The sequence below is a fragment of the Hyla sarda genome, chromosome 2, assembly GCF_029499605.1.
Source record: "Hyla sarda isolate aHylSar1 chromosome 2, aHylSar1.hap1, whole genome shotgun sequence".
NCBI lineage: Eukaryota > Metazoa > Chordata > Amphibia > Anura > Hylidae > Hyla > Hyla sarda.
In genome coordinates, this window is record NC_079190.1 from 277,526,165 (window position 1) to 277,598,253 (window position 72,089).

Consider the following 72,089-nt stretch of genomic DNA (forward strand, 5'->3'; position numbering starts at 1 on the left):
ATGTCTGTCTGTCTCAATCATTTTAGGCTTGGTGACAATGGGCAGAGAATTGTGCTGGAAAGAGAAACACTGAAAAAAAAAATGTCATAAGGAATCTATTTCAAGTCTGCACATTGGTGCCAGCACTGGGTCAACTCTACCACCTGACACCCACTATCATAATAGTGCCAGTCACATACATCATAGCTACTAAGGAAATAGCTTTATATTTCATGGGGTAGACTTGTAGAGCACCGAGTTGTGTAGGATTGTTAGAACATCACTATTACATCAAGGGCTATAATATCTAGCCATGGAATACATGTCCTGTACCTTCTATTGCAGATGAGAGTTACAAGCAACAATAGGAAATGACAGAAGTAGCAGCAGTCTCTAAAAGGCTAGGGCTACACATGACATTGAGTATCAGACAAGTTTCGTGACCAAATAATTGTGCAATTTGTGTGTCAACTGCTGTCATGCATCTATTTTTGATTTGCAGTTGGATAGAAAAAAATAAAGAGATTGGAAGCAAATAAAAAATGATGGGGAAGTGGTGGGGGGGGGGCGCTATGTAGGTTACCCCCATTAGGTAGTTCCCCCTTATTAGGTGTGTCAATTTCCCCAAAAGGTGGGTAGGCCCCAACAGAAGATAAATTGATGAAGTTAAGTGGGTCCCTGCAGTTGGTAATTAGTATCTACCAGTAGGTAGGTGCCGCTGGCGTACTATGTGTCCCGGCTCTTAACTGCATCAGGCGACATTCTCTGTGCCATTTCTCTGCTGTGCACCCTGGCCTTCCTCCTCTGGACTCTCTCCCTCTGCTTCGCTTCTTGCTGCAATTTCTCCTCTGCCCTCAAGGGGCTACACACAAGCACTGGCTAAAGCATATAGGGCTAGTGTGCACTCTCTAATGGATCCCCCTCCAATCCCTGCCAGGCACCACCTAAAAGAGATCACTCCTCCCTTCCTGTGGTACCTGAGCAATAGTGTAGTTTGACTACTAGCTATCTGCTTGTGTTCTTATCTGCTGTGTTCCTGTGTTCCAGACCTAAGCCTGTTTCCTGACTATGCCTCTAGCCTAATCCCTCGGTACAGTGTTCTAGCTCGGATATTCTTCTTTTGTTCTATTTTCTTTCCCTCCCTGTTTTTAGGTCACTACATTGCTCTAAGACAATGAGAGGTCTGGGAGAGAGATATTCCTCCAAGGTTCACTTTAACTAAGTTTACATAATTTGGGGAGGGCGAATGCCCCATTAGTTTGTTTGTGGGAAAAAAGAGACGTTCTTAATGTACATATTCGCTTTTCTACAATCTTTCTATGTATGCTATATTACTGTTGTCTTTATTTGGGATTGCAGTCAGGCCTGGCCTGACTAGCTCTTTTTTGTTATTGTACATGTGACCAGCTACCTGCCTTCTTACAGATTATCGAGAGCCCCATTCTGTACCACATGATTCTTTCTATACTCATAGGGTGTGTTCAATTGGGAAATTTGCACTGTAAACATTACCATTGGTGTGAATGGGTCTTCCGCAGACCCGTTCACAATGCGGAATTTCAGTGGCTGAGGTTTTCGCCACTGAAATTGATCTGCAAAAAGCATGAACCTGTTTTTGCTTCAATGATGGCAGCGCAGGGCCGCGTGCTGGTGAAGGATTTCGGTGGCAGCTGCCAGTCAAATCTCCACTTGCAAAATTCTGCGTGCATAGATTCCGATCAAATAACTCAATGTGAACGTACCCATATGTGAATAATCTCCTGGAACATTTAGTGGTTGCATTCCCTCAATAAACTAATTCAAATTTCAATGCATCTGCACAAAATGAGGGTCAATATTGGACTATTACAGGAAACATACCATGCAGAGTCCATCTACTTCCAGATGTGCAGGCTTTGAATTGGACATGTCTATGACTTGCTGGCGGATAGTAATAAGGCAGATATTTTAATCTTAATAATAAAACTATTTCCCATAGGAAAGGTAGAAACGAAGTCTGATGGGCGTGGACAATCCTGCAGGTCACTGTTAGACATACCAGCAGGACATCTCAACTTAATTAATGTATATTGGCCCAATGATGGTTAGGTTCCCTTCTATAGTCGTCTGTGAGATGACCTGGTATCTCATCAGCCTTTAATACCTTGCTGTGTGGAGATTTAAACAGTGATCAAACTATTATTGAGTATAGGAAACACACTCCCACACTTTGGCTGGGTTCCCACTACGTTTTCTCCCATATGGGAACGCATACAGCAGGGGAGAGCTAAAACCTTGCGCTTTCTGGACATTTGCCACTGCTATTTACAAGGAACCTCAAGCGCCAAAGTATATATCCCTGGGTTTCTGTCACCTACCATCTCCATTAGGCTCTAGCCTAGGGTGTTGTTTGTCACCACTTTTATTTAATTTAGCATTTGAACCCCTGGCCTGTCAAAATCTTCCACGATTTACAAAATAATGAACACCACAGGGAGACCAAAACAAACTCTTCCAATTGTGAAATGTACAAGACTTTGTTTTGGTAAACAACCTCCTTAATACAGCCGAATCTCTTTTTTCTTGAGATCAATTACAACCCAAATATAGCCTAACCCAATCTCAGATATTTTAATATCCTCAACTTCTCAGTTTCTGCAAATCTCTTACGCAGCGTTTTGAGGTAGGGGAAAAACCGGTTCCTTTTTGACAACCTTATGTGTGCAGATCAAGCTAGTCGCTTGCTTTTTAGGATCTACTCTCTATTAAATTCTACTTCTCTTGTAAAGGTTAAACAATCTTCTTTTGATCATGGTTAATCTTCTTGGAAGGGGTGGAGGATATGGGCAATATAAAGGTTGGTTTAGTCATATCAGAAAGAAGTGGTGAAAGAAGATGGGAGGCAAACCCACCTCAGGATAGTATACAAAGCAATTTATGCATTCAATTTTGCTAGGGAAGACATACCAGTGGGTATTAATGGTACTTATTCTGATTGGGTGACTGTTACTAGTGGGGTACCACAGGGGTAGGTCTTGGGTCCTGTTCTATTCAATATATTTATTAATGACCTTGTAGAGGGGTTGAATAGTAAAGTAGCAATCTTTGCAGATGATACTAAACTGTTACAGATGGATCTGGATAGGTTTGAGGTTTGGGCTGGGAAATGGTAGATGAGGTCCAACACTGATAAATGTAAGGTAATGTACATGGGGAATAAAAATCAGGGCTGGGATTATGTATTAAATGGGAGAACACTTGGGACGACTGACATGGAAAAGGACTTGAGAGTCTTAGTTAATAGTAAATTTAGCTGTAGTGACCAGTGTCGGGCAGCTGCTGCCAAGGCAAATACAATCATGGGGTGCATCAAAAGGGACATAGATGCCCATGACAAGGAAATAATTCTACTGCTGTACAAATCACTAGTCAGACCACACATGGAATACTGTGTACAGTACTGGGCACCAGTGTACAAGAAAGATAGTGGAGAGGGTTCAAAGATGGGCAACCCAAGTAATACAGGGAATGAGAGGACTACAGACCCAGGAAGATTATCAGAATTAGGGTTATTTACTTTAGAAAAAAGAAGGCTTAGGGGAGACCTAAAAACTATGTATAAATATATCAGGGGACCTTTCAGAGATCTCTCCCATGATCTATTTATACCCAGGACTGTATCTATAACAAGGGGGCATCCTCTGCGTCTTGTGGAAAGAAGGTTTCTTCACCAGCACAGACGGGGGTTCTTTACTGTAAGAGCAATGAGATGATGGTCATGGTGAACTCAGTAAAAGAGTTCAAAAGGGGTCTAGATGCATTTTTGGAGAGTAATAACATTGCTGGTTATGTATACTAGATTTATAGGGACAGAACGTTGATCCTGGGATTTATTCTGATTGCCATATTTGGAGTCGGGAAGGAATTTTTACCTCTAGTATGAGGGTTTTTTGCCTTCCTCTCGACCAACTCAGTAGGGACTGATTAGGTATATAGGTTGAACTTGGTGGACTTTGGTCTTTTTTCAACCTTATGAACTATGTTATAACTATCTGAGGCATTGCCCAAAATGTAGCACACTTTATGGATTTGCCCATCCTTACAGACTTCATGGAAAGAGGTGCTTAGCCATATTAAAGATGTCTGGCGAGTGAAGCATTTTTCACTGTATTCCTGTTAATTCCTCTAATCCTACTGCGGGTAAACTGGCTGCTAAGGGAGTTCATATTACCTTACTAACAGTGGTGAAATGTCTACTCAAATGTTGATTAGATTCTTTTATTCCTACTTTGCCTGAAGTGATAGATCTCCTGAAATACCTCCTTCTTATGGAAAAGATAGATACTCTTGGGTACGTTCAAACAAGCGGATCCCCAGTGTATTTTGAAGATCCTCCGCTGAAGGACCGCTGTATGGTGCCTTTACATGTACCTGCTCAGAACGGCAATACGCAGCTACGAGCAGACACACTGAAGCGATGTGCGAGTCGCTGTGCATGCGCGGTGTACTCACACACATCGCGGCCGCTCCCCCTGCTCTATGAGATAGGCCGAGAGCTGCCGCAATGTGCGAGTATACTGTGCATGTGTGTTGCGACTCGCACATCGCAGTGTGTCTGCTCGAAGCGGCATGTCTGCTTGAAGCGGCTCCTAGCAGGCACATGTAAAGGCAGCATACAGCGGTCCTTCAGCAGCGGATCTGCAGCGTTAAATACGCTGGGGATCCGCTCGTGTGAACGTACCCTTAGAAGGGAAAGAACAAGCCACAAAAGTTTTTTTTTCTCTTAGTGGTGATGGTTTATGGTTTATACATTTACGAAGGATGACATTCAAGCCTTTATGAATCCTTTCTGGCCTACAACATAGTTCTGCAATAAAGACCTAATGGGATCCCTTGGCTCTCTGAAATTAGATTAATCGGAAGACAAATAGTATCTTGCGGCCTACACATGGTTTGTTAATGTTTGACTGTTATGGTTGATTACAATATGTGTAAAGATTTTTCGTTTTTTATTTAAAATCGCCTGGAACTTTCTTCTCCTGATATGAGTTGTAAGTTCAATACTTACCTTGTCTCAAGAACTGCTGAGGGCTCCACTTGGATGCTTATATTTACCAGTAGTTCCAAGGTCTTTTTGAGCTTCTTACTAGACTCAGCTGTTTATTTCTGTTCTTTTTATATTCTGAAAAAAATCATGATATGCAATTGTATACGGTTTTATTCCAGATGTGATTGTGCCTTTGGATAGACCATACTTGCTTGTACTGTGCTTTTCTCTTCCTTTGATTTTCTTGTACATGCTTGTCTTTGTTGCATATGCTAAATAACAATTTTATTTTATAAAAATAAAGATATCATTGTGTGTGCACCTGTAATAGAGGTAGGGCACAAAAATCCTGAGCCACTTTCAGCAGATTGTAGGCGACAGGCCTAAAGCAGCTTGTGGCCTACAAGAGTAAGCAATGGGGCTAGAAGCCAAACCAGGGGCAGACTGACAACACCCCGGACCAAAAAAAGGCAAGGCTTCGCCGCTGGTCACATTTCTGCCACACCCCTATTCCACCAAAATTCCACACACAAAATAAACAAAAATTTATATATGTAAGAAAAACTTTAACGTAGATAAAATAATTACCATGACCAATAATACTGGTATACCAGGAGAAAATATATATTACCACACAATAACTGGATAATACTACCATACCGTACTGAATAAAACTGGTATACACAGACCAGTATACTATACATAGTATAAGTGATTATATACAGTGCCCATATAGCGGTAGATACCAGCTGTACATAGATCTGTATACAATATGTGATTATATACAGGACCATTTGGTGGTAGATCTCAGCTGTACACAGGATCTGTGTACCATATCATTGATTATCTACAGGACCATATAATGGTAGACCTCAGCTGTACACAGTTCTGTATACCATATAAGTGATTATATACCGGATCATATGATGGTAGATATCAGCTGTACACAGGATCGCTATACCATTTAAGTGCTTATAGTTACATCTAGGGACTCATAATCTTGTGTCTTTTCTGATCGGCGGCCTCCTCTTTCCTTTTCTTCTCGTCCAGATCAGACCGCCATGTCGATCTCTTAACATCTGCAGGAAAAACATGTTAGACTCTGCATTTTTCCAGTGCCCTCCCCTACTCTACACAATCTTTCTATCTATAGGCCCACAAACTGTAATAATGCCCTCACTGGTGTCCTGCACAGTAAAAGGGCAAGTAAGTAGGTAGCCAGGTAGGTAGGTAACCAAGTAGGTAGATCAGGTAGCCAGATATGTAGGTAGGTGACTAGTCAGATAGGTAGGTAGGTATCCTGGCATGTAGGTAGGTGGCTAGCTAGGTAGTTAGGCAGCAATGTATGAAGGCCAGGTACTGTTTGTACAGTTAGGTAGCCAGGCATGTAGGTAGATATCAAGGTATGTGGGTAGGTAGTTAGGCAGCCAGGTATGTAGGTAGCTAGATAGTCAGGTATGTAGGTAAGTAGTTAGGCACCTAGGTATAAAATTAAGTAGCTGGGTAGTTAGTCAAGTAGGTAGCCAGCACCCCCACAACCCAGTGGCGGATTCAGAGTCTAGTTAGGAATACTATCAGAGTATTTTGTTAGTGGACAGAAAATAAGGTGTGTCTTATTTAAGTTATAGGTAGGTAATGCCCCCAGGTAGGTAGTGTCCACATGAGGTAGTGGCCCCTAATAGGTCATGCCCCCAGGTAGGTAGTCATGCCCCCAGTAGGTACAAGCAGCAAAGTTCCCCCACAGTAGGTATAGGCTGCAGCAGAGTTTCCCCACAGTAGGTACAGGCATCAGAGTTCCCCCACAGTAGGTACAGGCAGCAGAGTTCTCCCACAGTAGGTATAGGTGGCAGCAGATTTCCCCCAAAGTAGGTATAGGCGGCAGCAGAGTTTCCCCACAGTAGGTACAGGCAGCAGAGTCTCCCACCCGGGCCCCAATACCCCCTCCCCAGGATGGAAACGGGAAAAAAAACTGCTAACCTGATTATGTCCCACGCAGCGATCTCCTCTGTGCCCGCGTCTTCCATCCTCCACAGTGCATGCACCGATAAGTGATGTAATTTCCGCCTGCACTGCATGCTGCGTGAGGGTGGAGGTCATGTCTCCTCTCTGTGTAGGCCGCAGATGCGGCTCATACAGAGAAGAGGCTTTCCACTGCATGTGTGTGAGCAGCACATACAATAGAAAGCAGCTGTGGTGTTCCTGTACCGTATTGCATACCGTACGGTGGTCCCCAAATGGTTGTATGGTGGTCCCCAAAGTCAGAGTTACTACGTTCAGGTAGGGTCCCCCAGGTGGGACAGCCCCTAGTCGCCTCTCTTCTACTCTAATTCTATAATGTTTCTATGTACATATTTAATAATGTATATTTAATATAATGCATATTAGTACTTACCTTGTTGGCGTCGCAGGACCTTCGGTCATGTGACTATGTTAATTCCTCTATGGTATGTTAAAGGACCTTTGGAGGTCTTTGGGTCACATGCTACCCATAATTCTATGTGAAGGTGATTGACAGAAGTATTGGACAAATTAGCTCTAGTCCAGCCCCTGTCCATATAAGGGAGCTGTAGCCAATTATCGCTCTCTTGGGTTGCTGTTCTCGTGAATGCCGGATTAGCAGGACGGATCTTTCAAAGACAACTTTGAACTTTCAAAGACACGCTAGGCCAGAAAACCTACCAGCCTCAGCCTAAACTAAACCATGAGTTCTAAACTAATCCCCGCTAAAGCTTGCGGGACTACTGGACCGCAACTAAATCCCCTAAATCCAGTGGAACAGCGCATATCAGTCTACAGACTCTAAAACGCTTAAGGTCCCAACCACTGTCAATCTCCAAGAGACTTTGCATGTATAGAGACTTTTCCGGTTATGAAGCTTGCATAAAATCTTCAGTAAAGTTCCAACCGTTTTCAGACAACTCTCCGGTTGAGGACATTCAATTATTCTATACCTCCCTATCGCTCTTGGGAAGGGTGGCAGTAGGACAAGCATTACAGAGGAGCCCCCATCCTGGCATCACGAATAGAAAAGGTTAACCAGACCCCCTTTAGTAACCACACAGCTACATCCCATATACCCTACACCCCCAGGCTATCACATAGCACTGTCTGCTTGGGGACCTGGGATGAGTGTTCTGGATCCCCAGTAGCAGTGGCAGCGGGCCCTTTGCCCAGCCGGGCCCTCAGACCATGTCCGAACGGACCGGCCGGTCCGCCCCTGTTTACCCCATGAAATACTGGTGTGGTGTCCCGGTACCGTATTACATACCGTACCTAGTGTAGAGGTCCCCAAAGTAAGAGTAACTACGCTTAGGTACGGTCCCTCAGGTGGGAAAGCCCCTAGTCACCTCTCCTTAAGTCTAATTCTCTAATGTTAATACATGTATATATTTAATAAATAATGTACATCTAATATAATGTAAAGTACTTACCTTGTTTAGCGTCGCAGTACCTTCGGTCATGTGACCATGTTAATATCCTCTATGGTATGTTGGAGGACCTTTGGAGGTCCTTGGGTCACGTGTTGCCCACAAGTCTTTCTAATGGCGATTGACACAAGTATGGACAAATTAGCACTAGTCCAGCCCCTGCCCATATAAAGGGAGCTGTAGCCAATTATCGCTCTCTTGGGTTGCTGCTCTCGTGGATGCCGGACTAGCAGGACGGATCTGCGCAACTTTCAAAGACATGCTAAGCCAGAAAACCTACCGGCCTCAGCCTAAACTAAACCATGAGTTCTAAACTAATCCCCGCTAAAGCTAGCGTGACTACTGGACCGCAACTAAATTCCCTAAATCCAGTGGAACAGCGCACAATACTTAAAAACTCTAAGTCCCAACCTTTATCAATCTCCAAAGAAAGCAGTTGTATGCATAGAGACTGTTCTTTTATGAAGCTTGCAGAAAATCTTCAGTAAAAGTTATACCTGTTTCAGAAAACTCTCCGGTTGTGGACATTCTATTATCATCTACCTCCCTATCGCTCTTGGGAAGGGTGGCGGTAGGACAAGCATTACGGAGGAGCCCTCACCCTGGCGTCACGAAAAGCAAGGGTTAACAAGCACCCTTTAATCACCACACAGCTACACTCCCCATACCCTACTCCCCCAGGCTATCACAGAAGCCCGTCCGGTCATCTGGGATACATGCCTGGAAGTTAATAAAGATTGCGTTGCAAAGGAGAAGGCTTGGACAGAAATATTTCGAAATCTTGGGAGTAGGGGGCAATTGGTAAGTGACACATTCTAATTTTTTCATTTGTTATTTTAACTTCAAAATGCATGACGTGATCATATCTAATATTTTTTTCTAATGTGCTATTGTACTATTTGTTATTTTACTATTTATAGAAATGCAAGTCATGAAAAGATGACGTTCTGTGCGTGACAGTTTTCACAAACACAATCAAAAAAAGGCCAGAAGTGGCAGTGGGGGAGATACTGGCTCAACATACAAATATTACAATCAACTACTGTTTCTGCTGCCCAGTCGGGAATTGAGAGGGTAACTTTTTAAGATTCATACTTTATTAGTCTGTTCAAAGTAGTAATGCAGCGTTAGCCAGTATCCCCTAATATGCAGGCTAGCAGATAATTGTGTGATAGGATGGTGACCAACTGCTGTCACAGCGCTGGGCAGTGGCATCAATAAGGTTGTTGTCATCTACTGTGGTATGTAATTGTGTCACACCATCTCCTCCCCTTTTAAAGTTTACTTGGAACATCCCAATCCTCATTTTATGGTTTTCTCACCCATTTTAGGACTTCAAGTAATGTAGACTTTCAGTCTGAGGAGGAGGATGTGGAAGGAGCCAATACAACCCCCAAGTAACAGAACATCACCACCACAGATAATCCACAAGCCAGTGGTGATGAAGAGGAGGTGGAGATTCCCATAAGTTAGCCAGCCTCTGAACAACCAATTGAAACGTCACAGTCTCAAGAAATTGTTGAAGATAGTGATGTACCTGGGCCAAGTGGGGTTCAACCGTCAAGGTTAACACTCCTTGACCCTAGAAGAATCCCCCTTCCGACCAGGAGGGCAACAGCAAGGGCAGCACTGCGGAGGAGGTTGAAGCCAGAACATGACCTCAATGAGGAAATCATTGCCTTAATCCACTGGCAAAGATCAGAAGAAGGCAGTGACGCCTTCGGCCGTGCTATTGCTGAGAGGCTGCGTACATTGCCAGTTCAACAACTAACGCAATGCATGTCATTCATGTTGGGCTGCATTGATTATTTTGATGAGCCTAATGTAGTTCCTCCAGTTCCCACACTCTTGTCCTATAGGATGGAGCGCTGCAGCCCCCCCCCCCCCCCCCCACAACCAGAATTGCAGAACGCTCACAAATTGATTCATGCACTCAGACTGAGTGGCAGCAGAGTCCCTATGGTAATTGTCCACTTGTTCCAAGTTATTTACCTCAGGAACCGTACCAAGCTAATGTTCCAGAAGGAACATATTCCTTTGGTGGCCATTACCATGTCCCTCCTAACCTTACTCCTTACATGCCCCCTCAGCAGCATGAGTCTGACAGCTATTCGGACTTTACCGTTTCCCTGCGGTCCCCAAGTCATTGATTTTGAAATTTTTATTTTGTTTTTGCAAAACTTTCTTGGCAAATTGCTTGTTTTATGTTATTTATGTTAATTTTGTTTTATTGTGTACATTTTTTAAAAAACTGAAAATAATGTGCACATTTATTTATAAGTTACTTTAAAAAATAAAATAAAACGCTTGTAAAGTCTTTATTGAAACATATGAAAGGTATACATAACAAATACATGTTTTCACATCTACATATTAAGGGTACATTCACACGTACAGTATCTTGCGCAGATTACATAGATACAATTTTAAGATGGATTTAGTCAGATAGTTTATCTAAAAATTAGCACCCTAAAATCAGGACCATTAAATAATAAACATAAAATTTGCACACGATACTGTACGTCTGTATAGCCTCTGAATAACATCATTGAAGTATCAGCATAGAGATAAAAATTAATGTCTCATTCACATAACGTTTTGGTGATATGGCAGCAGGATCAGGATGAAAAATGTGCAAAGTGGCCACATCGGCATCCCCACAAGACCTGTGCCTCAAAACATTTCTTAGGATGAGCAGGATAGTGTCACTTGCTGACTCTATAATGCTTATTACAAATATATTACTAATATTACAAATGTGTTGTGGCAGTGGCCCAGCAGAGATTGGACATCTGATGTTTAATGATTTCTAAAACAAGATCATGCTGCCATATCCAAATCATAAATTTACACACAGAGTCCCAGGTTGTTAGTGTACTTTATGAATGATCATTAAGTAAAAGTCCGCTAGCCATGTCACGGCCACCTGGATGTAGTGGGTCCCTAACCTAAAATTATGCTGTGATGGGCACTTTTTCATACAGAAGGTAAACAAAGGTGCCACTGTATGGTTATACGAAGGAATAAGCAGGACAAGCAAGGCTCTGTGCACTGAGGACAAGCAGGGCTCTGTGCACAGAGGACAAGCAGGGCTCTGTGCACTGAGGACACGCAGGGCTCTGTACACTGAGGACAAACAGGGCTCTGAACACTGAGGACAAGCAGGGCTCTGTGCACTGAGGACAAGTACTGCTCTGTGCACTGAGGACAAGCAGGGCTCTGTGCACAGTGGACAAGCAGGGCTCTGTACACTGAGGACAAGAAGGGCTCTGTACACTGAGGACAAGCAGGGCTCTCTACACTTAGGACAAGTAGGGCTCTGTGTAGGGAGGACAAGCAGGGCTCTGTGCACTGAGGATAAGCAGGGCTCTGTGCACTGAGGAGAAGCAGGGCTCTGTTCACTGAGGAAAAGCAGGGCTCTGTGCACTGAGGACAAGTCAGGCTATGTGCACCGAGGACAAGCCGGGCTATGTGCACCGAGGACAAGCAGGCCTCTGTGCACTGAGGACAAGCAGGGCTCTGTGCACTGAGGACAAGAAGGGCTCTGTGCAGTGAGGACAAGCAGGGCTTTGTACACTGAGGACAAGCAGGGCTCTGTACAATGAGGATAAGCAGGGCTCTGTGCACTGAGGACAAGCAGGGCTCTGTGCACTGAGGACAAGCAGGGCTCTGTGCACTGAGGACAAGCAGGGCTCTGTACACTGAGGACAAGCAGGGCTGTGTACACTGAGGACAAGCAGGGCTGTGTACACTGAGGACAAGCAGGGCTGTGTACACTGAGGACAAGCAGGGCTCTGTACACTGAGTTCAAGCAGGGCTCTGTACACTGAGGACAAGCAGGGCTCTGTGCACTGAGGACAAGCAGGGCTCTGTACATTGAGGACAAGCAGGGCTCTGTGCACTGAGGACAAGCAGGGCTCTGTACACTGAGGACAAGCAGGGCTCTGTACACTGAGGACAAGCAGGGCTCTGTGCACTGAGGACAAGCAGGGCTCTGTGCACTGGGGACAAGCAGGGCTCTGTACATTGAGGACAAGCAGGGCTCTGTGCACTCAGGACAAGCAGGGCTCTGTACATTGAGGACAAGCAGGGCTCTGTACACTGAGGACAAGCAGGGCTCTGTGCACTGAGGACAAGCAGGGCTCTGTGCACTGAGGACAAGCAGGGCTCTGTACACTGAGGACAAGCAGGGCTCTGTGCACTGAGGACAAGCAGGGCTCTGTGCACTGAGGACAAGCAGGGCTCTGTACACTGAGGACAAGAAGGGCTCTGTGACACATTCCTGGCTCACACAACAGCATGATTGATAATTTGGCATCCTGACCAGATCCCTGCTTGTTCTGCCCTCACTTCCTGTTTTCGGTCTCCACACAGAGACACACAGGCAACAGCTGCAGGGATTTTTTTTATCCAAAAAATTTAAAATTTTAAACAAATGTATATAACAAATGTACATATATTATTATTATCTAATATTATATAAAAAACGTTTTTGCACACGACAGGTACACTTTAACCTGGGAACCTAACAAGACTAAATGTATCTTGCCTCTTCCTACCATGACCATATCTCTTCCTGTTTATGACCCAACCCTTCTTATATAAACTCCACCCATTCCTGTTTATGCTACACTTTATTTCCTTAGAACATTAAAAGTATATAATGATTGCCAGTGCCCCACTGTTCCCCCAGCAATGCCTGCTCAATGTTGCCCAGAGCATTGCTCTGTACCAGGGCCTGCCTATCTTTCATAACCTCTCCACTACCCCTAATGTGTATTAGTGGGATCTTCACACCCTCTTTGTAGGGTTTAGAGTTAGTCACCGCTGTCATACCATATTAGTAAGAACTGTGATTGGGTATAGTCACATGTGATGTGCCAATCTACCATAGTGGTACCATACGGCTTGACTCCACCAGAAGACCTAACATAGTCATATGACACACCCGAGGGTTTTAAATAGTAACATGATCCACAATGAATGAGCCTCTTTTTATATAAAGCAATAAATCCCATGTACAAAGGGATTCCCCAAAACATACTGTGTATATAATAACCAATCACTCATAGGAAATGTTACAGAATATATATGTATACAAAGAGGTGGTATGCATTATCATATCTTTTTTTTTTTTTTTTTACTCTATAGGAAAGTGCCGCAGACTGTGCTACACAAAAAGAATATCCTACGGTATACATGTTTTTATTTTGTTGCTTCTTCTGCATTGTGGCTAATGATCATCGTATGCCACTGTATGGGTACACAAAGGAATAAGCTAGAGGTATACATAAAAGTCAACTGAATGCTTACATTGACTTATAGAATAAATCCATAAATGTTTAAGAGGGGGAGTGGTCTTATGACTGGACCTGATCTTTCAAGGCCCTCTAGCCATCCCCCCCCCCCTCAATTATTGCTGCTATCTGTACACTGTCTTCTTAATTCACTGAATGTGACTATGTTGTTGGTATAATAAAGTATTTGGGGCCTTACTATCAATTTTGTCCAAGGCCACACTCTAAAACTTGTCCTTGATGAACATTTACTTTTCTTCAAATTCCATGTATCTGAATAAAATGTATCTTACTGTACCTTCTGTATATGGATTTATACAGACAAAAAGATACAGAGAAAAAGGACCAACTTTACTCTTTGATGTGTTGCAGATATTCATGGTCAGCAGCTTTGCTCAACAAACACCTCCTTCGAAAGCAATAAGACACAATTTCCTTGAAACCTAGAAGAATATGCTTAAGAATCTATAGAACTGTCTTATTCTTTTTTACAAAATGGCCATTAAAGACTGTGAAACAAGAAAGTCTCCTAGCCATCTAAACCATTTTTCACCTTAGGATATGTGTTACCTTGATCTGTTTGATTTAACAAGCAGGTCTAGTAGGTTACATTACACTTGACTGGCTAAGAGAGAATCTTGTTTTTTTTTTTTTTTTTTTGCAAGATGTTACTGGCATTCGGCACATTAGATGTAATTCATCCGTACCTACGTCTGCTGAGTTACTGATATACACAAAATATGGTGTGTTAAAATATGGACATATTTATATCTGTAGTTACACTGGAAGAACTGCCCAGAATGGGAGATCTCTCCAGAGTGGCTCGATGAACCTTCACCATTTTTTTCTGTAGCCACTGGATGGTAAATTTGGCCTTGTGTGTATAGTCATTGTCGTGCTGGATAATCCAAACGCGTCCCATGTGCAGCTTTAGTACAGAACAATGCAAATTGTCTGTCAGTATTTTCTGATAACATGCTGCAGTCATCTTTGCATACACCCCCAAAACATAAATGAGCTACCACCATGCCTTTTTTGTGGCATTGGTCAAATAAAAGGTTGGTGCAACAAAAGATTCTTTCTGGAAACTCAACTATGCAGCTCATTTTTGTTTAGGTATCACCGAATGGTGCTCCTTGAAACAACTACATGTTCTTTTTCCAGAGCAATCCATATTTCTTCTGAGGTCACCTGTATGTTTTTATTTGTATCCCAGAAAATTCTTCTGGCAGTTGTGGATGAAATCTTTCCTGGTCTACCCGACCTTGGCTTGTTATCAAGAGATCCCAAATATTTACACTTTTTAATAAGTGATTGAACAGTACTGACTGGCATAATTTAATATCCTCTTCCATCTTTATAACATTCCATTACGTTGTTCAGCAGTTCTTTTCTCCTCCCCATGGCCCAGTATCTGACCTGATTAGTGCACTCACATGAAAGGTAACAATCTTATTGACTATTTATTCTCAGACACTATTTGCAATTTAAAAAGCAATTTGTGGGAAATTTATGTTTAATTTTAACCAGTGTGTGTCTGTAACAAGGCCAAACATTTAAGGGTATGTAAACTTTAATCTGGGACATTTGGGTGATTCAGGAATCATTATGATTTAACCCCTTGAGGACATGTGCCATAAATGTACGTCACCGCAGCAAGTAACTTCGCTCACAGCGCAGTATATTTGCAGCACGGATATAAGGCTAGCGCAGGAGCTGAGCTCACTATATAGCAGGTGAGCTTTGGCTGATCTCAAACTTATTCATAATGACAAACATCAGTGTTCAGTGAAAATACAGGTTCTGATGCATTCGGATGGGCTTATTGGACCCCTCCTGTGCAATCGCAGGGGTCCGATGAGCTGAAATGGCTGCCGGAGGTCTCCTTATCTGGCCGCCAGTCGATCTTCTTGTGCAGCCTAGAGAGCCAGGCTGTATAAGAAGATCGCCTTTAGTACTGATCAGTACGATCATATTATATAGTACTGTGCTAGCAGTCTAATGATTCCTATAGGGACTTGAAATTTGTAAAGAAAATAATAAAACAATGTTTTAAAAAAAATATATATATAAAAGCCCCCCTATAAAAAAACATACATATATATATATATATATATATATATATATATGTGTGTGTGTGTGTGTGTGTGTGTGTGTGTGTGTGTGTGTGTATCACGCCCCCCCCCCCCTCCGTTTTAATTTTTTTTTTTTTTATGCATATTTGGTATTGCTCCGTGCGCTAATGTCCAAACTATTAAAATATAAGAATTATTATTTTGCGCACGATAAACGTAAAAAAAAACAACAACACCACAATTGGTGATTTTTGGTCCATCACTTGTCAGAAAATGTAAACATGGGTATCATTTTAAATATATTGATCCACAGAATAAAAAGTACATGTCAGTTTGACTATTTGACTATAAAGTGCACACAAAACTGACCAAAATTAGCAAAAATTTTTTTTTGGCTTTGCCATGGGTCTGTGGATGAAAAAATAAAAGAATTAAGAGGACGATGCAAAAAGAATGCAAAAATGAAACCTGGCTGTGCCCTTAAAGTGGTACTCTGGTCCTAGATATGTTATCCCCTATCCACAGTATAGGGGAAAAGTGTGTGACCATGGGGGTCCAGCCGCTAGGACCCCACCATTGAAAGAACCCCACCCCTCCTGCAATCTCCTGCCCGTCACCCCGGTCAACATCCCCCCTCCATCTCTATGGGAAATAAGCTGTGTCCTTAAGGGGTTGAAAAGGCGTGAACAACTATGTTGATAACAAATAGGTTCGTATGACCACTATACTTTAACGGGTATTTTTTTTTTTACTATGCTGTACCTGTGTTTCATTTCTTCTGTCTTCATGGTCTTGCATTTCTTCTGTGATTTTTGTCCCACTGTTTGTTTTTAACAGCAAACAAAATTACTGTCGTCTCAAGTTTTTCCAGGTTGCAGTGCAGCCCGCAAATTACATCACTAGTCAGCTGATCAGAGGGAGCCTGTCAATGGGTAGAGCAATCACTGGGTGGGAGGGAGATCATTCTGCAAGAATTGTAGTTTTGCAACAGATGGAGGCACCCTGGTCAGAAAACACTGGTCTGTTGCATTAAAGAGATCACAGGTGTGATCCAATTGGTGGTTGATGTGTGGAAGGGAGAAAAGTGACCTCACACTTACAAACAAGGAATTATGGGATTTGTAGTTTGATGGAACGACCTCCAGCAGGAAATTGCCAGTTCACAAAAAGATAGCCTCAGCTTTATGGTAATCTCTCAACATAGCCATTTAGCCCCAAGGCAAGTTTTTTTTTTTTTCGTAAGTCTCAATGGACATTAACAATAATAGAGTTGACCCACTGACACAAATAGGTGTTACATTATGCGCTCCGGCCGCACACGCTGGCCGTAAGTGCATGGTCCCCTTACCTGCTATAGTCCCAGTCCGTCACTCTCCGTTTGTTTCTCTTGCCTCCGCCTTTGCTTCTCTGCTCTGGCACACGTGTCCCTCTCCCCTAGGGTGCGCGCGCGCCGGAGCTTTAAGATTTAAAGGGCTAGTACGCTCATTAGTGTAATCCACCTGTGGCTCATTTATAAATTCCTCCACCCTCCTCATTTTCCTGACAGATCTTTGTTGCCTTGAGCCTGAGAGAAAGCATTCCTTTTTGTGTTCCTGTTTGTGACTCGACCTTGCTCCTCTGCTGCCTGCCTACTGACCTCCTGCTATGTCTAGACTGCGCTACTGTGCCGCCTGCCCTGATCTTTTGCGATCCAGACTACGAGCTGCCTTATCCCTCCTGTGCCTCGCATATCCTCAGCCACCTGTGGGGTCGAGCCGTGCCAGGGGTAACGACCTGGGTGTCCCCTGCTGCAGTAAGTCCATCCCGCTTTGCGGCGGGCTCTGGTGAAAACCAGCGGCACCTTAGACTCCACTCCCTGGTACGGTCCGAGTCATCTGCCACACAGGTCCAGCGGATCCACATCCATCAGGGTTCCTGTCTTCAGAAACGTGAGTGTTACAATAGGAAGGTTTTCTAGCCATGCTATGTGACCTGTGCAGATGCCATTCAACAGGGAGGGGGGGGGGGGGTACTGAGCTCTCGGCAAGAACTACTGTGAATAGTGTGTTGTTTAAAGACATGGACAAAACTGTTGGTACCTTTCCGTTAAAGACAGAAAAACCCACAATGCTTCCTGAAATAACTTTAAAATGACAAGTAATAATGAATTAAACACAACTGTAAATTAACTGATGAAAATAAGACATTGCTTCTGAATTGTGGTTCAACAGAATCATTAAAAAAATATTACTGGCCTAGACAAAAATAATGGTACCCTTATTTTAATATTTTATTGCACAAACTTTTGAAGCGGTCATTGCAGTCAAGTGATTTCTGTAACTCTCAATGGGGGGCATTTACTAATCTTTTACTATGTAGTCTGGTTTTTACCCTGTTTTTTTCTACTTCATTTTTGACTATGTGCGACAAATTTACTAAATTGCTGCACGGCATTAATAAATTTGGCACACATAGGCAAAAGTGGGAAATTTACTTCATGTAGTAGAAAAAATAGTCTGTTCCTTTTTCCTGCTGTCTGAATAGGTTTGGCTGCTGGTTTCCTTCTGGATCTTTTGTTTTTGAGTTTTTTTTTAGCTTTTTCACCACATCTAAATAATTCAATAACTACAGTGGTCCCTCAAGTTACAATATTAATTGTTTCCAGGACAACCATTGTAAGTTGAAACCATTGTATGTTGAGACCATAACTCTATGGAAACGTGGTAATTGGTTCTAAAGGCACCAAAATGTCATCCAAAATAGGAAAAAGTGACAAAGAAAAATAAGTAGATAACTGATATAGATAAAGCAAATCCTTACATATAAAAGTAAGAAAGATCTGCTGGGAGCTGTAAATTACTATCTATGTCAGTGTTTCCCAAGCAGGGAGCCTCCAGCTGTTGCAAAACTATAACTCCCAGCATGCCTGGACAGCCAAAGGCTGTCCGGGCATGCTGGGAGTTGTAGTTTTGCAAAAGATGGGGCCACCCTGCTTGGGAAACACTGTCTATGTAGAGGACAGGAGCTTCTTCAGGGGTCCTGTACAGTACAGGCAATGTCCCAAACAAGTAATGGAGTTGCCCTCACCTGGTGTCCAAAAGAGCAGCTAACCCTGATACAGGTAAAGTGTACAGAACATGTAATACCAGACACCAGTCAGTGCATATACTTCAGTAATACAGGGGTTTTACCAGTGAATGCCCATTTTGATTGGTTGGTTCTTCCAGCCATTGACACGTTTTACAGATCTGGACTGTCTGTAGCATTGTATGTTGAGTCTGGTTTCAACTTACGATGGTCCAGAAAAGACCATTGTATGTTGAAACTATTGTATGTTGAGGCCATTGTAAGTTGAGGGATCACTGTAAATTGTAGTCATGGCTCAGAAGTGGTAAACGGCGTTTAGTGTGTGTGTGTGTGTGTGTTTATTACATTTTTTTAACGCAGTTTTTTTCTCCCTAAATGTACTTACACTTTTTTTTTTTTTTTGGTTACTTCTTCTACAGATCTGTGTATCCTGTGGACTCCTTCGGATTCGGTGGACTACTTCGATGACCAGCATTTTTCTTTGCTTGATGTTAATAAAATGGTTAACGAGGGCTTGTGGGGGAGTGTTTTTTGTAATAAATTTTTTTTTAAACCTGTTGTGTTTGATTTTTATTTTACTTTACTAGACAGGCTTAGCAGTGGAAGCTGTCTTATAGACTGAGTCCATTACTAAGCCGGGCTTAGCGTTAGCCACAAAAACAGCTAGCGCTAACCCCCAATTATTACCCCGGTACCCAACACCACAGGGGTGCCGGGAAGAGCCGGTACCAACAGGCCCGGAGCGTCAAAAATGGCGCTCCTGGGCCTAGGCGGTAACAGGCTGGCGTTATTTAGGTTGGGGAGGGCCAGTAACAATGGTCCTCGCCCACCCTGGTAACGTCAGGCTGTTACTGTTTGGTTGGTATTTGGTTGAGAATAAAAATAGGGGGACCCTATGCGTTTTTTTAATATATTTAATTATTTATTAAAAAAAAAAAACGCATAGGGTCCCCCCTATTTTCATTCTCAGCCAAATACCAACCAAACAGTAACAGCCTGACGTTCCCAGGGTGGGCGAGGACCATTGTTACTGGCCCTCCCCAGCCTAAATAACGCCAGCCTGTTACCGCTTAGGCCCAGGAGCGCCATTTTTGACGCTCCAGGCCTGTTGGTACCGGCTCTTCCCGGCACCCCTGTGGCGTTGGGTACCGGGGTAATAATAGGGGGTTAGCGCTAGCTGTTTTTGTGGCTAGCGCTAAGCCCAGGTTAGTAATGGACTCTGTCTATAAGACAGCTTCCACTACTAAGCCTGTCTAGTAAAGTAAGAAAAAAACACAACAGGTTTTAAAAAATTTTTATTACAAAAAACACTCCCCCACAAGCCCTCGTTAACCATTTTATTAAAATCAAACAAAGAAAAACGCTGGTCATCGAAGTAGTCCACCGAATCCGAAGGAGTCCACAGGATAAACGGATCTGAAATGAGAAGAAAACAAAAAAAATGGGTTAGTACATTTATTATCACCTGCTCACACATCTCCCGCCCCGCACGACTACAACTGCCAGCATGCCCTTACAGTAAGGACATGCTGGGAGTTGTAGTTGTGTGGTGCAGGAGATGTGTGGCCAAGTGACAAGCTTGTCCCCTGCCCCCAGCTGCAGGACTACAACTCCCAGCATGCCCTTACAGTAAGGTGGGGCGGAGGCCGGGCACAGTGTTTCCCAACCTGGGACTTGTAGTTTTGCAACATCTGGAGGCACCCTGGTTGGGAAACACTGTTTTAGGCCAGTGTTTCCCAACCAGGGTGCCTCCAGATGTTGCAAAACTACAAGCCCCAGCATGCCTGGACAGTCAGAGGCTGTCCAGGCATGCTGGGAGTTGTAGTCTTGCAACATCTGGAGGCACCCTGGTTGGGAAACACTGGCCTAAAACAGTGTTTCCCAACCAGGGTGACTGTTTTAGGCCAGTGTTTCCCAACATCTGGAGGCACCCTGGTTGGGAAACACTGTTTTAGGCCAGTGTTTCCCAACCAGGGTGCCTCCAGATGTTGCAAAACTACAAGCCCCAGCATGCCTGGACAGTCAAAGGCTGTCTAGGCATGCTGGGAGTTGTAGTTTTGCAACATCTGGAGGCAACCTGGCTGGGAAACACTGGCCTAAAACAGTGTTTCCCAACCAGGGTGCCTCCAGATGTTGCAAAACTACAAGTCCCAGCATGCCTGGACATTCAAAGGCTGTCTAGGCATGCTGGGAGTTGTAGTTTTGCAACATCTGGAGGCAACCTGGCTGGGAAACACTGGCCTAAAACAGTGTTTCCCAACCAGGGTGCCTCCAGATGTTGCAAAACTACAAGTCCCAGCATGCCTGGACATTCAAAGGCTGTCTAGGCATGCTGGGAGTTGTAGTTTTGCAACATCTGGAGGCAACCTGGCTGGGAAACACTGGCCTAAAACAGTGTTTCCCAACCAGGGTGCCTCCAGATGTTGCAAAACTACAAGCCCCAGCATGCCTGGACAGTCAAAGGCTGTCTAGGCATGCTGGGAGTTGTAGTTTTGCAACATCTGGAGGCAACCTGGCTGGGAAACACTGGCCTAAAACAGTGTTTCCCAACCAGGGTGCCTCCAGATGTTGCAAAACTACAAGTCCCAGCATGCCTGGACATTCAAAGGCTGTCTAGGCATGCTGGGAGTTGTAGTTTTGCAACATCTGGAGGCAACCTGGCTGGGAAACACTGGCCTAAAACAGTGTTTCCCAACCAGGGTGCCTCCAGATGTTGCAAAACTACAAGCCCCAGCATGCCTGGACAGTCAAAGGCTGTCTAGGCATGCTGGGAGTTGTAGTTTTGCAACATCTGGAGGCAACCTGGCTGGGAAACACTGGCCTAAAACAGTGTTTCCCAACCAGGGTGCCTCCAGATGTTGCAAAACTACAAGCCCCAGCATGCCTGGACAGTCAAAGGCTGTCTAGGCATGCTGGGAGTTGTAGTTTTGCAACATCTGGAGGCAACCTGGCTGGGAAACACTGGCCTAAAACAGTGTTTCCCAACCAGGGTGCCTCCAGATGTTGCAAAACTACAAGCCCCAGCATGCCTGGACAGTCAAAGGCTGTCCAGGCATGCTGGGAGTTGTAGTCTTGCAACAACTGGAGGCACCCTGGTTGGGAAGCCTGCGCAACTTACCGGCTTCCGTAGGATCCAGCGCTGCACGACACTGCCGCGCGACACTGCCGCGCGACAGTGCCGCGCGACGATCTCCGACAGCGATCGTCGCTGGAGCCTCGGAAGGGTAAGTGAACCTCTTCGCCGGTCCCCTTCAGCTGTTTAGTTTTGCAACAGCTGGAGGACTACAGTTTACAGACCACAAACCAGGGGTCTGCAAACTGTGGCCCTCCAGCTGTTGCAAAACTACAACTCCCAGCATGCCTGGACAGCCAATGGCTGTCCAGGCATGCTGGGAGTTGTAGTCTTGCAACATCTGGAGGCACCCTGGTTGGGAAACACTGTTTTAGGACAGTGTTTCCCAACAAGGGTGCCTCCAGCTGTTGCAAAACTACAACTCCCAGCATGCCCGGACAGCCAATGGCTGTCCAGGCATGCTGGGAGTTGTAGTCTTGCAACATCTGGAGGCACCCTGGTTGGGAAACACTGTTTTAGGCCAGTGTTTCCCAACAAGGGTGCCTCCAGCTGTTGCAAAACTACAACTCCCAGCATGCCCGGACAGCCAATGGCTGTCCAGGCATGCTGGGAGTTGTAGTCTTGCAACATCTGGAGGCACCCTGGTTGGGAAACACTGTTTTAGGCCAGTGTTTCCCAGCAAGGGTGCCTCCAGCTGTTGCAAAACTACAACTCCCAGCATGCCCGGACAGCCAAAGGGTGTCCAGGCATGCTGGGAGTTGTAGTCTTGCAACATTTGGAGGCACCCTGGTTGGGAAGCTTGCGCAACTTACCGGCTTCCGTAGGATCCAGCGCTGCACGACACTGCCGCGCGACAGTGCCGCGCGACGATCTCCGTCAGCGATCGTCGCTGGAGCCTCGGAAGGGTAAGTGAACTTCTTCGCCGGTCCCCTTCAGCTGTTTAGTTTTGCAACAGCTGGAGGACTACAGTTTACAGACCACACACCAGTGGTCTGCAAACTGTGGCCCTCCAACTGTTGCAAAACTACAACACCCAGCATGCCCTGACAGCCAAAGCCTATGGCTCTCAGGGCAGGAGCCCGGGCTGACATTACAGTGCAGCCGCCCGGGCTCCTCATACGGTCTCCCCGCTACCCCCTTTGTCTCCCGCCCGGGCTCCTCACACGGCCTCCCCGCTACCCCCCCCCCCTTGTCTCCCGCCCGCGCCGCTCAGCTCCCGCTGCTACAAGACTACAACTCCCAGCGTGTCCTCACTGTAAGGCCATGCTGGGACTTGTAGTCTTGCAACAGCAGACAGATGGGAGTTGTGTGGCGCTGGCAGGTGAGAGGGGGGGATGTAAATCACTGTAGTGTCCCGGTAGCGCAGTGAGGGTAGCGGGGAGAAAGTATGTCGGAGCCCGGGCGGCAGCAGCTTTTCCTGCTCCATGTTGGAGCTGGAGTAAATTTAGTAAATTTTTATGGCCGTTGCGACAGTTTATTGCGCAACTGCGACTGTCTCAGTTAATAAATTCCTGACCACTGCAAGTAAAAACTGAAAACTTGCGTAAATTAAGCGGGAAATTTTTTTTGGACTTTCTAGCTCTTGCTAGGGAGAGTCGCACAATTTATAGGGTAGGCGCAATTGCGACAATTTTGCGCCAAAAATAGTCAGAAAAAACTGACTAAACCCCTTAGTAAATGCCCCCCAATGAGACTTGTCTCCAGGTATCTTGGCCCACTCCTCAGAAGATACTGCTCCAGCTGTCTCCTCCATGGTGCCTCCTCCAGACTGAATGTTTCACCTCCTTCCACAGATATTCAAAAGGATTAAGATCAAGACGCATAGAAGGCCACTTTAGATTAATAATCAAATGGTTTTTAGATGTGTGTTTTTGGTCATTATCCTGTTAGAAGACTCATGAATTGCAGGTGAGACCAAGCCTTCTGACACTGGGCTGCACATTTTGCTCCAGAATGCTTTGATAGTCTTGAGATTTTACCTGATGCTCTGGCCGCCCGGAACCAACAGGCCAGTTAACTAAACCCATATGATACACACAAGAGATGTTATAAATTCACAGCATTAAAATTTATATAAAACACTGCACACAACCTTCCTGTTTTACACTTTACAAAGTTATCAATTCACACTACTGCTTCTTGGCTGGCTAGCATCAGCAATATGCCATCAAGGTAAGTGGTTTATGGAGGCCATCTAAGTTCCCAATATAGAAGAAGCCCCATGGCATGTGCCCCATCTGCAATTCTTACCTATATTCTGGCCCTGGATGGTTATTAATCATACATACTCCGATTGGGTAACACTTACTAGTGGGGACCACAGAGGTCGGTTTTGGGTCCTATTCTTTTTAATACATATATAGTAAAGTGTCAATCTTTGCAAATAATACAGTACCCAGAATGGGAGGACTATAGTACCCAGAAAGATTATCAGAATTAGGGTTATTTAGTTAAAAAGAAAAAATGGCTTAGGGATGATCTAGTAACTGTCACTAAATATATGAAGCGACAGTACAGAGATCTCTCTCATGACCTATTTATACCAAGAACTGTATCTATAAAAATAGGCATCCTTTACATCTAGAGGAAAGAAGGTTTCTACACCAGCACAAAAGAAGATTCTTTACTGTAAGAGCAGTGTGACTATGGAACTCTATCCCAAATGAAGTGGTCATGGGGAACTTAATAAAATAATTCGAAAGGGACCTGGGTGCTTTTCTGGAGAGTTATAACATTACAGGTTATGGCTACTAGATCTATAGGGACAGAACATTGTTCCAGAGATTTATTGTGATTTGGAGTCGGGAAGGTATTTTTGGGGGACATAGGTATCAGCCTCATATGGGTTTTATGCCTTACTCTGTATCAACACAACACAGATTTAGATGAACTTGATCGACTCTGGTCTTTTTTAACCTTATGAACTATGTAATGGGACCCCACTTTAGTTCACTGTCTAGGAGCCAGATATGGTAGCCACATGATGGACCTTGCCCTCCTATCACCCATCCATGAGAAGAGTTTTCCCTGAGATCACAGCCATTCACCTGGAGCTGTATTATGGTCAGCCTATGTGTACTGAACAGACAGCCCTCATGAAGCAGCCATTAGGATAAGTTTCCTTCGGATAGGGGATAAGTTATATTGCACTACAGATCTCCTTTAAGGGCTAAAACCCACATTGGCAACCAATCAGATTGCTTCATTCATTGTGCAGAGGCCTTGTTAAAAACAAAAGAAGAAATCTGGTTGGTTGCCATGGGCAACTGGGTAACTTTTTCTCTGCTCAGATTTTGATAAATCTCCACCAATGTGTTTTTCTTGACTTTTTTTATTTTTTTTTACCTCCCATAGAAATCTAGAAAAAAATTAATAAAAAAATGATACAATCCCCTGGAAAAAAAGAGAGCATGCTGCATTTCTGGAAGACTGCCAGTGCGCAAAAATAAATTAAAAAAAATGCCACAAAGTGAAAAAAAGCTTAGTGGTTTGGCGTTTCATATTTTTCAATTGGCTCCCAGCTAAAATCTGTCTGTGGCGTTTTTGCCCATAAAAATGCCACGTGGCCAATTTGCCACCCTTTTTGGCTGGGGGGAAAAAAAAGTAGAAACACAGGCTTATGCTTTAACCTGTTAAGGACCCAGGGCGTACCTGTACGTCCTGAGTCCGCTCCCGTTCTATAACAGGGGGCGCGGCTAATAGCACGTGGCATTGATCGCGGTTATTAACTATTAACCCTTTAGACGTGGCATTCAAAGTTGAACGCCGCCTCTAAAATGAAAGTGAAACCATGCCGGTTAGCTCAGGGAGCTGTTCGGGATCGCCGCGGCGAAATCGCGGCATCCCGAACAGCTTACATGACAGCCGGAGGATCCCTACCTGCCTCCTTGTTGTCCGATCTCCGAATGACTGCTCAGTGCCTGAGATCCAGGCATGAGCAGTCAAGCGGCAGAATCATCGATCAGTGGTTTCTTATGAGAAACCACTGATCAATGTGAAAGATCAGTGTGTGCAGTGTTATAGGTCCCTATGGGAGTGGAAAAAAAAGTGAATAAAGATAATTTTACACCTTCCCTAATAAAAGTTTGAATCACCCCCCTTTTCCCATAAAAAAAAAACTGTGTAAATAAAAATAAAAATGTGGTATCGCCGCGTGCGCAAATGTCCGAATTATAAAAATATATTGTTAATTAAACCGCACGGTCAATGGCATATGCGCAAAAAAATTCCAAAGTCCAAAATAGTGCATTTTTGGTCACTTTTTATATCATGAAAAAATGAATAAAAAGCGATCAATAAGTCCTATCAATGCAAAAATGGTACCGATAAAAACATCAGATCACGGCACAAAAAATTAGCCCTCATACCGCCCCCTACACGGAAAAATAAAAGGTTATAGGGGTCAGAAGATGACAATTTTAAACGTATACATTTTGCTGCCTGTAGTTTTTATTTTTTTACAGAAGTCCGACAACATCAAACCTATATAAGTAGGGGATCATTTTAAGCATATGGACCTACAGAATAAAGAGAAGGTGTCATTTTCTATCTAAAAATGTAGAAACGGAAGCCCCCAAAATTTACAAAATGGCGGGGGGTTTTTTCAATTTTGTCTCACAATTTTTTTTTCCGTTTCGCCGTAGATTTTTGGGTAAAATGACTGACGTCATTACAAAGTAGAATTGGTGGCGCAAAAAACAAGCAATCATATGGATTTTTAGGTGAAAAGTTGAAAGAGTTATGATTTTTTAAAGGTAAGGAGGAAAAACGAAAATGCAAAAACGGAAAACCCCCGGGTCCTTAAGGGGTCAATTCCATAAAATTACACCTCTGTGTAGGGGGAGTGCTAGTCTTGGTATGTGTTTCCAGATATTTATAGCCTGCAAACCCTCCAAATCAGTGTTTTCCAAGCAGTTTTTTCTGCAGCTGTTGCAAAACTACAACTTCCAGCATGCCTGGACATGAGAGTTGTAGTTTTGCAACAGCTGGAGGCACACAGTTAACACTTCTAAATGTAAGCTCCTAATGTGACCCACAATGAGTGTTGAGCGCTACAGACAGGTGTACTTCCGGTCTACGGTCATACAGACAAAACTACAAGTCCCGGCATCCTCTGGGCGGGGCTTGTGATGATGTCACATTATCGCGCCACCGGCCTGGAGGTAATCTGCTGTGTAACGTCCAGAGGCCGGGTTTAGCATTACGACTACCGGGAATACATAGAGAGAAGACCGGAGCTGTGCAAGTATGGAGTATCTGATCGGCATCCAAGGCAGCGACTACGTGCTGGTGGCGGCAGATACTGTGTGCGCCAACAGTATCATCAAGATGAAGCATGGTGAGGAGGGACCCCTTCCTATCCATAGACCGGGGGCCACCATCGTGTCCTCTATACAGGATAGAAGGGATGAGGGGGCATCACTATGCCAGCCTGGTACTGCCCGGGGCAATGAGCAGCTGTGGGCGCCACTGAGGCTTTGTATTGCCAGGGAAAGTGATATTTATATTTAATATATTGGGGTGATGTATATCACTGGGGGATAAACAACTGAGAACCGAAACTGTCTGGCTTTTTCACATAACAACCAATCACAGCTCAGCTTTTTTTTCTTATCCAACAATGGTGAAGTGAAAGCTAGGCTGTGATTGGTTACAGCAGTAGACACAGTGGGGGAGATTTATCAAATTCGGTGTAAAGGAAGTGTTGCTGTTGCCCATAGAAACCAATCAGATGGCTTATTTCATTTTGAAAAAGTAACTGAAAAACGAAAGCTGACTGGTTGCTATGGGCAACTGCGCCACTCTTCTACACAGGTTTTGATAAATCTCCCCTAGTATTATGAGTGTTCCATCATCCTGTCAATATGGATACATTTTAATCTTGGGATAACCCCTTTAGCCTGCTACGAAGGCTTGTAAATGTGACATCAAGTTGAGCGCCAATTTGTGCATATCTTGGGTGGGAAAAAAAGTGTAAAAAAAAAAATGGTGAGGGGCGAGGCATGACACAGGGCTTGAAGAAGGTTCTGCCCCCTCAGGGCTGCATTAAAGGGAACCTGTCAGGTCCTTTAAAGGGATAGTCCAGTGGTGAAAAAACGTATCCCCTATCCTAAGGATAGGGGATAAGTTTGAGATTGCAGGCGGTCCGAACGCTGGGGCCCCCTGCGATCTCTCTGTACGGGGCCCCGGCTCTCCGGCCAAATAGCGGGTGTCGACCCCCGCACGAAGCGGCGGCCGACACGCCCCCTCAATACAACTCTATGGCAGAGCCGGAGATTGCCGAAGGCAGCACTTCGGCTCTGCCATAGAGTTGTATTGAGGGGGCGTGTCGACCGCCGCTTCGTGCGGAGGTCGACACGCTCCCTTCCCGCGGGCTGTCGGGGCTCCGTACAGAGAGATCGCAGGGGGCTCCAGCGGTTGGACCCCCCACGATCTCAAACTCATCCCCTATCCTTAGGATAGTGGATAAGTTGTTCACCACTGGGTCACCACTGGACTACTCCTTTAAAAGAGATGTCCGGCACAGACTTTTTCTATTCTGTCCTGCCCAGGCTGCAAAAAAAGACAAAACAAACTTTCACTTGCCTCAATATGTTTCCCCTGAGCTCTGCAACAGCTGATCAGTCGGCCGGGCTGTCTGCTTCCTACTTCCCTTAGCCCGGTACGTCACACGGCGCTTCAGCCTATCACGGGCCGCAGCAATGTCCCACCTCAGCCGGTGATAGGCTGAAGCACCGTGTGATGTACCGGGCTAAGGGAAGTAGGAAGTAAACAGGCCGACTGATCAGCTGTTGCGGAGCTCCGGGGAACATATGGAGGTAAGTGAAACTTTGTTTTGTCTTCTTTTGCAGCCCGGGCAGGACGAAATAGAAAAGGTCTGCGCTGGACATCTCCTTTAAAAGGGTTGTCCCAGCTCATTATTCTGGGTTTTCTGGACAGCTTCTGCTGGTTTATAGCGGCAAAGGTGGTTGGAAAAGCTGAAAACAGCCAAAGTGAGAAAGCTATGCCGTTTGCTCAACTCCTATTGTAGTCAATGGAAGTTAAGCATATTACCTAATTTTCCCGCTTCGGCTATTTTCGCGTTTCCCGACCAATTCCAGCTGCTACAAACACACCAGAGGAGCCGGAGAAAGCTAGGAGGAGTGAGTTGGGATCAGCAATTTAAAGGGGTCGTCCAGGTAGAATGTATCTTTTAGAACTGCTCTGGGAGGGGAGGGTTATTTAAAAAAAAAAAAAAAAAACTTTCCTCATTGCTGCTGGTATTACAAACCTTGTGTCCTCGCTTTCTGGTGCTTTTGGGTTCAGAGACGTTATGTCACTTGCCCACACAGCCAATCTGTGGCTTAGGTGGGACATCTCTGCCATTACTGATTGAATGAGTTGGTGTGTGGCGTCACGTACCCGAACCTGAAAGTGCTGCACAGCAGGGACCGGAGCCATGTGTTACCGACAGCAGCAAGAAAGGTACATGTTTTGTTTTCTGGTGGCTACAGAGTAATAGGAAGGGCTTATAAGGATAAAGAGTAGAGATGAGCGAATTTACAGTAAATTCGATTCGTCACGAACTTCTCGGCTCGGCAATTGATGACTTATCCTGCATAAATGAGTTCAGCTTTCAGGTGCTCCCTTGGGCTGGAAAAGGTGGATACAGTCCCAGGAGACTCTTTCCTAGGACTGTATCCACCTTTTCCAGTCCACCGGAACACCTGAAAGCTGAACTAATTTATGCAGGATAAGTCATCAACTGCCGAGCCGAGAAGTTCGTGACGAATCGAATTTACTGTAAGTTCGCTCATCTCTAGTCTCAACATACAATGGTCATCCTGGAACCAATTAATATTGTAACTTGAGGGACCACTGTACATGTGAAGCTGCCCACACATTTCAGTAAAACTTCACAGGTATAATCCAATCATACCATTAGTGGGGGAAAAGCTTGTGTAAGGTGTCCGGGACAGTTGAAGAGGTGGGGGCCGTGGTCTGTTTTTCTCAGCACCTCTCCACATACACCACAGCTGCTCGTCCTCTTGACACTAATGCATGTGCTGTCACATTATACTGTGTGATGTGAGCATAGAGAGGTGGACCATGAGACCTGTCTTCCTGACCATCCTGGATGCCTTACAAAACTTTTTTTTACCCACTAAAGGTATGACTATATTATACTTGTGAAGCCCTTTTGCAGTGTTTCCCAACCGGTGTGCCTACAGCTGTTGCAAAACTACAATTCCCAGCCAAAGGCGGAGTTGTAGTTTTGCAACAGCTGGAGGCACCCTGCTTTGGAAACACTGCCCTAATACAATGCATGGACAGCTTTGCATGTAGTTTGTATGGGATGGATGCACTTTAATATAAATAGCATGAGTCTGACCTAGTTCTGAACACGTTTTTTAGGCCATGGTTCACATGCTGAGAATGATCAGCAGCCTGCGTTGCACTATAATCGTCTGGCGGAGTGGCGTGCATCATGGGTGATTTTAGCAGACTTCCTTTATATGTTTTAGTTGTGTAGAATAGGTCTTTGCATCTGACTACCCCTCTGTGTAAGACAGTGTTTCCCATCCAGGGTTCCTCCAGCTGTTGTAAAACTACAACTTCCAGCATGCCTGGGCATATTTCCTGAGTGCAGTAAAGAATACATAGTACAGATGCAGACAGTTCGGGTTGGGTTTGGAGCTGTGACTCGCGGTAGAATCTGTCACATCATGGTGTTAGTGTGAACTGCTTAGAATTGAAAGTGAAAGAATCTGGAAATGTTCTCGGCTTCCTGCCATTTCTTAACATCCGTCATCTGCAAAATCCCCGAGCCTCTTCGCATGTTAATTTTATTGTTTGTTCCTTTGTGTCTACCTGTAAAGCCCAAGCCATCAAACATACATAAGCCTATAGTAACTTAATGTTCAAGATACTTTAGGGTTTGGCCTGTCATTTTCTGAACATTCAATGTTGCATTTGTGTCAAGAAGTGTCTTGTTAGACATTAAATGGGCACTGTCAGATACTAAAACTTTGTACATCTTGGCAAAATATTAACCTTTCTAATATACTTCATAAGAAAGATTTTAGCATCTTTTTATATCGTGGCTTATGAAATCAAGGCTTTGTCCAAGCTGAAGCACAGGAATAGACAAAGTCCAGTAAGTAAGTAAGTGAGGGTGGGCTAGCACTCCTCTGTGCACTCTCCTGTCTGATAGTACTCCTCTGTGCTCTCTTCTGCCTGATAGCACTCCTCTGTGCTCTCTCCTGTCTGATAGGACTCCTCTGTGCTCTCTCCTGTCTGATAGTACTCCTCTGTGCTCTCTCCTGTCTGATAGGACTCCTCTGTGCTCTCTCCTGTCTGATAGTACTCCTCTGTGCACTCTCCTGTCTGATAGTACTCCTCTGTGCTCTCTTCTGCCTGATAGCACTCCTCTGTGCTCTCTCCTGTCTGATAGGACTCCTCTGTGCTCTCTCCTGTCTGATAGTACTCCTCTGTGCTCTCTCCTGTCTGATAGTACTCCTCTGTGCTCTCTCCTGTCTGATAGTACTCCTCTGTGCTCTCTCCTGTCTGATAGTACTCCTCTGTGCTCTCTCCTGTCTGATAGTACTCCTCTGTGCTCTCTCCTGTCTGATAGGATTCCTCTGTGTTCTCTCCTGTCTGATAGTACTCCTCTGTGTTCTCTCCTGTCTGATAGGACTCCTCTGTGTGCTCTCCTGTCTGACAGCACTCCTCTGTGCTCTCTCCTGCCTGATAGCACTCCTCTGTGCTCACCTGTCTGACAGTACTCCTCTGTGCTCTCTCCTGTCTGATAATACTCCTCTGTGCTCTCTCCTGTCTGATAATACTCCTCTGTGTTCTCTCCTGTCTGATAGCACTCCTCTGTGCTCTCTCCTGTCTGATAGCACTCGCCTGTGCTCTCTCCTGCCTGATAGCACTCGCCCGGGCCCTCTCCTGCCTGGTAGCACTCGCCCGGGCCCTCTCCTGCCTGGTAGCACTCGCCCGGGCCCTCTCCTGCCTGGTAGCACTTGCCCGGGCCCTCTCCTGCCTGGTAGCACTCGCCCGGGCCCTCTCCTGCCTGGTAGCACTCGCCCGGGCCCTCTCCTGCCTGGTAGCACTCGCCCGGGCCCTCTCCTGCCTGGTAGCACTCGCCCGGGCCCTCTCCTGCCTGGTAGCACTCGCCCGGGCCCTCTCCTGCCTGGTAGCACTCGCCCGGGCCCTCTCCTGCCTGGTAGCACTCGCCCGGGCCCTCTCCTGCCTGGTAGCACTCGCCCGGGCCCTCTCCTGCCTGGTAGCACCCGCCCGGGCCCTCTCCTGCCTGGTAGCACCCGCCCGGGCCCTCTCCTGCCTGGTAGCACCCGCCCGGGCCCTCTCCTGCCTGGTAGCACCCGCCCGGGCCCTCTCCTGCCTGGTAGCACCCGCCCGGGCCCTCTCCTGCCTGGTAGCACCCGCCCGGGCCCTCTCCTGCCTGGTAGCACCCGCCCGGGCCCTCTCCTGCCTGGTAGCACCCGCCCGGGCCCTCTCCTGCCTGGTAGCACCCGCCCGGGCCCTCTCCTGCCTGGTAGCACCCGCCCGGGCCCTCTCCTGCCTGGTAGCACCCGCCCGGGCCCTCTCCTGCCTGGTAGCACCCGCCCGGGCCCTCTCCTGCCTGGTAGCACCCGCCCGGGCCCTCTCCTGCCTGGTAGCACCCGCCCGGGCCCTCTCCTGCCTGGTAGCACCCGCCCGGGCCCTCTCCTGCCTGGTAGCACCCGCCCGGGCCCTCTCCTGCCTGGTAGCACCCGCCCGGGCCCTCTCCTGCCTGGTAGCACCCGCCCGGGCCCTCTCCTGCCTGGTAGCACCCGCCCGGGCCCTCTCCTGCCTGGTAGCACCCGCCCGGGCCCTCTCCTGCCTGGTAGCACCCGCCCGGGCCCTCTCCTGCCTGGTAGCACCCGCCCGGGCCCTCTCCTGCCTGGTAGCACCCGCCCGGGCCCTCTCCTGCCTGGTAGCACCCGCCCGGGCCCTCTCCTGCAAATTATTTGGCCTTTTTGAATGCAGCTATTTGCTAGAAAACAGAGTAAATTACAGAGATCACTTTTAAATGATCTGATACATTAGATGAAAGGGGTTTAGAGTTTCAGCACCATCGATCTTTGTTTAGTTTGCTGTAGTACTGATGTGACAATATACCTAAGATTCTTCTAAAGCCAAGCACTGGTGTATGACAGAAGACCACTGAGGCCGGGGATTGGCTGCAGTAGTTGAGTAGACAGGCATGGCATCGCTTCAACACAGTAAACAATGACCAGTAAGGACTACAGGAACAGTAGTAGGCCTTTTGTTTGGTCTATCTTTTGATGACAAATAAATAGTTCACATGGTTCTGCTGCAGGCCTCAGCAGTGTCTTCTTAGGATAGGGAATAAGTTTCTAATGATGTGGGGGTCCGACCGCTGGGACTCCTGCCATCCCAAGAGTGGGGCTTCACTGTAGGACCTCTTAGGTTGAACCAAGACTTTATTTTAAATCTTTTTTCCTCCACAGATGTAGACAAAATGTTCAAGATGAGTGAGAAGATCTTGCTGTTGTGTGTCGGAGAGGCTGGGGACACAGTGCAGTTTGCAGAATATATTCAGAAGAATGTACAGCTGTACAAAATGAGGAATGGTAGGTTGGCCAACAGTGAAATTTAGAAGCTGTAAGTGACATTTATAAAGGGAAGTGAGTGATAAATGTGTATGGATTTTATTCAAAGAATGTGAATTGATTCCATGTACTAAGCCTTGTTGTAGAACTGCAAACTCCAGATAACATTAAAAAGGGGTACTCCGCTACTGCACATTTTGTTTCAAACTATTAGAGCCGGCGTCGGGGGTTCGTGATGTCACAACCATGCCTCCTCGTGAAATCGCCCCCCGCCCCTCAATGCAAGTCTATGGGAGGGGGCGTGGCGGCTGCCACGCCTCCTCACACAGACTTGCATTGAGGGGGCGGGGCATGACATCACGAGCCCACCGGCTCTTAGCATTCTGAACATTTTGTTTCCAACACTGAGCAGCGGAGTACCCCTTTAATCCATATTTTAGGCCCCAGTGTCTGGAATGGCATGTAAATTTAGGATGCTCGACACTAAGATTACTATTTTAATGCCACTAAAATATAAAAATGGGGACGTTAAAGGGTTTACCCACCCACAACTTTTACTACCTGTCCACTGGATTTCTTAGGGTCTGACACCAAGGACTCCCACAGATCATAAGAACGACAATCCCTTAGTCCCCGTGGAAATGGAGTGGTAATCTACTTGTGTGACCACTCCACCTTCACTTCCTGTGGGATGTACAAGTGTTCTATTCGGATATCTGTCTGTCCTATAGATATTAAATAATATGGCAGTCAAACAGGTCTCAGGCGTTGTTATTCTCATGATTGGTCAGGGTCCCAGCAGCCATGCCCCAACCGATCATACATTTATTATCTATCCTGTGAATAAATTATTTACTGTTGTGCATAAGTCATAATTTTCTGAATGAGGCAGATTTACCAATCCTTTCTAAAATGTAGCATAAATTTAGAAAAGACAATGGGGGATATTTATCAAAACCTGTCCAAAAGAAAAGTTACCCGGTTGCCCATAGCAACCAATCACCTTGCTGCTTTCATTTTTAACAAGGCCTCTGCATAATGAAAGTAGCGATCTGATTGGTTGCTATGGGCAACTGGGCAACTTTTCAGGGTTTGATAAATCTCCCCCAATGTGTGCAGTGGTGCTCACATCTGGCAAGACTTACACAATTTTACCTGTTTTTGAGTATTTTTATTTATTTATTTGTCAAAGCAATTGGTAATATCCCCCTCTTCTAAACAGTTTAGAAAAGCGTGTAATGAGGTACATACATTTTTGAAGTGTTTATATGTGCAACAGAATTCCCGCTCCCGAGACAGAATTTTGGCACATTTTACAGTAGATAGTACAGTAGAGGATCCTTTACTACTGCCATGTACAGGTTCTTATTTTTAAAAAGTACTAGAATGAATTTACATTATATAAAAAAGTGAAAAATCCCCTCCCTCAATAAAAAATTTAAACGTCAGTTTTTCCCATTATTCCCCCAAAAAAGCTTTAAAAAAATAATACACGTATTTGGTATCGCCGCGTGCATAAAAGTCTGAGCTATTAAAATATATTGTAAATTATCCCGTACGGTGAACGGCGTAAACATAAAAAAGTCCAAAATCGCACCTTTTTTTTTTTTTTTTTTTTTTTTTGTCACATTTTATTCCCAAAAACATTTTATAAAAAATTTCTAAAAAGTCAAACCTAGGAAAAAGTGGTACTGATAAAAACTACAGATCATGGCGCAAATAATGAGCCCTCATACTGCCCCATATACGGAAAAATTAGAAAGTTATAGGTGGTCAAAATAGGGCAATTTAAATATACTAATTTTGTTAAAATGGTTTGAGATTTTTTTTTTTTAAGCGGTACAATTATAGAAAAGCATATAACATGGGGATCATTTTAATCGTATTGACCCACAGAATAAAGAAAACATGTCATTTTTACCATAAATTGTACAGCGTGAAAACAAAACCTTCCAAAATTTGCTAAATTGTGTTTTTCTTTTCAATTTTCCCACATAAATAATATTTGTTTGGTTGGGCCGTACATTTTATGGTGAAATTAGTGATGTCATTACAAAGTACAATTGGTGACGCAAAAAACAAGCCCTCATATGGGTCTGTGGATTGAAATATAAAAGAAAAGAAAAAACGAAAATGCTAAAATAAAATTGGTCTTGTCCTTAAAGGGGTACTCCACCCCTAGACATCTTATCCCCTATCCAAAGGATAGGGGATAAGATGTCTGATCGCGGGGGTCCCGCCACTGGGGACCCCCGCAATATAGCATGCGGCACCCACCTGTTTCTTGTCCGGAAGCGCTGGAGGGTCTGGGTCGCGACCACGATAACGGAAGTCCATGACGTCATGACTCTGCCCCCGTGTGACGTTACGCCCGTCCCCTCAATGCAAGTCTATAAGAGGGGCCGTCACGCTCCCTCCCATAGACTTGCATTGAGGGGACGGGGTGTGACGTCACACGGGGGCGGAGTCATGTCACGGACTTCCCTTCCCAGACCCTCCAGCGCTTCTGGACAAGAAACAGGTGGGTGCCACATGCTATATTGCAGGGGTCCCCAGCAGCAGGACCCCCGCGATCAGACATCTTATCCCCTATCCTTTGGATGGGCCTGGTCCTTAAGGGGTTAATGTAGGCATTATAGGCAAGTAAAAAAAAAAAAAAAAAAAAAGTTGCATCCTGGAGTACTTCTTTTAATGACAGTAAAATCTACATTTTTTACTTGAAAATTACCAGTCATGTTGAAAACCTTTTTTTTTTTTTTTGTCGTAGGCTATGAATTGTCTCCTTCAGCAGCTGCAAACTTCACACGCAGAAACCTAGCTGACTATCTAAGAAGTAGGGTGAGTTACCAAGGATTTTATGATCTATCTCTGTGAATCCCAAAATTAGAAGGAAAAAACTGGAAAATGTGAAGAACCATGTGCAGCGTTTTACAGTTGTAATAAATGTTGGGTAACATTGTAAATACTTAAATTGGTATTCTAAGCTTAAAAAAAAGGTTCATAAGTTTACACACATTTACAGTTTTTTTTATAGTGATTCATCTTTTGTCAGTTTTTCCTTTAGCCATTTCTGTAATTTTCGGTTAAATGTTTTCGATAGAGCTTTATCTCCTCTCCATAGCCAGGCCCCTGTTTTGGTAGAGAACAGCATTTCTCTTGTGTGCCCTCTCGCAGTGTTATGTAGCTACTGTATAATGTTATTGTGGCGCTCACATGACCCCAAGAAGCAGATGGCACAGGTAAAGCTGTGATCTTTAAGTATCCTGTCTCCAAAGTGTTGAAATCCATTTGCGATGAACACGTAACGTTAATATTTCTAACGAGGGTAATTGAACACACGTTTTGGCAAACACATTTAGCAGGATGTGACATGGTGCCACGTTCCATCTCCTCTCCTTTATTCATAGGCATTGCTTCCTCCCCCTGTCCCTCTATGGGACCAGTTTTGCCCCTCTCTCTCCACTGTGCCCACACTCGCCCCACCTGTTCCAGATGGGCAGCTCAGTAGGGGACACTGGTAGAGGCAGATGTGTTTGCATGCCGGAGATGCAGCTCTGTGCCGCTGCAGATGGTGATGCCTGGGAGGGAGTGGGGTGTGTAAACTATTGTTAAAGATCACATAGTGTTCTTGGTTCCTGCTGTTATAACTAGACAATCACTGACACAGCACTTTATAGCTGCTTACATTGAAACTATATCACCTTCTCTGCCTGGTGACCTCTGTACACGAGACAATAATCTGCAGGAAAGTATAGGGCATTTAGAACTATGGAACTAGGCTGGTGAAATGCAGTATTTTTTTTATTTAAATAAACCTTTTTTGTTGTATTTATTTTGGACTGTGTGGGGTGGGGGGGGGGTGTAATTCATATGTATTGGCATGCTTCATACATGGAACCCATAAAGCCTAAGCCACAGGTCCTTTTAACTTGATAAGCCATTTCTCCTGTTCAGTTCCACTGAAGGGCAACATACTAACCTGTGATTGGTGATAAAATGTAATGCAACTTCAGTGGACAATCACTTGCCACCCCTTCTCAAATTGGAGAGTGTCACCATGTACCCTTATTTTAAAGTAAAGCTTTACCTTGGAGTCACAGGTGTGCTTTTATTACGATTATAGGAGTTTTCTGGCCACTTACATTTATTTTTTTCAAAACATTGCTCAAAATGGTGTGAAATAATTTTTAAAGCGGTATTCACCTTATCAATCCTCCTACCTATGACCACTTAAGCCAATAATTGACCATAGCGGTCGCCTTACATTTTAATCCTTTAACGAAAAGGCCTTAATAAGCAACAATTATTTATTATTTAAGATATATTATGGCAGTATGAGGTCTTGTTTTATGCAGCAGAAATGTAAAGGGAGCTTCCTATCCCAGCATAGGTGATAGGAGAGAGAAAATTTAGCATACCTTTTTTTGCTGATCTCTGTAAAATTATAAAAGTTCCTTTTTTTTTTTTTCTTTTTTAATTAATTATTTAGATTACTTGTGGATACCTAATAATGTATATTTTTTTATGTGATGTATACTTAACCTTTTTTTTATCCCCTCTTCTTTATCGCAAGTTTTCCCTGGGGGCCGTATTGCTATATCGCAAAAATCGCGATTTGATTGCTTTTGCAATATAGCCCTAACCTCAACTATGAGAGACATAATGAGAAAAAAAAATCATAAAATCACATTGTCTGAATTTATTTGCAAATTATGGTGGAAAATAAGTATTTGGTCACCTACAAACAAGCAAGATTTCTGGCTCTCACAGACCTGTAACTTCTTCTTTAAGAGTCTCCTCTGTCCTCCACTTGTTACCTGTATTAATGGCACCTGTTTGAACTTGTTATCACTGTAAAAGACACCTGTCCACAACCTCAGTCACACTCCAAACTACACTATTGCCAAGACCAAAGAGCTGTCAAAGGACACCAGAAACAAAACTGAGTTGATCCAGAAGAAGGCAAAAAAACCTCATACTAGATGTAAAAATTCCTTTCCGCAGTCAGTCAGAATAAATCCCTGGATCAACGTTCTGTCCCTATAAATCTAGTATACATAACCAGCGATGTTATTACTCTCCAAAAATGCATCCAGACCTCTTTTGAACTCTTTTACTGAGTTTACCATGATCACCTCCTCTGGCAGAGAGTTCCATAGTCTCACTGCTCTTACAGTAAATAACCCCCCATCTATGCTTTTGTAGAAACCTTCTTTCTTCAAGTCGTAGAGGATGCCCCCTTGTTATGAATACAGTCCTGGATATAAATAGATCATGCGTGAGATCTCTGTATTGTCCCCTGATATATTTATACATAGTTATTAGGTCGCCCTTAAGCCTTCTTTTTTTTCTAAACTAAATAACCCCAATTCTGAAAACCTCTTTCCATCAGCAAAGGCACTGAAGATGAAATGTGGCTGGGTCTTTCAGCCTGACAATGATCTCAAACACACTGCCTGGACAACAGAGTGGCTTTGTAAGAAGCATTTCAAGGTCCTGGAGTGGCCTAGCCAGTCTCCAGATCTCAACCCCATAGAAAAACTTTGGAGAGAGTTAAAAGTCCATTTTGCCCAGTGACAGCCCCAAAACATCACTGCTCTAGAGGAGAGCTGCATGGAGGAATGGGCCAAAATACCAGCAACAGTGTGTGAAAACTTTGTGAAGACTTACAGAATACATTTGACCTCTGTCATTGCCAACAAAGGGTATATAACAAAGTATTGAGATGGACTTTTGTTATTGACCAAATACTTATTTTCCACCATAATTTACAAATAAAATCAGACAATGTGATTTTATGGATTTTTTTTCGCATTACCTTATATACTCGATTATAAGCCGAATTTTTTCATGCCAAAAACGTCCCCCTCTGCTTATACTCGAGTGATTAGGGGCGGGGGGGGGGGGGGGGAAATCGCAGGCATACCGGTGGCAAGGGGATGGGCCGGGCCGTCCATTGTTGCCCATCTATGCTGCCGGGACCGTCCGACTTCCAGTGGTGAGCCGGTCCTGGCCGTCCATCTTGACAAGGAGGCCCTCTTCTCCGGGCCGGCCCTGTACTAGTGACGCTGTCGTGCAGGGACCGTCTGACTTCCAGTGGGGAGGGTGAGCCTGTCCGGGCCCTCCATCTTGACAGAGAGGCCCTCTTCTCTGGCCCGGCCCTGGACTAGTGACTCTGCATTGACACTGCCGTGCAGGGACGTCCGTGCGCAGCAGACGTCAGGGGCGTCCCTACGCGTCGTCATCAATGCAGCGTCACTAGTCCAGGGCCAGCCCGCAGCAGAGAAATGGGCCTCTCGGTCAAGATGGATTGCCCAAAGCAGCTCACCCTCCCCACTAGAAGTCAGACGGTCCCTACAGCAATGTTGGACGGCTGATAGGGAAGGACTAACAGAGCTGCAACTGGGGAGGTGAGTAGACAACGATAGAGGGGGGTCTAGATGATGACAGGGGGGTATGAGGGGGATCTGGATAATTATATGGGGGCCAAGGGGGATCTGTATAATGGGGGGATGAGGGGGTCTGGATGATGACGGGGGGGGGGGGGAGTCTGGATGATGACAGTGGGAGTTGGGATGATGAGAGGAGGGCGGGATGATGTATTTCCCACCCTAGGCTTATACTCGAGTCAATACGTTTTCCTGGGTTTTTGGGGTGAAATTAGGGGGCTCTGCTGATATTCGGAACGGCTAATACTCGAGTATATACGGTATGTCTCTCATAGTTGAGGTATACCTATGATGAAAATGACAGGCCTCTCTCATCTTTTTAAGTGGGAGAACTTGCACAATTGGTGTCTGACTAAATTCTTTTTTGCTCCATTGTAGTATTGGTGATAGGGGGATGAACAGTGTTGCATGGAGCTCACTCCTGGTGCCATATACTGCTGTATTATGCTCAGTCAGATGCTTTATGTGTTGGGGTATTCTCCCCTTGAAGCAATGATTGTGGCAAAAAAATATCTCTGTACATACAGGATCAAACATGCCATAACAGTTTGTAAAGCAATATGCATTATATATATATATATATATATATATATATATATATATATATATATATATATATATATATAAAAAATATAATTTATATAAAATATAAAAATATAGTTTGTGTGTAGAGCGAATGCGGCAAGAAGGGGGCGGGGGGCCATGGGCTGCTTACCGGAACAGCGGCAGGAGGAGTGGGGCCGTAAAGTGCAGCGGTGGAGAAGGCTGCAGTGAAGATCGCTGGTAAGTGATCTTCACTGTGGCCTTCTAAAAGTTGCAAAACTACAACTCCCAGCATGCCTAGACATCCAAAGATTGTCTTGGCATGCTGGGAGTTGTAGTTCTGCAACATCTGGAGGACTACAGTTTGGAGACCACTGTGTGGTGGTCTCTAAACTGTGGTCCTCCAGATGTTGCAAAACTACAGATTTCAGCATGCACTGACTTTCTGGACATGATGGGAGTAGTAGTTTTGCAACATCTGAAGTGGCACAGTTTGGAGACCACTATATCGTGGTCTCCAAACTGTAGCCCTCCAGATGTTGTAAAACTGCAATTCCCAGCATGCCCAGACAGTCAAGGATGCTGGGCGTGTAGTTCTGCAATATCTGGCCCTTCATATTTTGCAGAACTACAACTTCCAGCATGCCTGGACAGTCTGGGCATGCTTGGAGTTGTAGTTTTGCAACATCTGGAGGTCTACAGTTTGGAGACCACTACTTAGCGATCTTCTTCCCCAGTTGTTACATAACTACAACTCCTAGCATGCCTTTCGGCTATCAGTGCATGCTGGGAGTTGTAGTTTTGCAACAGCTGGAGGCACACTGTTTGGAATCACTGAGCTAGAGTCTGTTTCCTAAGGCTGGGTTCACACAACGTTTTCTTAAATACGGCTCCCGTATACGGTTGGGAGGAGGGGGGGGGCTTAATCGCGGCGCCCGCACTCGTTTTCGGCCGTATGCGGTTTCCCGACCACAGGCAAAAACGTGGTCGACCACGTTTTTGCCTGCGGTCGGGAAACCGCATACGGCCGAAAACGAAGCCGACCGGAGGCTGCGGTTCACTCCGGTCGGCTCATAGACATACATTAAATACGGTTCCCGAATACAGCTGAGTGCGGGCGCCGCGAGTAAGCCCCGCCCCCCCTCCTCCCAACCATATACGGGAGGCGTATTTAACAAAACGTGGTGTGAACCCAGCCTAACTCAGTGGTTCCCCACCACCAGTGCATTCTGGGAGTTGTAGGTTTGCAACAGCTGAGGGTTTGGGGCATCCCCCCAGGGTACATTCACACGGGCGGGTTTACAGTGGGTTTCCTGCTACAAGTTTGAGCTGCGGAAAATTTTCCGCCGCAGCTCAAACTCCCAGCGGAAAACTCACTGTGAACCCTTGCCTGTGTGAATGTACCCTAAAAACACTACACTAACACATAATGAAGGGTAAAACGCTACATATACACCACCTTACACTACCCCCCCCCCCCCCCCCCCCCCCCCAATAAAAATGAAAACGTGTCGTACAGCAATGTTTCCCAGTATTGCTGGACAGACATTGACTGTCCTGGCAGGCTAGGAGTCTTTTAACAGCTGGAGGCACCCTGTTTGAGAAACGCTGCCGTAGGGTTTTGGTGGAGACAAGCCCCATCCTTGTATCCGGGTCCGCTCCTATTGCAAATTCCTAATTTAGGATGGCACTAGCTAACTGCGGAGCCCTGTTGCATTTCAAGGCAACAGCTTAGTGCCACATATGGGGTATTTCTGTACTCAGGTGAAATTGCGTTACAAATTTTGGGGAGTTTTCTCCTTTTACCCCTTATGTAAAGAAAAAAAAAAGTAAAATTTTTACACTAACATGCTGGTGTTGCCCCATACTTTTCATTTTCACAAGAGGTAAAAGGAGAAAAAGACCCCCAAAATTTCTAACGCAATTTCTTCCAAGTATGGAAATACCCAATATGTGGGTGTAAGATACTCTACGGACGAACTACATGGCTCAGGAATGAGAGAGCGCCATGTATATTTGAGGCCTAAATTGGTGATTTGCACAGAGGTGGCTGATCGTTACAGCGGTTTTGACATAAACACAAAAAAAAAACACCCACATGTGACCCCATTTCGGAAACTACACCCCTCACGGAACGTAACAAGGGATATAGTGAGCCTTAACACCCCACAGTTGTTTGACAAATTTTCGTTAAAGTTCGACTTGAAATTTTCCCTGAAATGGGGTTACCCCAAATTTTTCATTTTCACAAGGGGTAATAGGAAAAAAGCCTCCCAAAATTTGTAACCCCATTTCTTCTGAGTATGGAAATACCTCATATGTGGATGTAAAGTGCTCAGCTGGCGCACTACAATGCTCAGAAGAGAAGGAGCGCCATTGGGCTTTTGGAGAGAGAATTAGGCTGGAATTGAAGGCAATGTGTGTTTACAAAGCCCCCATGGTGCCAATGGACCCCATCTTGGCAACTACACCCCTCACGTAATGTAATAAGGGGTACAGTGAGCATTTACACTTCACAGGTGTCTGACAGATTTTTTGAACAGTCGTCCGTAAAAATGAAAAATTCTAATTTTCATTTGCACAGCCCACTGTTCCAAAGATCTGTCAAACGCCAGTGGGGTGTAAATGCTCACTGCACCCCTTATAAAATTCAGTGAGGGGTGTAGTTTCCAAAATGGGGTCACATGTGGGGGGTCCACTGTTCTGGCACCACGGGGGGGGGGGGGGGGGCTTTGTAAATGCACTTGGCCCCCGACTTCCATTCCAACCAAATTCTCTCTCCAAAAGCCCAGTGGCGCTCCTTCTCTTCTGAGCGTTGTAGTTTGCTCACAGAGCACATTACATCCACTAATGGGGTATTTCCATACTCGGGAGAAATGGGGTTACACATTTTTGGGGGCTTTTTCTTCTATTACCCCTTGTGAAAATGAAAAATTTTGGGTAACAGCAGCATTTTATTGAGACCATTTTATTTTTTATTTTTTTTATGTCCTACTTTAATGAAAGTTTTTCAATCACCTGTGGGGTGTTAAGGCTCACTGTACCCCTTGTTACGTTCCCTGAGGGGTGTAGTTTCCAAAATAGTATGCCATGTGTTTTTTATTTTATTTTATCTGGCTTTATGGGGGCTTCCTAAATGCGACATGCCCCCCAAAAACCATTTCAGCAAAATTCGCTCTCCAAAAGCCCAATGGCGCTCCTTCCCTTCTGAGCCCTCTAGTGCACCCACAGAGCACTTTACATCCACATATGAGGTATTTCCTTACTCGAGAGAAATGGGTTACACATTTGGGGGGGCATTTACTCCTTGTGAAAATGAAACGTTTGGGGGTAACACCAGCATTTTTAGTGTTAAAAATCTAATTTTTCATTTTCACGTCCACTTTAACCAAAGTTCGTCAATCACCTGTGGGGTATAAAGACTCAATTTACCCCTTGTTACGTTCCTTGAGGGGTGTAGTTCCCAAGATAGTGTGCCATGTGTTTTTTTTTTTTTTTTTTTTTTTTTTTTTTTTTTATTACTCTTTTGGCATCATGGGGGCTTCCTGAATGCGACATGCCGCCCAAAAACCATTTCAGCAAAATTCGCTCTCCAAAATGCCATTGTCACTCCTTCCCTTCTGAGCCCTCTAGTGCACCCACAGAACACTTCACATCCACATATGAGGTATTTCCTTACTCGAGAGAAAATGAATTACAAGTTTTTGGGGGCCTTTTTACCTTTTACCCCATGTAATAATGAAAAAAATTGGGCTACAATAACATGTTAGTGTAAAAAATTGAGATTTTGATTTTTCTCCTCCATTTCGCTGCTATTCCTGTGAAACGCCTAAAGGGTTAACAAACTTTTTGAATGTCATTTTGAATACTTTGAGGGGTGCAGTTTTCATAATGGGGTCCATTATAGGGGATTGCCAACATAAAGATCCTCAAATTCACTTCTAAACTTAACGTGTCCCTGAAAAAAATCAGATTTTGGAAAATTGCTGCTTTACTTTGAAGACAACTGATGTCTTCAAAAAGTAAAAACATGTCAACTTTATGATGCATCATAAAGTAGACATATTGTATATGTGAATCAATGTATGATTTATTTGACATGTCCCTTTTCCTTACAAGCAGAGAGCTTCATAGTTAGAAAAATGCAAAATTTTCAAATTTTTCCTGAAATTTTAGAATTTTTCACCAAGAAATGATGCAAGTATCAATGTAAATTTACCACTAACATGAAGTAGAGTATGTCACGAAAAAACAATCTCTGAATCAAATTTATTAATGCATAAAGTGATAGAGGTCAGATTTGCAAAAAATGCTCCCATCCTTAGGGTCATAATGGGCTCCGTCCCCAAGGGTTTAAGATATATATTAACATAGATATAATCTATATTTGTTCTAACTCCATAACCCACTCGGTTTTCAAGCCGCTCTGGTGTATTCTCATTGAGCTTGGCTCTATTTTGTACATCTAATGTTATAGTTTGGATATTTGTCTTTTTAACCAATGCTGACACAGTTACAGAATCGCAGGTATAAACTCCCCAGCCCCTATGTGTCTCTCTCTGGGGGATCTGAAACTGAGACAGTGTTGCGATCTCACTCTTCAACACAGATGTGCTAAGCAGCGAGTACCTGCTGAGCGCAGAGGAGTCGTCACATCAGCAGAATGCACTCGCGTGCAGACCTCTTTTTTTTTTTTTTTTTTTTTCCCCAGGGGTCTCCATATAAAATTAAAAGCTCCTATATAACCATACAGACATTGTATAATGTGAGTAATTATTTAGATACTGATTGCATTTATCTGCAAGATGTTAAATTAATTCTCTTTTTAGAAAGTGAACATGTGCATTTTTTTTTTTTTTTTGTGGGGGGTTGATTTGTTTTCGATCTTGAAGTCTCTTGAATTTTTATTTTTTTTTAAGTGCATTTAACAAAGACTTCAAAAACATCATCCATAAATCCAACAAATATACTTTATGCACATTACCTCTCCAGCGCACACCACTTTTAATTCCAAGAAAGAAGAAAATTTAAAAACCAAATCCTTATAAAGTCTTCTTCAATCGGTTAATCCATTGTAAGGTTCCATAGATCCAATGTGTCTTACTGTTTTTCTCCCCTCTTCTTACCAGATCATTTTAAAATACATATTGAAATAGGATCTAGATCAGTGGTCTTCATCCTGCGGACCTCCAGATGTTGCAAAACTACAACTCTCAGCATGCCCGGACAGCCGTTGGCTTTCCGGGCATGCTGGGAGTTGTAGTTTTGCAACATCTGGAGGTCCGCAGGTTGAAGACCACTGATCTAGACAGTAATAGGAAGTTGAAAGGACGTTTCCTATTGTCGATTTGGTGTCTTTTCGGTTATCCTATTGGTCTTGAATACTGTTCTCTAGCCTTACCCTCGGACCCCTGCATGTTGCATCCTGGCTGTCGGCAGCTTCTATTAACACTATGGACCCTTTTAAGCCATAGCATTATTGAAATTACTACAGTCCGAAACATATCCCCGGATGTTGACAATAGTCAAAAAAGTGTACGTATATCACTTTACTTCTGGGTCAGGATCATAAACCAGCACTTCAAAAAGAGAACTTCCTGCGGTTGCTGCATGTTAACTGTTACTTCTTGGATTCTGTTAGTTTTTTCATAATTTTACAATGATTTTTATAAGTCATCCACAATGCATGTTATTTATTCCATATGTGCATGTGCAGCAAGTGCACTGAAACCCTATGCGTTTTACATTGTATTAGCAATGAGGTAGTAATGTGCCAACTTTCACCAAGGTTCAATAACATTGGCACTATATACCCGCCCCTGTGTATCACTTGCCCTGCTGTTCTGGTTTCTTCCCATCCTCTCTTTCTTTCCCCACGTTTGTTACTGTTATGTTTCCTTCCGCCAGATGTCTCGCCACTGTCAGTCACCACCCCTGTGCGGTCTCACTGTACGGCATGTTTTAGTGTCTTGTCACCACCGTGCCCCCCCGGAGCTGAGAACTCTGTGGAATGTCACACTTTGCTGAATCAGAAAACACAATATTGTAGCCAAACTAAAGGGATAGTTTACATCAAATTGGATGTGTGTACGAACGGGTGTTTCCATAGGTCTGTAAATCTGACCTATTTTCCCTTAGGGTATGTTCACACTGATTAATATTTGTGCGGAATTCTCGCTGAAAAATCTGCTTAAAAATGACTATTTTTTTTTTCTGCACGGAATCTGTGCGGAATTCCGCACAGAAATCAGTGTGGAATTCAGTGCGGCATAGGAGACATTATTAAAAAATTATTTTTTTTGCGCAAATTCCACGGGAATTCCCCGCAATTTCCGTGCGGAAGTGTGGCGGACTGAAAAAAAAATTTACATTGAGTTCTATGGGGTTAGGATTCAAATTCCGCAGGAAGAAAGAACATGTTCATTCTTCATGCAGAACGGAATTCAGTGACAGAATTCCGCTAGCGGAAATATCTCAGTGTGAACTGAGGAGCAGGAATGTAATTACATAATATTGGGTTTTTCACTGCTGAATGAATTGTAGAGGAATAAGCGAGCAGAATTACTTGCAGAAATTCCTCTCCAAACCTTCAGTGTGAACATACCCTTAGTGACATGCATATCTCTTCGTGCTATTTAGGAGGGCAGAATATGTCCCAGCCATTGATCAGTGAAATGACTGAACTTGTCTGAGACAATGACAATATATTAAAATCTATATCTACTTTGCTTTTCGGAGAAATATTTTTTGATAACATAGGGGGAGATTTATCAAAACCTGTCCAGGGGAAGTTGCTGAGTTGCCCATAGCAACCAATCAGATCACTTCTTTCATTTTTAACAAGGCCTCTGCAAAATGAAAGAAGCGATCTGATTGGTTGCTATGGGCAACTCGGCAATTTTTCCTCTGGACAGGTTTTGATATATCTCCTCCCTAATTGTTATATTTTTATAAAGCACTGCAAAAAAAATGAGGATAAGAGAAGTCTGGTCTGTCAGCACTAGTAACATAGTTCATAAGGTTGAAAAAAGACCAGAGTCCATCAAGTTCAACCTATAGCCCTAATGAGTCCCTACTGAGTTTATCCAGAGGAAAGCAAAAAACCCTCTTACTAGAGGTAAAAATTCCTTCCCGACTCCAAATATGGCAGTCAGAATAAATCCCTGGATCAATGTTCTGTCCCTATAAATCTAGTATACATAACCAGCGATGTTATTACTCTCCAAAAATGCATCCAGACCCCTTTTTAAATTCAGAGTTCACCATGACCATCTCTTCTGGCAGAGAATTCCACAGTCTCACTGCTCTTACAGTAAAGAACCCCCGTCTGTGCTGGTGTAGAAACCTTCTTTCCTCCAAACGTAGAGGATGCCCCCTTGTTATAGATACAGTCCTGGGTATAAATAGATCATGGGAGAGATCTCTGTACTGCCCCCTGATCTATTTATACATAGTTATTAGGTCGCCCCTAAGGGTGCATGCACACCACGTTTTTGCTATCTAGTTCCCGTATCAGGTTTTTTGTAAAAAAACGGATAGGCAAAAACCGGACTCAACCGTATTAAACCTTGTGCACATAGATCAACCTGTATACGGTTTGAATCGTGAAGTACGGTTTAATCCGGCTGTATCAGTTTTCACCCTAAAAAAAGTATACGTCTGTCAATGTTCGCCTTGTTTTTAAATAGTTTTTCCAGAAAGAACATTCTAGAAGGTGGGTGGTGTTTTCGGCTTGCATTGCGCATGTACAATAATAAAAACGGAGGGATTAAAACTGATGCAACCGTACACTCATACGGTTTAGTCCGGTTCTCATTGACTTCCATGTTAATAAAAACGTATCCGGTTAGGATACGGTTGATCAACCGGACCTAAAAACGCTGTATACTCCGGTTGCGAACACGGCTGAAAAACCGGGCCCAACCGTAAAAGTCGCAAAACGGACATAACCGTATGATGCGTTTGCAATGCGGTTTGCAATGTTAAGTCAATACATCCGGTTTTCAATACGTTTTAGTATGGTTTTTGAAGGAAAACTGTATACGGGAACTGGATAGCAAAAACATGGTGTGCATGCACCCTAAGCCTTCTTTTTTCTAAACTAAATAACCCTAATTCTGACCTTCCTGGGTCTGTAGTTATCCCATTCCCCGTATTAGGCTGGGTTCACACTACGTTTTTCAACTACGGTTCCCGCATAGGTTTTCATTAGTGAAAACGTATGGAACGGTGTTGAAAGCCGTATACATAGGCAAAGCATTGCAAACCGTATGCACTCTGATGCATACGGTTGCGTACGGTTTGCTTGCAATACGTTTTTTAAACAGTACTCCAAACCGTGTTTGACCACGGTTTTGACTCCAGTTTTAAAACCGTATTGCAACCGCATACCTTTTTTTTTTTTAAACATGGACGTCAATGGGAAACGCACATGTATACGGTTCCATACGGCAAAACCGTATGCGTTTTTTCTTTGCACATACGCAGTTGCATCCTAAAGTCCCCACCCAAGACCCCTCCCATTAAAAATGGACAGAATTTTCCAAAACGTATGTTTTTTTTTTTTTTTTTAAATAAAAACTGACGGAACTGTATGCACTTTTAAAAACAGTATACGGTTTACTTTTTCCCATACAGTTCCATCCGTTTTTTCCCCATACGGTTTTTGATAGAAAATGTAGTGTGAACCCAGCCTTATCCTGTTGCCCGTCTTTGAACCCTCTCCAGCTCCACTATATCTTTCTTGTACACTGGTGCCCAGTCTGCAAAAGGGAACTTCTTTCTGGGGTTAGGAAATGGAACAACCAGTATGGCCATTATCACAGCTCTTACACACTAGCTATTGGTCACTTTTATTAATGCAGATCTTCCAGGGTATTGTTTCCCAACCAGGGTGCCTCCAGCTGTGGCAAAACTACAACTCCCAGCATGCTCGGACAGCCTTTGGCTGTCCGAGCATGCTGGGAGTTGTAGTTTTGCTGGAGCTGGAGGCCCCCTGGTTGGAATACACTGTTCCAGGGTATAGCCTAGAATGGATCCTACAGAATGCATCATTGCTTCGCTAGCATTCCGGAAAGCTGTAAGACCACTGTTGGCTGTCTGTAATAGAAATATATTGCTAGTCAACCAGCTTTCCCAGATGCAGCATGACAGCCAATAGAAATGGAAAGATTTATATTGTGATTTCCGATGAAAAAATGAGCCGGGGGGGGGGGGGGGGGGTGCATTGATCCTTTGTGTTTTGTAGTAAGATACAGAATGTGGAGGGGATAGCTACCTCCCGCTGGGCTGTTCCTGGTTAAGAATGGGTAAAATAGTTCATCCCTTGTGCCCGAGCGTGTCAAGAGGAAGTCTGACATGATAAGCGGCACAGATGTATTGGTTTAATTAAAACTGCCTCACACCCTTTTATTTATGCCTGAGCTTCTCACACATGCAGAAAGCTGGCATCTCGAGAGTCGCACAAACCTTTAGCGAGACATCTCCTGCACCGCTCTTTAAACACTGAGAGATCCCCCTCCTCCCCATTCCTCCTCCTGTTAATTGTGACTGCGGCTCGGATGTGTAGGCATAAATAAATGTTAGAGAGGCTAATTAAATTAAGAGCCGGGGCCAGAGCTGTGCCGCTTCTGCCCGCTGCACCCAGTCCACGGCTAGCATCCACTACTCACACACACCAATGCTGGCCTCCTATTTCTTTCTCACATTCAATTGTTCTTGTTCACTTCTTTTTCCGCATTATTCTGTTAACTAATTAAAGCTAATGGATGGGAGTTCATCCATATTATCACGTGCCAGTGTAAGAAGAGACCCTAATGTATGCATAATCCACATCCTTGTTTTATTAGTGTGACACTAATAGAATCTATGGGGAGATCGGTCATTGCAGTTAGTATTTTTAGTGGAAATAAAATAGAGGTATGGTTCCCAAGTTACTTGCCATCTTTCCATTGTGAGTGAATATGCCCAATATTACAGCTGCATTGGTTGACAGATGGCATGTTCCATTTACTACCTATAAGAAGGGGGACTCCAGTGGAAAACTGGCACCAGTTTTTTTTAAATCAACTGGTGCCAGAAAGTTAAACAGATTTGTAAATTATTTCCATAAAAAAAAGAAAATCTTAATCCTTCCAGAACTTATTAGCTGCAGAGGAAATTATTTTCTTTTTGGATTTCTCTTCTGTCACGAGCACAGTGCTCTCTGCTGACACCTCTGTCCATTTTAAAGGGGTACTCCGCCCCTGGCATCTTAACCCCTATCCAAAAGATAGGGGATAAGATGTTCGCCGCGGTCCCGCTGCTGGGGACCCTGGTTATCGCCGCTGCGGCACCCCGCCATCATTACTGCACAGAGCGAGTTAGCTCTGTGCGTAATGACAGGCGATACAGGGGGACGTCATGGCTCCGCCCCTCATGACATCACGGCCCGTCCCCTTAATGCAAGTCTATGGCAGGGGGCGTGAGGACCGCCACGCCCCTTCCCATAGACTTGTATTGACGGGGGCGGGCCGTGACGTCACAAGTAATGATAGCGCAGTAATGATAGCGGGGTGCTGCAGCAGCGATCCCCGGGGTCCCCAGCAGCGGGACCGCGGCGATCTAACATCTTATCCCCTATCCTTTGGATAGGGGATAAGATGTCTAGGGGCGGAGTACCCCTTTAAGAGTCCAGAGTAGGAGAAAATCCCCATAGCAAACATATGCTGCTCTGGACAGTTCCTAAAATGGGTGTCAGCAGAGAGCACTGTGGTCGTGACAGAAAAGATATCCAAAAAGAAAAGAATTTCCTCTGTAGTATTCAGCAGCTAATAAGTATTGGAAGGATTAAGATTTTTCTTGTTATAGAAGTAATTTACAAATCTGTTTAACTTTCTAGCACCAGCTAATAAAAAAATAAAAAAAATTTCACTGGAGTACCCCTTTAAGAGCAAAGTAGTCCAACTCAAAGGGACCTCAGGATTTTGTCTATAGAGGTTTGGTCACTTACCCGTGACTAGTAATGGTGGAACACCAAAATAATAAATGGGTTAAACATCACTTTTTTTGCATTTAGTTTTGGTCCCAATGTACAGTATAGGGGTCTGTACATATATGTCTTCTATGTCTGCTAGTGCCATTTTACTATACATTTATTGTCCTTTTCAACCCATTTTGCTAATAAAGACTGGTGGTATATTTATAATTGGTGACTGGTAATGGTGAAAGATGGCTCGTTCACATTGAATTACAACAACTAATCCTTTTCTTTTCAATGGAGATAAGTTGCGTCCAGAGGTGTCTAGTGGTAGTGGCTTTCTTCCTATTGGAAAGACATGCATTCTTGGCCAAACCAAGTGTGTATCTGTATGTCAGTAGCCATTTGCTGACTGTTATTGAAGGTTTAAAGCGTCAGTCATTTAAATAAACTTTTGGCACATGTTACTATCGGTGGGGGTCTCAGCACTGAGAACTGGACTGACCTTAAGGACTCAGCCCATTTGGGCCTTAAAGGGGTATTCCAGGCCAAAACATTTTTTATATATATATATCAACTGGCTCTGGAAAGCTTAATTACTTCTATTAAGAAATCTTAATCCTTCCAATAGTTATTAGCTTCTGAAGTTTTCTGTCTAACTGCTCAATGATGATGTCACGTCCCGGGAGCTGTGCATGATGGGAGAATATCCCCATAGGAACTGCACAGCTCCCAGGACGCGAGTCATCAGAGACCAGTTAGACAGAAAACAACAACTCAACTTCAGAAGCTAATAACTTTTGGAAGGATTAAGATTTTTTTAATAGAAGTAATTTACAAATCTATTTAACTTTCTGGAGCCAGTTGATATATGAAAAAAAATTTTGGCCTGGAATACTCAGACAATTTTATTTTTACATTTTCGTTTTTTCCTTCTCGCCTTCAAAAAATCATAACTCTTATATTTTCATCCACAGACTAGTATGAGGGCTTGTTTTTTGCGCGACCAGTTGTCCGTTGTAATGCCAACAGTCACTTTACCATAAAATGTATGGCACTACCAAAAAAATACTATTTGTGTTGGGAAATTAAAAAGAAAATCCCAATTTTGCAAGGTTTTGTTTTCACGCTGTACAATTTACGGTAAAAATTACATGTTATTTATTCTTTGGGTCAATACGATTAAAATGATACCCATGATTATACACTTTTCTATTACTGTTACGCTTAAAAAAAAATCGCAAACTTTTTAACCAAATTAGTACGTTTAAAATCCCCCTATTTTGAAGACCTCTAACTTTTTCATTTTTCCATATAAGCGGCGGTATGAAGGCTCATTTTTTGCACCATGATCTGTACTTTTTGATACCATATTTGCTTAGATAAAACTTTTTAATATTTTTTTTTATACATTTTTTTGGAATAAAATGTTATTAAAAAAGCAGCTATTTATTTATTTTTTTAATGTTCACGCCGTTCACTGTACGGTATCATTAATCATTATTAATTTATCAAAGTTGAGACAAACTGTATATGTTGCACATAGCAACCAATCACCGTTCAGCTTCTACATTTCCAGGGCACTATTAGAAAGGGCTGAGCTCGGATTAAGGCAGATTCACCAAAACGGTCTTTTTTCCATGTAAACCAGTGATTGAAGGACCTTTTTATGTCTAGTGGTACTGAGCTGTAGTACCAGACCCCACTAAATTGTATAAGAATACATAAGGTGATCTGTTATTTCTTTAAGGTCATGTTCAGACATGGTGAATGTGTTGTAGATTACACAGTGATGTCCCCCATAAAGAATACTTTGGTGCAAGTAAATAATGGTTCCAAAATACTGTTTATCCCAATCTGTGTGTGGCACATCATGTCTGACCCTTGTGATCAGGAGTCCTGTAGCAGGTTTACCTTTAGTGGTGGAATGGCAGCCACTTGGCTCATTGGGGCGCTGTCTTCAGGGCTGGATAGCATGTTGTAACATTACTCTTTGTCTTTGCAGACCCCTTACCATGTAAACTTGCTGCTTGCTGGTTATGATGAACATGATGGACCTTCCCTGTATTACATGGATTATCTTGCAGCTCTGGCAAAGGCACCTTTTGCAGCTCATGGCTATGGAGCCTTCCTTACCCTCAGCATCCTTGACCGCTACTACAAGCCAGGTATGATGACCAATGGGTTTTAGACATGTGCCGATAAGTTGTTAAATGTACAACATTTATCTGAATGGTCTTTGCCTCAAAGATGCAAGGTGCGAGACAACAGACAGTAGGATATGGAAGGGTCCTTTTACATATATACGTCTGTTGTCAGTTCCCTCTGGCGCTGTAAAAGCTGCGGCAGAGTGAAAATTAAACCAGAACAAATCCCATTCATTTGAATGGGACCGTTCACAATCATCCGGCGTCTCGGTTTAGACGCCGGATGACTTGACTCGCAGGATCGGCACAGACAGGGGAACAAATCTTGCTGCGTTCCCCACGTCCATGCTGCATACCTGTCAAAACTGCAGCTCCCAGAGGGCATGCTGGGAGTTCTAGTGCTGTAGGAACCCTCTCTAAGGCACCCTGGTTTGACCAATTAGTTTTTTTTGTTGTTTTTATTTTATTTTTCAGGTTTTGTACCACTAGCTCACTAGGATTGACTAGGCCTATCTTTCCCCACTGATTTATTTTCAAGGTAGGCATCGTCCAATCCTGGTGGGCTAGTGATACAAAACTTGGGAAAAAAAGGAAAGAAAAACTGTAATTGCTCAAACTGATGGCAACTGATTGTTTGACTGATAAATATGTATGCACTCTTTGAGCATCAAGCATCAGTCATGCCATCAGTTGTGAACAGTTTAGTAAAAAAAAAAAAAAAAAAAACTGGGCCTGACACATCTGACGTATATAAACCTAGCCTAAAAACCTTGGACTTTCCTTACAAAATGTAATGCTGAAATGTCTCTTAACATGTGGAATAGTACAGTCAGCAGCTTGGCAACAACAGACTGTAAGGGACATCAATGTATAGGTAAAAAGGTGGTTTCTCTTATGAAAGCGTGGGTAGCTTTATTAATGCCTCCCCCCACGTTAACGGGGGACATGTGAGGTCATACCTGGCATTTTTTCCCTAATCCGAAAAGTTTCTTGAACATGTTTGAAATGGTGCATGGGCTTCTTAATATGGAGTTTAACCTTACTGTCATATTCTTTCAAGAAAATGCATAGATAAATCTGCACTGATATTTGGTAAAAACAATCTCTCATTTTTCTGGTAAAAATTGCAATTTCAATGGAATGATTTCTATCTCTGTTTGTGATTGTTAGTTTTGAAGCAATTTTTTAATGTTTGTCACTTGAGGGAATGTGGGACCTAGAGGTAGCATAGTAGTCGCTTTAGAGAGGTTGCTTTGCAATGCAGCCCTCCAAGCATGTTATGCCAGTGCTGAGACGTTAGTGTGATGACACATTGTGCCCCAGCAAGGTGTGGGTGTTGAGTACCCCCTGCTGGGACCTTAGTATCACCTACACCCGTTTTCTCCAGTCCCTCAGGTCATGCTATCAATCAATCATTGCTTGTCTTCAGCACCCTTTCATTGCAAACGCTGCACTGATACCAATGGGAGGTCAGTCTTTTCAGTTCAGGATTGTGTAAATGTTCCTACGCTGACTCGAATGGAAAACCTGGTACTTATATGTTAATAGTGGAGTTATGAATGAAAACCACCCACTGGATGACTGAAATAACATTACCTATTTTCCTGTCATGTGCATTTGCACCGCTGCATGACTACTGCTTCTTATTATTTCCATTACTCAAAACTGCATTTAATTTCCTTATTTATTATGTATGTGTTAGTCAGTGGTTTATGAAGTGGCAGGTTATAATAGAGCTGTTACAGGCCTTGCTGTAGTTAGACCTGTATCTTAATATTAAAGGGGTACTCCGACTCTAAGAAATCTTATCACCCTATCCAAAGGATAGGGGATAAGATGTCTGATCGCAGGGGTCCTGCCACTAGGGGACCCTGCAATCTCGCATGCAGCCCCCACCTGGGTCCGCTGCACAGAGCGATGATCGATTTGTATCTGAAGGCTCACGACTACGGGGCCGGAGTATCTCCCATAGACTTGCATTGAGGGGGTGGGACGTGATGTCACACGGGAGCGGAGTCGTGACCTCACGATACTCCTTTGGATAGGGGATAAGATGTCTTAGGGCCGGAGTACCCCTTTAATATGCATTTACATAGTTTTACTTGTTAAGCACTAGAAGGGATTAGAATAGTGTGTAAAGGGTTACATGTCAGAATGTAACAGTGTTGGGTTTGATGGTCTTGGACCCGGACTGTATTTGATGAACCATCTAAATCCAAACACTGATGCAATTTTAGACATGGGTATTTCCGACACCTTTTTTTAAAAGTAGTTTTTCCTGATACCTCTGCTAGCATCCTTATTACTCAAAGTAGTTTGGGCCACTTTTCTAGTAGCTACTGAAAAACAAAACAAAAAACAAACAAAAACAAAGTACCTTTAATTAATAGTGCTCAGCATGTAGCTGATAGTAAAGTCATAAAACCACTCATGGTAGCCTGGGGTGGAACATGGAGATCATTCACCATTCTTAGAAGACAGTGCTTTCCTCCCACACTCCTAACACTGGCATTCCGTCATGCCTTCCTCCCCATCAGAACTAATTGATTAGTGTTTAGGTTATTGGGAGAATTTGTCACATATGGAACATGTTTGTTTCCCATGAAAAAAAAGGCAGTAATATATTAAAGGAGTTCTCCGGTTTGAGAAAATCAATCCCCTATCCTTTGATCTCCTGCACGGCGCTCTTTTTCTCCTTGTGCACGGAGCAGGTGTCACAATGCATCTCTATAGGAGATCCAGAGACACACGAGTACAGTGCTCTTGTATCTTCAGCTCTCCTATAGAGATGCATGGGGTGTGTTGACCTCCACACCGTGCAGAAGATTGTGGGGGGGTTTCAGCCCCCCCCTTCAGAGTTTCCTAAATTGGATTACCCAATTAAGGGGACAAACGTGGTTTCTTACAAAAGGTTTCTCTCCTGTTGTTGTTGTTTTTTTTGGTTTTTTTTTATATCCTATCAGTTCCTTATTTACATAGTATATTAAGTATATGTGTAGGTGTCATTTGCCACTACATATGGCCATATCTCAGGACACATGTGACAAGCCAAATGACATGGGATAAAGAGCCACATAAGGCTTCTTAGTCACTGATTGGGGGACCACTTCAGTAGATTGTCCACAAACCAGTGGCTGGAGTGCCATGTGCACATCAGGCTGCATTGTACTGTAGTGCCATCAGGTAGGTCGTAGCATTACTAGAGCTTGGTAAAATCATACCACTGCCAGTTAGCACAAAGATAATAAAAAGTGGATATGACCTTCAAAAGTTTTGGAACCTCAGTCATACAAGACTATCACTATTGAGTACTGAATCGGGATTGACCGGATTGACCTTAGAACCCTTTGTCATAGGAAAAGATTGGGAAATGTAAAGTCCTTTTTACAGGTACCTGTAACCCTATTAAAGAGACAACTACATAACCTAACATTTTCCTCAGGAAACACAATCTATTTAGATGAGACTTCAGAGTCCTAATTAAAGTTGTCAGATCTGTCTATTGCCCCTATTTCTGACATTAAGGTTTCTTTTTCTTCATAGATCTCACCCGGGAAGAGGCAGTAGAGCTTATAAAGAAATGTGTTGCAGAGGTAAGTTTAAAGTCTTGGTGAGACAATGGTAATGTAACAAAAAGGTTTTAGTTTTTTTCCTTATAGCAGTTGTGAGTTAGAAACCTGTCATCGCAAGGATAAAAAGGAAACCGTATTATAGACCCACGAGGCTATGGTCTCACACAGTTTTTTGTTGTTTTTTGAGCCTTGTTTTAATAAAAAAAAAAATTAAGCCAAAACCAGAAGTAAAACCAACTCTGTGAAAAAAAAAAAAAGCAAAAAAGATTATCACCTAAGGCCAATAATTAGCTCAAATCTAAGGGGAGCCTAGCCTTTTAGGGGGAGATTTATCAAAACCTGTGCAAAGAAAATGTGCCCAGTTGCCCATAGCAACCAGTCAGATTGCGTCATTCATTTTTAAAGAGACATCTGGAAAATGAAAGAAGCAATCTGATTGGTTGCCATGGGCAACTGGCCAACTTTTCCTCTTCACAGGTTTTGATAAATCTCCTCCTTAGAGTGCATTTTTTAATGACCCATTAGCCACTGTTAAAATAAAATAAATCTCACGTAACAATCTATTGCTGGCTAAAGAGAAGAAAAGCCTATTTTTTTTTTTTTTTTAGATCATTTTAGATGGATTGTCCATCACCAGTCTACTTGGATAAAAAAGAACTACAACCAATCTATAGTTTATACAGTATTGAACATTTTGGACTGTTTTGGCGTCTGTTGTTTTGAAATTCCTAATATTGTTAATGTGGTGCTTCATACTATTCTTTTATTTCCTGTTAAACCAAAATAAATATCTTTTTCTGGTTGAGGGTCACAAGACTCTTTGCTGAGAGCTTTGTCTTACGATTCCAGCTCTCAAACCTAGTCATGATGTTTGTGTTTACCTGCATAAATCACTGTTAACAACTTTCTAATTTTAGCCCTTCAACCCAGTTTCTGACTACGTTTACATTCATTTATGTTGGCACCTTTTCTGATGGAGCTGCTTGCTGACGCACACCTTCTTTTTAATGGTTTCTTTCAGCTCCAGAAGCGGTTTATCCTGAGCCTACCTTCATTCACTGTGCGGGTCATTGATAAAGATGGGATCCATGACTTGGAGTCCATTCCAGCCTCAAGTGTATAACCCTTCCTCTTCTATCATGTTAGTTTTTTACTTTGATTTCTACCACTTTTGAAAACTTGTTTCAATAAAGTCTCCCAATTAAGTGTGGGATCTGAGAACAATGATCTGAGTGTTTTTACTTAAAAAAAAAAAAAAAAAAAAAATTAAAAAAAAGCTCGAGGGTAAGCCAATTTATTAAACATATAGGGGGAGGTTTATCAAAAACTGTGTAGTGGTAGGGTGCATTATAATGCTGAATTAGGCCTCTACCAATAGGGAGAATCCCATTGCCATCAAGGAATGTATACTTACTGCAACATTATTTAGGTAGATATGTGTGAAAGGAACACCCACGTGTATGCGAGTACCCAAGATTTTTATTGGGAACATTGTCCAGTCACACTGTTGCCACTGTCTTGTCTTTTTCCCATAGTGCATTGTCTTCCTCATGTAAGTGACACACATGTGCCCAGCTGATAACATGATGTAGAAGAAAACGTGACTGATCAGACCAGGCCACATGCTTCCATTGTTGCATGCTTTCAGTCATAGCCAGCATCAATTTTCTCACCATTTTGTGCTTTAGAAGTTCTTCTTTGGACCAGGCAAGCTACCCATGTGCATCAGTGAGCCTTTAGTGTCTCCAAACCTCTCATTGGCTGTTCTTACTTGATTCATTTTAGTAGCGTGGAAGATTAGCTCTGTAGAACAAGTCAAATAGTAGCAAAATAATTGTCTGAGGCATAGACTCCAAAGTAAAAGGTAGGTTAAGTATCCACTTGTTTTTTTTTCTGGCAGTTTTTGAGCCAAAATCAGAAGTGGATCCATAAGGAAGGAGAAGTGTAAGTCCTTCCTTTATATTTCCTATTCCTTTTGAATACACTTCCAAAAACTACCAGAACAAAAAGTGGAATAAGTGGAAACTTAGCCTTAAATGGATTTTCCTGTCTTTATTTTTCAGTACAAAATGCTTGTGCTTGAAGACCAAATAAAACTTTCACGCTTATACATAAACACTGATAAATCCTGCTTGTCCAGCACTAACTATACTAATCTCTTCCCTGTGTATACAGGTTATAATACAAAAGGAAAAAAGGAGTGTTTCAGGTGCATCTTACCTGACAGTCTGTTTTTAAGACCGGGAACACAGTTTTATGTGAGATTTACAATAACTGCTTTTACTCTACAGCAATGAATGCCTTGGGCTTTATTGTGGAGATAGTGTCAATTGAAGACCCTGTTTTTCTGAATCCTAATAAAAATTTTTCCTTCCTTGCTGTTTGTACAGGTGGCATGCTACCAGCCACCCAACAAACTAGACAATGCATGTGTCACACAGTTCAAAGTCTCTTTTTTGAAGCTGCAAAACTCTGGAGTCAGGGGAACTGAATATATAAGGCACCTGTCCCCCTAGCCACAGGATAGGCTAGAAGTGTCTGATTGCAATGGGGTCCCTTTTGGTATCCTGTATGGGGCCTCAACTAGTTACCTGTCCCCTTTGTGCTTGGGCCCCCACTGTCCTGGACAAGTTCAAGTGACAGCCTGCTCAGCCAATCACTACCCACAGCAATGTCCCACTGCAGCTGATGATTGGCTGAATGGGCAATTACTTGCGCTCCAAGGAAGGGTAAGTAGACGGGACTCGTACAGGAGATCACAGGAGATTATATTATAATTTTAGTTCCCTGGACTACCCTTCTGGATTCCCACATCTCACTCATGATGATATATGTGCTTCCTGAAACCTGTTATCACATACGAAAGGTACATTGGGGAAATACAGTGATCCCTGAGGACCATTCCTGTCACAGTACGAACTAGTCACAAGCCTTTTTAGCCTTTTTCAAAGTTGCTCACATTCATATCCAGTTTTCCTACTTCCAACAAATAAACGTCAAGTACTGTTAACTTGCTTCTTAATATATGCTACTTCTTGACATGCGCCATTTTTAGAAGAAAAAAAAAAAACTTGTGGAATAAAACAAACTCCTACAGAATTGTAGGAATGGTGATCATGCTTATTATAAACTAAGTTCACCAAACTGATAACCACAATACTCAAAAAATATTGGGGGCACTGAAACCTTAGCTAATACTTACATAGATGAAAAATAATAATGCACCAATAAGGAGCTATTGGATTAAATGAAATATCTAATTCTGCCAGGCAAAAGAACAGCATAAGGAATTAATAACACAATAAACAATTAACTGAGCTTTATAAGAACGCTAACCACACAATAACCATTTGTTTTTGTTTCTTCTGACAGACAGGAAAAGCAGTGCTCTGGTTCCCAGAGACGACTACTTTGTTTATAAAAAAAAAAACTTAATTTGATTGATCAGTACGCTAGAGAGGCAAGGCTTTATTGCCTGCCGAGGTCTGTAGGTTCCTGGGGTTAATTCTGGGTTCCTTAACCTTGAGGATGCAGCTCACGGAAGAGAGACTATGCAAGGTGATGTCCGAAGTGGAGTATTTTGTCTAGTCCCAGTTCAGAAAGATATGAGAGTGCTAGGTCTGATAGCATCCTACATCGAAGTCATTCCATGCTGCACAGCATATATAAGGCTTCTCTAGGTTGATGTCCTCCCTCAGTGGAACAGTCTCCAGTCCAGTCTTGATACTCATTTGGTCATTTTCAAAGCAACCAAAGTAGACTTTTTTTTTTTTTTTTAAATCAGAATTTTTTTTTATTGAATGATTTTGCATAAAACAAACACAAATACAAAAGTCCCCCCCACGCACACACGCACACAAAAAAAATAAATAAATAAACACCTCCCCTCCACAGTGGATCCGAGACAGCATAAGGCACCTGACCTCAACCCGTGTATAAGGGATATAGGTAGGGTAAACAACAGTTTAACCACATTATAAACAAGTGTTAAACTCTATAACCATGGTACTGATAGATGAACAGAGATATTGAGAAAAGCTGGGGCAATACGGGCAATTACTGATTGTGTAGAGAACCCACAGAAAAGAAACCACCTACAAAACAACATAGCCACAGACATGAAACGACAAGACACCAAAAACATACAAAGTTCGTTCTAGACATCAGAATGTATTAGTGTACAGACCTTTCAAGTCCCCCCATCAGCACTTCCGTGGGAGTCCTTCGTAAGTACATGGACGGTAAACCTGGGGTATCACTCCATGGGCCCCAAATGAGTTCAAATTTACGCATGGCTTTACGTTTGCAGTATACACCCTTCTCCAATCTAATGATGTGATTTAATTTCATAATCAGCTCCAATATAGTAGGAGGGGAGACTCTCAGCCAGTGCTGTGCAATTAGTTTACGAGCTTGATACAAAATTCTGCTAATACTGATATATAAGCCACCGTCCTCATCTAACCATCCAAATAGCCTAGGATACACGTCATGGCGGATAATCCGAATGGGCAGCCATACACTCTCTCAATCAATCACCCTACAGCAGCCCAAAATGGTGCAAGTGGAGCGCAGTCCCACATCACATGAAGCGAATGAGCATCAGGCAGAGAACATCGTGGACAACAAGAATCCGGCCGTACCCTGATCCTATGCAGGAGTACGATATACTCGATGCAGTAGGAAAATTTGTGACACCTGATGTGCCTCTGAAACAGCAAGCCGCAGGGTCATGGCCAAAATCTGTGTCCATTGCTCATCTGATAAGGGACCCACATCCACTTCCCATTTATCCTTACCCGTCAAAGGATAGGCCTCATGGTAAGAGGATAGTAGGTCTTTATACAGCGCTGATGTCACTCCCTTAGTAGAAACCTGTGTAAATAAATAATTTACCACCACAGATGAGCAGACAGTCAAGTCACAAGCCCTAGACTGCACATCCAGGGCATGTCGCAGTTGCAGGTAGCGGTAGAAAAATGAATGCGGCAAATTAAAATCCACCCTGCAGTTGAGCAAAAGACTTCAATGCCGGGCAATCATACACCTAAGAAAGATAGAGAATCCCATGAGAGATCCAAAGGGCAATATCTGGCAAGGAACACAATTCAGAAAGACTAGGATTATACCACAATGGAGAGTACGTTACAAAGACAGGATAATGCATAAGAGTCTTAAACTTCATCCACTCCCTACGGATAAGGATAAAGGTGGGGGGGGGAGGTCCGGGGGACGAGTCTGTGCAGCCATTTTTAACAAGTAAATAGGGATCACATCGCCTATGCACTTTGAGATTATATCACCCTTACGGCCCATGATAGTGCATTGTGCCCATTCCTTCAATTGTTGGACCTGTGATGCAAGGAAATATAACCACAAGTTCGGGACAGACAAACCACCCTCCTCTTTGCCTCGCTGTAGCGTTTCAAGACGGATTCTAGCCGACTTACCATTCCAAATGAGCTCTCTATACAGGGCCTGAATCCTATTAAAGTATTTCACAGGAATCCAGACAGGGGTGTTATGTAGAATATACAAAAACTGGGGCATAAGAACCATTTTAACTAAGTTAGACCTACCTACCATAGAGAGGGGGAGCTTACGCCAGGTAGCCACTTTCTGAGAACTATGGTCTAGCAGGGGAACAAGATTGAGAGTAATATAGTCAGAGGGGAAGGCAGTGACATACACACCCAAATACTTAAATCTGGAGACTATGGGGAGACCAACCCTAGCTAGCTCTGGCATCAGCGGGAGGGGGTCAAGAGGAAGAAGCGTGGACTTATCCCAGTTAATGGCAAGGCCAGAGTAACTGCCATTTAAAAGCCTTTAATATCAGGGGATGACCTAACTAAAACTTCCTGGGGTTCTATTGCAATAGCAAATAGAAAGGGGGACAAGGGACATCCCTGACGTGTACCTCGTCCTAAAGGAAAGGAGTGGGAGAGTAGGCCATTAGCTCGGATCCTAGCACAGGGAGCAGCATACAGTAGTTGAACCCATTTCAAGAACACAGAGCCAAAACCCATTTGTCTCATAGCACTCCAAAGAAAATTCCACTCAACACTGTCAAAAGCTTTGGCAGCGTCGAGTGAAAGCATGGCACTACCACCAGCATTCTCAGGCTGCAGCTGCAAATTCAAAAAGAGCCTCCTAATATCGGCTGTTGATTTCCCGGGCATGAATCCCGTCAGATCCCCATGAATCAGAGAGGTTATAACCTTCAGAAAATGGTTGGCCAAGATCTTTGCTATCAATTTGACATCGGAACACAGGAGAGAGATTTGTCTATAGGAGCCCAGGGATTGCGGATTTTTACCAGGTTTCAAGAGCCTCTAACATGGACCCCAGCAGCCCCTCCACTGCAGCTCGCATAACCTCCAGCAACCTAGGCAATAAAACTTCCTGATACTGTTTAAGATATTCAGAGGCGATTTTTCAGAGGGCAAAGCCCCCAATGCACATTCCAACTTTTCAATAGTGATAGGCTCATCCAACAAATCTCTTTGATTCTGCGACAGGGCTGGGAGCGGGATGCTGGACACAAATTGGTTTATAACAGCCAGATCATGCGTCAATTTAGAAGAATAGGTCTCCTCATAAAAGGAAACTAATATTCAGAATAGCCCTATCATCCTGGACCAGCATCCCGGCTCCATCACAGAGGCAAGGAATATAGGTCGAACCCTGCTGAACCCTAACAGTACAAGCCAAAAGCAGACCTGTGCTCTCACCACTTTCAAAGTAACGCTGCTGTTGAAAGAAGCACTTATTGTCCACCATTTGTATTAGATGTGAGTCTAATAAGGCCTGCAGAGATTACCAGCTATCCCTATTCTGGTTGGAGGGGTCCCCAAGGAACTGTTGTTCCGCTAGAAGCACCTGTCGCTGAAATGAGGTTTGAATCTCCCTATTCTTAGATTTGCAAGTAGTAATATCCCTAATAAAGATGCCTCGCACAAATGATTTTAAAGAGTCCCAGACGGTAACCATCGAGGCAGTCCCCACATTGATCTCAAGAAAGGTGTCTATATCAGCTCTAAGCGTACGGCCCACTGAGGAAACCTGAAGCCAAAAAGGTTCAGACGCCACAGAGAACCCCGCAATCTAGGATGTGAGTCAAATGTAAGACGTATAAGTATCGGGGAGTGGTCCGAAAGAGTACGGGGGAGATACTCCTCCAACTCAACCAGGGTAAAGATTAAATCATTGCCCAATGCAAGATCAATGCGGGAGAGTGTGCCATGAGAGCTAGAATAGCAAGAATATTGTAAATCGGTAGGATGCCGTCTCCTCCACAAGTCCACCCACCCACTTCCTCTACAAACCTAGCCAGACTGGTAGATCCATGATCCCAGCCGGTCCCGGGTAGGAAACTTCTCAAGGGTTGGATTAATCAAGACAACGCCGAGTCCCCAGGCAGCCCGGCCTCGCCGTCCTCCAGCAGTCCCTGGGTCTTTCGATTCTTATTGTGCCGGGACATCCTGAACAGTATCCGCTCCAGGCACCTCTAGAGGCAGGTAGGGAGGAAAATAGCAGATATTCTTGCCAAAATGTCAGGATAATTAACGGATTCCAGCAGAGTTCCGGACACTAGCTGCCGCTCACATGCCGTGCCAAGCCATGCCCTCCAAAAGTAGACTTTTGGTGGTGGTTGTGGACCGACAAGGTGTGTTCCTGTAGGTGTCTGTTGAGTGCTCCCCAACTTATTCCTCAGATGCCTTCATATCAGGTTGGGATGCACGTTGGAGACCTTTGGGTCCAAGGGAAATGCGCCATTTTAGAGGATTAGAGCATGATTGCCGGCTCTCATGTTTTTATCTTATTTCTCTCACCTGGAAACAGGTTTCTTATCAGTCATTTATCAACTTGTTAAAGACTCTTTCTTGGCTTAAAGAATGCATTTTAGACATAGTTTTTAAGACACATTAATCATCCAGTGAATGCTTAATTCTCTCTTAAAGGGATTCTCCAAGATTAGGAATACAGTTACTTTCTTCCAAAAAACAGTGGTATTCCAACTTGGCTCTTTTTGCTTCAATTGAACAAAGCTGTAATATCACACACAAACTACACAAAGTGTCTCTGTTTCTGACAGAAGGCAGATATGTTTTCCTTATCCCGAATAATCCCTTTAAAGTTTTGTCCCCAAGTAGACCACAATGAAAATGGTCTAAGACAGACAGATTTCTGACACATGTTGGACAGAATTCTGGTGCATCTTTTTGAACAATGGGATTCATTTATTATTCGCCCTGCAGCACTATAACAGTCAGTCTCAAAGGATGACAGTGCAAGGATAGACACAATTGATAAATTTGCTCAACTGTTTCTAGAGAGAAACATTCATTCAGCTGAGGCTATTTCTCCTGACCTTCCCATACACATTCGGCAGGGCTGAACATTCATGTATCCTCTATGGGGAGGGGTAAACTACAGCCAGACACCTCGTTCAGTCAGCAGATTATCTTTCCTAGAACAATAGGGTCAGGCAGTATAAATCCAACATGCCCAATCCTTCTTTCCACTGTAGGTGAAGAGTTAGTATTATACCCTACACTTTTGACAGTTGGCTGATGGGGGTGGGTACAGAGGACTTTGGTCTTATACAATGTGACATTGTTTTCTGAATGCAATAAATTCTTATGGTAGGAAGACTGCTGAGAATGTATCATATACAATGCATTTAAAAGGTTTTCACACCCTTTAACTTTTTTCACATTTTATGTCACAGCCTTAAGCTAAAATTGAAAAAAAAAAATTCATCATTCTGCTCTCAATATCCCATAATAACAATGTTAAAATAGTATTTTAGAATTAGTTAGCAAATGTATTAAAAGTGAAAAATCACCTTTCATATTAACATAAATATTCAGACACTTGAAATGTAGCTCTTGAGGCCTCCTGTTGATTATCTTTAAGATGTTTCTACACCTTGATTGGAGTCAATTGTGGTAAATTCAGTGATTGGACATGATTTGGAAAGAAAAACCTCTGTCTTTATTAGGTCTCACAGCTGACGATGCATATCAGAGCAAAAACAAAGCCATGAGGTGGAAAGAATTGCTTGTATTGTTCAGAGACAGGATTGGGTGAAGCAACAGAGATCTAGAGAAGGGTACAAAACATTTATACTGCACTGAATGTTCCCAAGAGCACAGTGGCCATCATAATTCTTAAATGGACTAAGTTTGGAACCACCATGGCGCTTCCTAGAGCTGGTCGCCACACCAAACTATGTCTTGGTTAGAGAGATGACCAATAATTCATTATTTACTCTTGCTGGGCCACAAAGATCCTGTGTGCAAATGGCAGAAACATCCAGAAGGTCAACCATCACTGCAGAACTCCACCAATCTGGACTTTATTGCAAAGTGGCCAAAAACAAGTCTCTGCTTAGTAAAGAACACATGAAAGCCACTTGGAGTTTGCAAAAAAAAAAAAAAAGGGCCAAAAGTTCACCTTCCAATAAGACAATGATCCTTAGCACACAGCCATGAAAATTCTGTGAATGCCCTTGGGTGGACCAAGCCAAAGCCCTGCTTGAACCCAACGAGTATCTCTAGACACCTAATAAATAAACTTTACAAATACACTGTTGGGGAGATTAATGAAAACCTGTGCAGAGGAAAAGTGGACCAGTTACCCATAGCAACCAGTCAGATTGTTTCTTTCATTTTATTAGAGGCCTTTTAAAAAAATTAAAGAAGCAATCTGGTTACTATTGGCAACTGGTCAACTTTTCTACTGCACAGGTTTTGATATCTCCCTATGTATCTTTATATTCATAATATACATTTACAGAAAATATTCTTTCATGAGTTTTTTTTTTCTCTTTAACCCCTTAACGACAAATGACGTAAATGTACGTCCTGGTGATGCGATACTTAACGCACCAGGACGTACATTTACGTCCTAAGCATAACCGCGGGCATCGGAGATGATGCCCGGATCATGCGCGGCAGGTCCCGGATGTTGATCGCAGCGAGGGACCCGCCGGTAATGGCGGACATCCGCGATCCCGCGGATGTCCGCCATTAACCCCTCAGATGCCGTGATCAATACAGATCACGGCATCTGCAGCATCGCGGTCACTTAATTGAATGATCGGATCGCCCACAGCGCTGCCGTGGCGATCCGATCATCCAGCACGGCAGCTGGATGTCCCCTCACCTGCCTCCGCTGCCTTCTGGGAGTCTTCTGCTCTGATCTGCCTCCCCGCAGACCAGAGCAGAAGATGACCGATAGCACTGATCAGCGCTGTGTCCTATACATAGCACTGAACAGGATTAGCAATCGAATGATTGCTTTAAATAGTCCCCTATGGGGATTATTAAAGTGTAAAAATAAAAGTAAAAAAAATAAAGTAAAAAAAATTAGAAAAACACCCTCCCCCAATAAAAACGTAAATTGCCCCGTTTTCCCTATTTCACCCCCAAGAAGTGTTAAAAAATATTTGATATATATATTTGGTATCGCCGTGTGCGTAAATATCTGAACTATTAAAATAAAATGTTAATGAACGTAAAAAAAAAAAAAAGTCCAAAATAGCTGCTTTTTTATAACATTTTATTCCCAAAAAAATTTATAAAAAATGTATTAAAGGTTTTATATAACAAAATATGGTATTGATAAAAAAGTACAGATAACGGCGCAAAAAATGAGCCCTCATACCACCGCTTATTCGGAAAAATGAAAAAGTTATAGGTCTTCAAAATAGGGGGATCTTAAACGTACTAATTTGGTTAAAAAGTTTGTGATTTTTTTTAAGCGCAACAGTAATAGAAAAGTATGTTATCATGGGTATCTTTTTAATCGTATTGACCCAAAGAATAACGAACACATGTTACTTTTACCCTAAATTGTACGGCGTGAAAGCGAAACCTTGCAAAATTTGCTAAATTGCGGTTTTCTTTTTAATTTCCCCACACAAATAGTATTTTTTTTGGTTGCACCATACATTTTATGGCAAAGTGAGTGATAGCATTACAATGGACAAATGGTCTTGCAAAAAACAAGCCCTCATACTAGTCTGTGGATGAAAATATAAAAGAGTTATGATTTTTTGAAGGCGAGGAGGAAAAAATGAAAACGTAAAAATAACATTTTCTGCGTCCTTAAGGCCAAAATGGGCTGCGTCCTTAAGGGGTTATAAATGTTTTACTCTGTATCACTGTGTTTCCTTAAGACATGTTTAAAAAAAAAAAAAAAAAAAACTCATGTATTGAAGTTTCTACATCCGCAAACCCAAGTAAACATTTTGTGCTATTTTAGCCAGTATAGGTCTGTGATGTAAAGCCCTCCATATGGGGCAGATTAGCACACAAATCTGATCCTATTCACCTTTTGTAGAAATGTTATTCATTCCTTAAGTTCCATAAGGTTTTAGCTTTGCTACGAAGTGGGAACTTGACCTTCTTCTCTTTAATGGTTTGTCAAGTCTCCAGATTCTGAAGCTGTGCTAAAGAGCTGTATGTCGTTTGTGTACATGTCCAAGGTTTATAATTATTTGCTTTCAGTTATAGAAATCGGACATTAAGGATGGGCTGTCAATTCTAAGTAGTAGTTATCTGACTTATTATTTGACTTCCATCCACAGCAGGTGATTAATAAACATAAAACAATTACCCATTTCCCACCCCTCCATCCTCACGCCCTGGCAGTAGCAGAGGGCGGAGGGTGATGGTGCGAGGCACCATATGTTGTGCCTGGGGCATGGTTAGAATCTCAAATGTCCCTTCCCCCCATGGCAAAGTGAAACTGGGGTCACACTCTTACAACCTGTCTGGTGGGCAACAAAACACAACGTACTGCCTCAGAAGAGTGAAAATCGTATAAATATTCAGTGTATCTTGTAACTTGAGACATGAAGCATGGCGATAATGTGAATTCATTAGAAAGTGTGTTTTTTTTTTATAATTTATTTGACTGAAGTGCAATCTTATGTAGACAGGAATTAGGATTTTGGCTTTCTTTAAAGCTAGGATTACCAGATACAGAGCTGTAACACAGCCATTGCTTCTCACCTGAACAGTGCTACACTAGATCCTCCATACAATGAACTAATTCCTGGATTACACACAACAGAGTTACCGTATATACTACCGTCCGGTGGGGAGGATTAGTCGTTCCCGGCTGTCCATCTTCTCCGCTCCGGGCCGGCCCTGGACTAGTCCCTGTGTATCGTCATCAAGGCAACATCACTAGTCCAGGGCCGGCCTGGAGAGGAGAAGAGGGCCTCCCGGTGACGATGGACAGCCTGGAACGACTAACCCTCCCCACCGGATGGTCCCTGCAGCATAGATGGCCTGGACCAGCTCACCCTTCCTTCCCACCGAGGGGAGGTGAGTAGAAAACTAAAGGGGGGCCTGGATGATGACGAAGGCCGCAGTGGTCTTCAACCTGCAGACCTCCAGATGTTGCAAAACTACAACTCCCGGCATGCCCGGACAGCCGATGGCTGTCCGGGCATGCTGGGAGTTGTAGTTTTGCAACATCTGGAGGTCCACAGGTTGAAGACCACTGAGAAGGGATTGACAGGCGGAGAGTTCACTCGAGAATAAGCCGAGGGGGTGTTTTCAGCACGAAAAATCGTGCTGAAAAACTCGGCTTATACTCGAGTATATACGGTACAAAGAATTGACACACCTCCTTATTTACACCACCAGAATGTGGATTGTAACATTTGCCTGGCGCATTCTTGTTGGAGCATGACGCTGCACAATGTTAGGCATTGTCATATTGTTACCAGGCACATCAGAAACTATTGGAAACTTGTTATAAATAAGAAATGGTATTTGTGGGAGTAAAAGTGATAGTAAGCCATTTTAAGGATGTACAACATTAGGGCTTATGGCTCTGTTCACACTTTGTTGTTTCATTATACACTGGCCAAATTCCTGGTACATGAATAGCCCCATGAACCTATTACATTTTTTACAACCTAAGCCAATGGGTGACATATGCCACTGTATGCCTACACAATGGCATATGTCACACCCTTCTGAGGAAAAACAAAGTATCACACAGATATGTTGCTTGTGATATTTCTTTGTTTTGTAGCTCTAGCCTTTGGCTGGTTTCACATGGACTTAATGAGAAAGATGTATACAAACTTGTGCGCTTGTCCTGGCAACTAGATTGCTTCTTGTATTTTTACAAAAGAAAAAAAAGAATGCATAAATCTGATTGGTTGCTATGGGCCATTGCGCAACTGTTCCTTTACAGAAGGTTTGATAAATGTCACCCAAATTGGCCACATTTTATACTCTGCATTACAGACACAACACCCGAATTACCGGCATCTCTACATAACCAAACTTTAATTCTCATAATATAAACACTAAAATGCCACATTGCTGTCTAGTGAAAGTCTTTTGCTTTTCCAAGATATAATTACTGATCAGGTATTTTGTTTGGCCTAGTTGGCAATAGATTCCGTGTTTTCTACTATTTGTTGTTATATACGGCTAGATTCCCACAGCTTTTTGTGCACTGAAATGGGCCTCATTGGTTTTAGTGGCCTGAATGACCTGCTTCCCATTGTTATACATTAATTCAACGGGACTCAAAAGCCTATATTCTACCTTCATGTTGACTAGGAAGCCATCCTTCTTGAGCAACTCCAGAGTAATATTGACATGATCCAAGAGATATTATTGTAAAGGGGCTTTGAGAAGCCAATTGCCTAGTTAAGATGTAACAAATGTCCCCTTCATTTGTAGGCTGCAGTGCAAACTTGGTAAATACTCATGGGGCTGAAGTGATGCCAATGGGCAGCCAGATAAACCGTAGATTAAGCCCTCGATGATGAAGACTGAAATTTTAAGAAACCTTTAAGGGGCTTTGAGGGCTGGTGCATGTAAGTATGCATCCTGAAGGTGTAAGGGTGCCAGAAAATCCTCTTCTTCAAAACAGAGAACAGCAGACTGTATGGACCCCATTCTGAACTTCTTTTTTGTGAAGAACATGTTGAGGAAGTTAGATCTTATCCCCTTGCATACCGCATTTTCAGCCCTTGCTTCTGGCATGGAACTCTGCCTTTAAAAAAATATATAAACAAAACTATAGCCACAGTATTTTGGTAATGTCACAACATAGCCATTTAGCTCCAAGACAAACACTGATCCTTTCTAAGCATGTCCATTACTGTCTGGCAGTTACATACTAAAATCACCATATGGTGGATATCCCCTTTAAATGTAGATCAGAGAGGAAAATATCTGTGGGATCAGTATCAAGAATTTTATAACACCCAGTGGTGTTGAGCATAGAGAAGCACATTTTACCCTATTGGTCATGGGTTAATATGACCAAGTTTTTACCCTTGATGGTTTAATAATAATGGTATCACCAAGGTCTAGAAGTGACTGAAATTCATCTTTAGTGAGATTCTTGACCTCACTGTGATTACATTTTTTTAATTTCTTGAACTCACTATCCAGTCAAGGGTGGCATGGCCCAACTCTATGTGTGAAGTTCAGTATGCAACCTCAGACCTAGAACCCTATAACTAGTCTCCTTAAGTTAAAGCAATTTTTGCACGCCAGCGAGATCAGACTCTTCAATGCTCAACTCAAGGTGTTGTCTCTAAATATACACAGTTTGTTGTTTCATCACGAAACGCATTGGATGTTGGGAATAAATCGATCTCTTACTTACCTGCCTGTGGAGGTTACTTTTTAGCGTCTGGATGATCCTGTCCTTTTTGGAGGATTTGCTTGATATGCATCCTCCATCATAGACATTCCCAATAAGAGACAATATACAAAGTCAAGGTAAATAGGAAGAATAAATGATGGGAAGGTGTGCCCAGAGGGACCAGAAAAACAATCAGTATATAGCAACACAATCTAATTAGCTCCAGGGACAGAGAGCAAT

The 72,089-nt window shown here is 43.4% G+C and overlaps 1 protein-coding gene across 1 annotated transcript; it reads left to right on the forward strand.

The window, feature by feature from the left end:
* The first annotated feature begins 27,074 nt into the window (after nucleotides 1–27,074).
* Nucleotides 27,075–58,433, forward strand: PSMB2 (proteasome 20S subunit beta 2). Its single transcript, XM_056557198.1, has 6 exons — nucleotides 27,075–27,282; nucleotides 33,440–33,562; nucleotides 36,309–36,379; nucleotides 53,496–53,658; nucleotides 57,181–57,230; nucleotides 58,231–58,433. Exons 1-6 carry the CDS (start codon nucleotides 27,192–27,194, stop codon nucleotides 58,330–58,332), a joined length of 600 nt encoding a protein of 199 aa, XP_056413173.1. The 5' UTR covers nucleotides 27,075–27,191; the 3' UTR covers nucleotides 58,333–58,433.
* Nucleotides 58,434–72,089: the final 13,656 nt, after the last annotated feature.

What these genes read in the sequence shown, in the direction of transcription:
- PSMB2 (XM_056557198.1), top strand. Translation starts at nt 27,192, where the DNA reads ATGGAGTATCTGATCGGCATCCAAGGCAGCGACTACGTGCTGGTGGCG. An exon ending in GCTGTACAAAATGAGGAATG is followed by an intron (nt 33,563 to 36,308) that starts GTAGGTTGGCCA and finishes TTTTTGTCGTAG; the next exon opens with GCTATGAATTGTCTCCTTCA. An exon ending in CTGACTATCTAAGAAGTAGG is followed by an intron (nt 36,380 to 53,495) that starts GTGAGTTACCAA and finishes TTGTCTTTGCAG; the next exon opens with ACCCCTTACCATGTAAACTT.